The 71340-nt window shown below is 43.1% G+C and overlaps 2 protein-coding genes across 3 annotated transcripts; both read left to right on the forward strand.

The window, feature by feature from the left end:
• Positions 1–5382: 5382 nt before the first annotated feature.
• LOC123955763 (cytochrome P450 4A6-like) lies at positions 5383–15215 on the forward strand. Its single transcript, XM_046028103.1, has 12 exons — positions 5383–5694; positions 6488–6629; positions 7392–7436; positions 7908–8035; positions 9564–9688; positions 10060–10214; positions 10657–10763; positions 10854–11044; positions 11140–11273; positions 12164–12228; positions 12373–12449; positions 14954–15215. Exons 1-12 carry the CDS (start codon positions 5431–5433, stop codon positions 15120–15122), a joined length of 1602 nt encoding a protein of 533 aa, XP_045884059.1. The 5' UTR covers positions 5383–5430; the 3' UTR covers positions 15123–15215.
• Positions 15216–46521: 31306 nt separating this feature from the next.
• On the forward strand, positions 46522–58592 carry LOC123938915 (cytochrome P450 4A11-like). 2 transcript variants are annotated; one of them, XM_046000709.1, is made up of 13 exons: positions 46786–46822; positions 46923–47025; positions 50079–50220; positions 51255–51299; positions 51756–51883; positions 52874–52998; positions 53359–53513; positions 53938–54044; positions 54136–54326; positions 54422–54555; positions 55440–55504; positions 55648–55724; positions 58314–58592. In XM_046000709.1, exons 1-13 carry the CDS (start codon positions 46818–46820, stop codon positions 58480–58482), a joined length of 1446 nt encoding a protein of 481 aa, XP_045856665.1. In that variant the 5' UTR covers positions 46786–46817; the 3' UTR covers positions 58483–58592. The 2 variants fall into 2 exon arrangements, with proteins under 2 accessions (XP_045856657.1, XP_045856665.1); XM_046000701.1 differs by lacking the exon at positions 46923–47025 and having other exon boundaries at positions 46522–46822.
• The last annotated feature ends 12748 nt before the right edge of the window (positions 58593–71340 follow it).

Consider the following 71340-nt stretch of genomic DNA (forward strand, 5'->3'; position numbering starts at 1 on the left):
CAGTTTGGAGACCGTGGCCATTGCTGCTATAAACATTGGGGTACAGATGGCTCTTCTTTTCACTACATCTGTATCTTTGGGGTAAATACCCAGCAGTGCAATTGCAGGGCCATAGGGAAGCTCTATTTTTAATTTCTTGAGGAATCTCCACACTGTTCTCCAAAGTGGCTGCACCAACTTGCATTCCCACCAACAGTGTAAGAGGGTTTCCCTTTCTCCACATCCTCTCCAACACACATTGTTTCCTGTCTTGCTAATTTTGGCCATTCTAACTGGTGTAAGGTGATATCTCAATGTGGTTTTAATTTGAATCTCCCTGATGGCTAGTGATGATGAGCATTTTTTCATGTGTCTGATAGCTATTTGTATGTGTTCATTGGAAAAATGTTTGTTTATATCTTCTGGCCATTTTTTGATATGATGATCTGTTTTGTGTGTGTTGAGTTTGAGGAGTTCTTTATAGATCCTGGATATCAACCTTTTGTCTGTACTGTCATTTGCAAATATCTTCTCCCATTCCCTGGGTTGCCCTTTTGTTTTGTTGACTGTTTCCTTTGCTGAGCAGCTTTTGATCTTGAAGAAGTCCCAAAAGTTCATTTTTGCTTTTGTTTCCTTTGCCTTTGGAGACATATCTTGAAAGAAGTTGCTGTGGTCACCAATAGCATTTTAAAATTTCACCTGACTAAGGTTTAGGTCTTCTATCTCTGCAACAAGGGTTTCTCTGGTGTCATTGTCTTCTTCTTCCTTTTCCTCCCCCCCTCCTTTTTCTTCTTCTTCTTCAAGATTGTATTTATTTATTTGTTTGTGAGAGAAAGTGAGCATAAGCAGTGGGAGTGGCAGGCAGAGGGAGAAGCATGCTTCCCACTGACCAAGGAGCCCAATATGGAACTCCATCCCAAGACCCTGGGATCATGACATGAACTGATGGCAGATGCTTAACTGACCAAGTCATCCAAGTGTCACTTTCTGCTGTTTTCTATGTTTCTTTCAGCTTGAAAGAAGCTAGTATTCTAATGACTATTGCTTTAAATTCTTATTCAGATATATTGCTTATATCTGTTTTGAGAAAAATCTCTAGATGTGATTTCATCTAGACCTTTCATTTGGGGAGAATTCCTCTGCTTTATCATTTTGTATGTTTTTTGCTCCTCAGATTAATGCTCCATTAAGAAGTGCCATGTACTGTCAAGGACCTGGTGCCTCAGGAAGTGCTTCTGGTGTAAGCTCTGTGCACTATGCTGTTTCATTTTGACTGCTCTTTCCCACAGGTCAGTCCTCTTCAGAGTTGCACTTGCTTGCAGTGGGGAGTGTTTGGACTTTTAACTAGGTGTGCTTTGACTTGTTTGTTAAAATAAGTGTGAAAAAAAGAAAGAAAGAAATGGAGGAAAAAAGCCAATCCAAAAAAAGTGAACAGGAAAAAGAATGAAAACAAATAATCAAACAAGTAAAAAACTATAAGCCTGTGTCCAAAGAGAAAGAAAAAGAATACTAAAGAAGCCTCATCAAAAATTTAAAAAAAAAAAGAAAAAATTAAAGGAAACAAAGAAACAACAACAACAAAATAAACCACCATAAGCCTGATTCCAAAGGGGAAAAAAAGACAAAAAGAATAAATGAAAATGATAGAAAGAAAGCAAGCCTCGTCCTCTTTCCACCAGAACTTCACTGAGGCTTTGTAGCCCTCTATGGTCAGGTAATTTGGTACATGCAGGGGAATGCGTTCATCTTCAGAGGGAAAGACCCGCTGTGCTGGCTCACAGTCAGACCTGCCCTAGTAAAGATGCCCCTGGCAAGAGCAGGGTAGTAAGGTTTGGTGTAAGCAACTCCCGCCAACACTGAGGGTGCTGTGTTACTCACTGAAGTCTAACCATGTTGGCGACAAGGGGGAAAGTGGTGCCACCCCACGTTTTCATCTGGGGGAGGATATCTCTTGCCTACCACTGTTCAGGAAGCCTTCATAGAAAAGTGAATAACCTCCATTTTGTGTCCCAGGCCTCCATCAGATCCCTGCCCTCACCCCTTCTATGCCCAGGACTGTTGGCACACTGGGCTTCAGTGATCTGCATTTAATCTCTGGCGTGTGGCTGGGATTCAGAACTTCAATTTTTTTTCCTTCCCCATGTGATTTATTTTTTTTGTTTACTTACTGATTTTTTCTTTTCTTTTTTTTTTTGTTTTTGTTGTTGTTTTGGTTCATTTTTAATTTTTTTAAAAATTCAATTTAGTTAACATATACTGTATTATGAGTTTCAAGGGTAAAATTCGTGAATCATTCTTGTATATGACACCCAAGGCTCATGACATCAAGGTCCCTACTTAATGCCCATCACCTAATCACCCCATCTTCCCACCAACCTGCCCTCAAGCAACCCTTAGTTTGTGCTCTATCCTTAAGAGTCTCTTATGGTTTGTCTCCCTCTCTGTTTTTATCTGTTTTCCTTTCCTCCTCCACATATGAGAGAAATCACACAGTATTTGTCTTTCTCTGACTGACTTATTTTACTTAGCATACTAGTTCCATCCTTGTCATTGTAAATGGCACGATTTTATGTCTTTCTGATGGATGAGTAATATTCCATTACCTATATACATATTTTTTTCTTTATCCTTTCATCTGTTGATCTGGGCTCTTTCCATATTTGCACTATTGTGGACATGTTGCTATAAACATTGGGGTACATGTGCCCCTTCAATTCACTATGCTTGTATCCTTTCAATAAATACCTCATAAAGGGTGGCTCTATTTTTAACTTCTTAAGGAACCTCCGACTTTTTTCCAGAGTGGCTGTACTGCATTCCCACCAACAGTGTAAGAGGGATTCTCTTTCTCTGCATCCTTGCCTACATCTTTTGTTTCCTGAGTTGTTAATTATAGCCATTCTGGCTGGTGTGAGGTGGTATCTCATTGTGGTTTTGATTTGTGTATCGCTAATGAAGAGTGATGTTGAGCATCTTTTCATGAGTCTCTTAGTCATTTTTATGTTTTTCTTGGAGAAATGTCTCCACATGTCTTATGTTCATTTCTTGACTGGATTTCTTGTTTTTTGGGATGTTGAGTTTAATAAGTTCTTTATAGATTTTGGGTAGTAGTCCTTCATCTGATAGGTCCTTTGTGAATAACTTCTCCCATTCCATCTGTTGCATTTTAGTTTTGTTGTTTCCTTTGCTGTGCAAAAACTTTTTATCCCAATGAAGTCCCAAGAGGTCATTTTTCCTTTTGTTTGCCTTGCCTTTAAAGACGTGTCTAGGAAGACATTGTGTGGCTGAGGTCAAAAAGCTTGCTCCCTTTGTTCTCGTCTACAGCGTTGATAAATTCCCATCTCACATTTAGGTCTTTCATCCATTTTAAGTTTATTATGGTATTATGGTATGAGGAAGTAGTCCATTTTCATTCTTCTGCATGTGGCTGTCCAATGACCTTTGTTGAAACCATTTGTGGAAGAGACTGTCTTTCTTCCATTGGATGTTCTTTCTTGCTTTGTCAAAGATGGGTTGGCCATAGATTTGAGGGTCAAAACTCCAAATCCTGGGGTGCCTGGGTAGGTCAGTAGATTAAGGGACTGCCTTTGGCTCAGGTCATGATCCCAGGATTCTGGGATCAAGCCCTGCATCAGTCTCCCTGCTCAGCAGGGTGTTATCTTTTCCCTTTGCCTCTGCTTCTCCCTTACCCCACCACATCCCCGCTCATGCATTCTCTCTCTCTCTCTCTCTCTCAAATAAATAAAGAAAATCTTTAAAAACAAAACAAAAAAAACCCAAATCTTAAAGGACCCATCTCAGTTTGGACTTGCTCCCCTGCCCCTGAGAAGGTTCTTCTCATGCTGAGACTTCAGGTTTTTTTTTTTTTAATCTGTTGTGTAGGATTCTTGTAGTGAAAACACATAAAGTTCCCTGGTCAGTGTCTAGAATATAATAAACACTCACTAATTGCTACCTATTACCAAGCATTATGCATCCAGTTCTATAAAGGAAACCGAGGACTCGGGGAGGCAAACATGGAGTTACACCCAGAATTTCAACCCAGGCTCTTCCACTTCCAAGCTTTCTCTCCACAACTGCTCATCATGTGCTAGGTGCAAAGCTGGTACTGATCCAAGCAAGGGAAGGAGTCAGGCTCCAGAGTCCCTGGGCCTGGGCCATGGATGGACGGAAAGTAAGCATAGAAATGGAGGATATTTGAGGAAAGAGAGGCATAGGTAAAAAGGTTACACACTCTTGAGTTTGGACAGGAGCCCAGGACTTAGGGGGAAATGGAGAGACCTGTGTACCCATGGTTGTGTAATGAATCTCGTGTTACAATGTCAGCCACAGAAGGAGGGGGTAGGAATAAGAAGGTAGATGGTGAGGAACAGGACAGGAGGAAATGTTGCCTCCTAAAGAACTCCTGACAGAAACATCTTGTTTTCCTTTCAGAATTATGGGCTTGTAGTTGGAAGAGAATCAGGACAAAAGTGAGGCTGAGAGACTAACTTGTCCTTCTCAGATGTGCTTTCATATGCTCTCCATGAGTTTTCAATGTTCATCACTCTCCCTAGCACTCTTCACCTGGTGAATTCTTATCCACACTTCAGGGTCCGATTCTTGTTTTTAGTTGTCTCCTTCCTGGGTGGGCCCACCCCCTATTCATTCTTTCAGTACAGGCCTTATCATGTTTTCCGGTGGTACTATGTTAGTTTTCTGCCTTTATCTCTCAGACTGTGAGCAGAGGAACCATTTGCTGAGTGCGTGTGTGACTGAATGCCTGACTGAATGAGCATTCCTTGGGAAAGGAATGATTATACCCCCTTACAGAAGGAGAACCTGAGGCACAGAGAGTATGACTGGCCAGCTTCATATGTCATGAGTGAGCCCTGAACTGGGCCTCCTGAGTGTGAGGCCAGGGCTCTGCCTGCTGGCACGGTCATCCCAGAACATCACTGAATGATGGACTGGGACAAGCGTGGGATCAACGCAGAGGCAGCTGAGGCAGACAGTTTGGAGATCCCTGATTCTAATCCCAGCTGACACTCTCAGTGGTGGTTTTCCTCTGGTCACATCACTGACCTGTTAAGTGTTTCCCTCTCACAAATGGGATAATAACCAAACCAAACCCACTTCCTGAGCATTTGGTAAGCTAGACTGTGAAGTTTTTGCAGTCAGGATTCATATCTGCTGTCAGGATTCATGTTTGCTGGCAGCTGTGTCCTGGCATACAGCCGCTGCCTGGCACAGAGAAGATGCCCCTGAAATATTTGTTGAATAACAGGGAGAGGAGCAAGTGGAAACGTGCCCAGTCATTATCACTGTCTGCTGACAAAGCTTTCCTCCCACAGTTTCCCATTAACATCCTCACAGTTAATGAACTCTAGAAGTCCAGTCTAAGCCCTGCCCTCACCCTTCATCCTCCCTCCAGGTGGGCAGGGCAATCCTCCCCTGACTCTCTGGGCTGGGATGCTCAGGGAAGGTCAGCAACAGTCAGGGACAGTCAGGGAGAGTCAGCAATCCAGCAGCACCTGCACCATGAGTGTCTCTGTGCTGAGTGTCCCCAGAACCCTGGGCAGTGTCTCGGGGCTCCTGCAAGTGGCCTCCGTGCTAGGGCTGGTTCTGCTGCTGCTCAAGGCAGCACAGCTGTACCTGCACAGGCAGTGGCTGCTCAGAGCTGTCCAGGAGTTCCCGTCCCCTCCTTCTCACTGGCTCTTCGGGCATAGGCATGAGGTAGGAAAGGGCTGGACTGGCGATGGAAGGGTAGCGTGGACTGGGGAAGGCAGCAACCACCCACCCAACACTAGCTGTGTGCCAGCACTGGCTTGGTGTGAGGGCTGCCTAGGGCAAAGGGAAAGGTCACATGTGGAGGGGCTCCCGAAAGGTTTATGGTTTCAACAAATGGTCAAAGTCCATTGAGGAGTTGTAGTCAATAGACCCAAGTAACCCAACAGAATTTTGGTAAATGATGATTTGATGAATGAACAAATGCATGAGAAAGGGATTCTAATGGCCATTCAGAGTGTTCAAATCTTCCCCAGAAACTTGGGCTTCCCTTCATCATAACATTAATTATTCTATAGTGTCATGGCCTCTTAATCTGTTGTCATCAAAGTAGTATTAATGCACAAATTTAAATTTTGAAATACATTCTACTCTACGCTCCAAATAAAATTGTATGGCAAAATTTCTTACCATGTGATAAAAGTTGTCATAAGTTTATCATGCAATTGTTGGCATCCAGGAGTTTTGTACACCATGGAGTTAATCCCTGACAAGTTTCTGTAGGCTGTTGATTGTGAAGGTCACTCACTCAACTTGACAATGGGACATAACCTGGCTTATGATAAACCTTGGACAGTCAGGAAAGTCTGGATCAGAGCCAAGGTCATAAGAAACAGTTCTGAACACTTAGTTTGCTGATGGTTCCAGAACTCTCTTCCTATGCCCATCCTGCCCTTACCCCTGGATCTAGCCACGGAACCAGAAGAAAGATTTTATTGATTTCTCTTTCTTTTGGTGACAGTTGCAAAAAGAAGATGAGCTGCAACTGCTACTGAAATGGGTAGAGAACTTTCCATGTGCCTTTTCTCGCTGGCTATGGGGCACAGATGCAGAGGTCGTGATCTACGACCCTGACTACATGAAGCTGATCCTGGCGCGATCTGGTGAGAGGACACCCACATACCTTTTGAAGCAGCTCTTCCCTCTTGGATACATGCCCAGGGGTCTATGAACTTGCACAAGACACTGGAGGCTCAGCTATCAATATATATGACCCTCTACTTATGACCCTCCCAGCACACAAGCCAGCAGAAGGCCAGATTATTATTTAAACTGAACGTGGAAACAGCTGTGTTGGGCTGCTTTTTTCCTTTTCTATTCCTTTCTCTTATCTTTCTGTTGTGCACTGTTCGTTCCATTCTTCTCCCCTTCTTTCCTTCCTCCCTTCCATACTTCCTCCCTTCCTCCTTTCTGCCTGGCTGTTGCCATCTTTCCTTCCTTTCTTAATCAAACTGAGACAATTCCAGATCTGAAGGACAATTTCTTATACAAGATAACTTCAATTTGGTACTTCTAAGTGTTCTCTATGATGGGTAATGGTGTGGCTGAGTCAACACAATTTCTAAAAATACCTGAGATTCTGTCTTTTAACTGACACTAAAACAGAGCCCTTGTTTCTGCCAAATATACCTACCTGATCCAGTGGGGTTCTGCAGGGGGACTTTGAGTCTGCCTTCCCAAGCCTTCAGTGATTATCAAGAAAGAGAGTTTGTGTTGGAAGCAAGTAGGAGGGGTTTGACACTAACTGCCAGCTAACAATCATCAGAAAAGGATGGGGGACATGGTCTGAAACATAGCTACCTCCTGGGGACAGCATGCCTACGTTGGTCACCTCTAGTTTCCTGTAATGTCCTTCTTACTTTCAGACCCAAAGTCTGATGGTTCCTACAGATTCCTAGCTCCCTGGATAGGTAAGTACATTTAGTTATGAATGCAGTTTACCTTCTGCTTAGGTTTACCAACACCTATCCATTTGACCCAGATTAAATAAGAGGTGACCAGCACCACAGTCACTTCACTTAACTCTGAATTGAGTCTCCATTCTCTTCCTCTAATAAAAACCTCACCCTTCCTGATGGTGGGGGAGACCTCCTGCTTTTTGGTTTATCCCACATCACTTCTGAGTCCCCGCCAATGATCTCAGCCCAACTTTTCACTAAAGTCCTTCTATAACCCAGCCTCAGCTCTATTTCAGGCTTGATTTTTGCAGCTGTCATAACCACTTCTGTGCACCAGGCTTTGGAAAGTCCCCTTCCTGACATGCACTGTCCTTTCCTGCCTTGTCCAGGATGCCCTTCTTCTGACACCCTGGGTTCCTTCCCTGTTGTCCCCAGACAACTCTTGGGAGGTTCCATCCCCCCAACACAACCATTGTGATCCAGGGTATGGTTTGCTCCTGTTGAATGGGCAGACGTGGTTCCAGCACCGGAGAATGCTGACCCCAGCCTTCCACTATGACATCCTGAAGCCCTATGTGGGGCTCATGGCCAACTCTCTCCAGGTGATGCTGGTAAGTTCAACCCCTGCTCACCTGCACACCCACACCCACAGCACCGTTCACAAAGTCCACTCTCAGACAGCTGTGTCCCTCAGACATCCATTAGACATGGCCCCCAGATTCACCCACCATATTATGAGACAGGACTCCCTGAGGATAGATGGAACAGAAAAGCACCAAGGCATCCGTTTTCATCCACTCGTTGCTCATGGCCCACAGGAGAGTCAGTCATGGTGGATAAAGTGTCCCTTCTCCTCCTACTGCCAGGTCTTTAATATGGGCAGGAAGAGTAGTCAATGCCCCTAGACAACAGGACAAGCTTCCCTTGGCTGGTCTGGGCAGTAGGAGCTTCAATGGCATGGTGGACATCCCATGATGTCACTCAGGTGGACTCTGGGCTGGGGCTCAAGGCTTCTGATGGATTTTAGACGCTCCATGGAGGGAAATGGAGACCAGGTCTCTATCTCCAGGGCTGGGTCCTGCCATAACATCACCTCTGAGCGTGACTCTATTTCTCACTTGCTGTGCTCAACTGACATTTGTTGCATAAGAGGAACTGAAGTCCCTGATATCCCTTCTTGTTTTGTTGACTGTTTCCTTTGCTGTGCAGAAGCTTTTGATCTTGATGAAGTCCCAAAAGTTCATTTTCGCTTTTGTTTCCTTGGCCTTTGGAGACATATCTTGAAAGAAGTTGCTGTTGCTGATATCGAAGAGGTTACTGCCTATGTTCTCCTCTAGGATTCTGATGGATTCCTGTCTCACATTGAGGTCTTTTATCCATTTCGAGTTTATCTTTGCTTATGGTGTAAGAGAATGGTCGAATTTCATTCTTCTACGTATCACTGTCCAGTTTTCCCAGCACCATTTATTGAAGAGACTGTCTCTTTTCCATTGTATATTTTTTCCTATTTTGTCGAAGATTATTTGACCATAGAGTTGAGGGTCCATATCTGGGCTTTCCACTCTGTTCCACTGGTCTATGTGTCTGTTTTTATGCCGGTACCACGCTGTCTTGGTGATCACAGCTTTGTAGTAAAGCTTGAAATCAGGTAACGTGATGCCGCCAGTTTTGTTTTTGTTTTTCAACATTTCCTTAGCAATTCGGGGTCCTTCTTTAGAAACCCCAGTCTTAGCCCTTTGACTTTTCCTTTGCCTTGACTCTTGCTCCCTAAATTGGGACATCACCTGTTTCATGTGTAGATCAACCCCAAGACACAAAATGTTTCCTCTTAGTCCCCTGAGAAACAATGTTTTCTAATCTCCTAAAAGGTGGTTATCACCAAACTTCTTCCTAAGTCAGATGGTAAAAGATCAAGATTAATTAAATAAAAATTAACTAGCTGCTTTCTCAGAGTATATTCTGAGAAAATCCTCACAATATTACAAACAAATGCCTATATGGTCCTAACCTGATGAAACACAACTGCTTTAGAAAGTGAGGGCATCTTATCAGAATATTTGGAGGCAGAGAGAGAGTCTAGCCTTGTCAGCATGGGCCTTCTGGAGGAGGAGAGAAGACATCTGTGTTCCTTTACCACAGGACAAATGGGAGGAGCTCCTCAGCCAGAACTCATCTCTGGAGATCTTTGGACACATCTCCTTGATGACGTTGGACACCATTATGAAGTGTGCCTTCAGTTACCAGGCCAATCACCAGGCAGAAAGGTTAGTGAAATCTTTATTAGGTGCAGGGTTCTATTTTTTACCAACCTGGGTGAATGCATCTGAAAGTGAGTTAGGACAAATTTGATGTTTACCAGCCCAAAGAGTCACATTCTGCAGAGAACCCCTAGCTCCAGTTAAATTCAGCCCGCACCAAGCCTTCATTAGGCACAGACCCTGCTCTCTGCCACAGGAAGAAACCTGGATGCCCATGTCCCTCATGAAGGGCTAAGAGTCTTGAGGGTATAAGAACAACATGACAAATGCCTAGCGTTGCCTGTCCCATTGATTGAGAATGCGCCATACACAGGCCCACCACAGTCCAGGTCAGATGCCTCCTTCCATCCAGTCCATTCTGCATCCTCCCCTTTCAGGAACTCCCAGACTTACCTTCAAGCTGTTCGGGACCTGAACAACCTGGTGTTTTCCCGGATAAGGAATGTTTTCTACTGGAAAGACATCATCTACATGCTGACCACTGAAGGCCGCTGGAATCACCGGGCCTGCCAGCTTGCCCATCAACACACAGGTTGTATCTACCCTCTGGGAAGCTCCCCTCCTTCATCAGGCACATCCCAAAGGGTCTGGCCCTGTCCCTCAGACTGAGTCCTGTCCTGGACTGCCCTTACAGGACCTGGGAAACACCCACGTGGGCACTCCTCTAGTGTGGGTGTTAGGGTGCTGGGTGCTATGCAAGCAGCAACATGTGTCACCTCATGGGTGAAGGTTGAATGAGAGCCCCTGCCAGCAGCATTCAAGCAGAGCCTCCTTGAGCTGTGCTCTTTAGGGGAGTGATGATCTGCAAGCACCTGGTGCTAGAGCTCTCACCCCAACAAACACACCCACTCCCACACTCCTCCTGATCCACCTGGAACCCTGACTGGGTCACAGGGAGCAGGTGGGCTACTGTGAGTGTCTGTGTCTGGGTACCCAGAGCTCTCAGCTCTGCCTGGAAACACTGTTCTGGACAGACCGAGTGATCAAGCTGAGGAAGGCTCAGCTGCAGGAGGAAGGAGAGCTGGAGAAGGTCAGGAGCAAGAGGCACTTGGACTTCCTAGACATCCTCCTCTTTGCCCAAGTGAGTGTGGAGGGAAGGCCTGAGACTTAGCCCCCAAGTGTGGAGGAGTGGGGCAAACTCAAACCCTGTCCTCTCTCTGTGTCTTCTCAGATGGAAAACGGGAGCAGCTTTTCTGACAAGGACCTCCGTGCAGAAGTGGACACCTTCATGTTTGAGGGCCATGACACCACAGCCAGCGGTATCTCCTGGATCCTCTATGCTTTGGCCACACACCCAGAGCACCAGCAGAAATGCCGGGAGGAGATCCAGAACCTCCTGGGGGATGGCGTCTCCATTACCTGGTGAGTGCTCATGAGATGGGAGGCCCTGCCCTCTCAAGTAGAGAATTCCCTGGTTGCCAGGGCCTTGCCCAACCTTCAGGATGGCTTTGTTTTAGGGGCCACCTGGAACAGATGCCCTACACCACCATGTGCATCAAGGAGGCACTGCGACTCTATCCACCAGTTCCAGGTGTTGGCAGAGAGCTCAGCAAGCCCATCACGTTCCCTGATGGACGCTCCTTACCCAAAGGTGTGAACTTCCCCATTCTCACTCATAAGCTCTCGGCAGGAATGCATGAGAGACCAGAATTCCACACGCAGAAACCACAGTTTGTGCATGTCTTTGAGACACCTTTCCCCCTCAGGAAAACCAGTATTTCATTTGTTGTTCAAATGAGGTATATGGTGTCCTGTGCACAGAGCTTAAATCCAAAAAATAAAAACACGATAGTCTCTGAATGTGGTTTTGGGTTTTGCCCTAATATTCTTCATTCCTTGAGATGTGAGTGCTTGAGAGAAAATCAGATGGGACCAGGGGAGATGTGGTCTTTCCTTTTAGATTCTTGGCTAATGGGAGAGATCAGAGAATTCACCATCATGGCTCAGATGGTCCAGTCTCCAGGGAGCCCTCAGGATGATGGCAGAGAGTAGCTGATGACCAGATCTGAGATCCCCGCCATGGCTGGAGGCCACTGTTCGTCTCCTCTCTGCTTGAATCCCAGCCCTGCCACATCCTAGCTGGGTGGTCAGAGGCAAGTTGCTCAGCTTCTCTGAGAATCAGGTGCCTCATGGGAACAATGGAGATGTGAGCCTTCATTGGAGGGTTATTGTGAGGAAGCAGGCGTTCATGGATATTTCCAAGAGGTCACGGATGGTAGTTGATTAATGTGAGTTGTCCCTTGAGTTGCTCCAAAAAGTAAGCCTCCAGTTCCTTCCTGCTTCTCAGCCTGGTCATGGTTAATCTTCTAATCTGTGCACACATGCACACGTGTTGTGCCATGTCTGCCCCATCTCTCCTGCAACACTATCATTCCATTCACAGTGATGAGGAGTGGCTCTCACTGTGGCTGCCAAGCTGTGCGTGGGTGCAGCTGGACCCCATACGCATGTATGTCCAGCCTTCTCTCTTCTGCTCCACAGGATTCTTAGTGACGCTCTCCTTTTATGCCCTTCACCACAACCCGAAGGTGTGGCCAAACCCAGAGGTATGATGACCTTGGGCAGAGGAGGTGGGATGACCTCTCCAGATCAAACCCTCTTCCTGGCCCACCTCTGGGTGTGCTGTCCCTTGGATGACTGGAAGGAAGGGCTTGACCACACGTGTCCTGGCCCTGGTGCTCCCTCTGCAGGTGTTTGACCCTTCCCGGTTTGCACCGGATTCCTCTCGACACAGCCATGCTTTTCTGCCCTTCTCAGGAGGATCAAGGTGAGGCACTTGTACCAGAATGGGAGAAGGCAGGGATATTTTGGGGGTACATACTTGATGTTTGTGACTTGCTACATTTATGTGGGTTTCTGTAGATATTCCCTGGCATGTTGGAGTGCTGGAAAGAGGTATGTGTCTCTATGCAAAGCAAGTTGGTAATTACCAAATGCCATGGAGACTTTGACCCATTGCTCTTACACAATCTCCGTCCACAATTCAGTGTCAGTGGGTGTTCCATAGCTCAGCGTATTCTTGTGAGTTCTTCATTTTGTGAGTATGACTTTACAGAATTAGATTTTCTTACATGTAATTTTCAAGTCTTGTCAAAGTCAAAGAGGATGGACACAAAAGTTTTTGTTGCACACAATCTCAAACCAGCCTTTTCCACTCAACTCCCCATTCTGCCTCCACACACACCATTGACTACATTGCATGTGTTTCCATACTCAGCTTCCTGCATGCCTCAAATATTTCAGCCATACACAGAAAAGGTTTCTATAGTCTCTTAGGGGCTTCATAAAGTACTCGATTAATCTGTGTTGTGGCTATATTTTCACCAACCAAATGAATTATTGACTCTATGGTAATGGTCATGTACACTTGACAATTTTCCCAGTTGTCCAAACATTGCATATAACCTGGGCTCTACATACCTTAATATTACCCTTAGAGTCCAGACATCCAAATGTGCAAATATATAAAAATGAGGACATTTAATTGCTTTTGGAAGAAAATACAGTCTCTTGTATATATATATATATATATATATATATATATATATATATATATACGACACATGGCATTTGAACATTAACTGCTGTGTAGAATGTAAAGCACACGTGAAGTAGCTGTTCAGTAGGAAGACTATTGTCCAGCGTGGCTGCTGTGAAATCCTCCAGTGCTGCTGAGAGTGTCCTAGAAATAGTAACTGCAAGAAACTTTGTAAGCTGGTCCTAGAAAAATGTTTTTTTCTGAATTCAGAAATCTGTCGATCCTTCGCATACAGAGTGAACCCAATTTCACACAACATCTTTAAGCAAATTGTACTTCCAGATACTGGCTCCAGGATCTGTTTCTCCTTGGGACTGAGTCCTTCTTCCTAGACATTGGTGCAAGTTGTGACTGCCAGTAGAGACAGGAGAGTAGTAGACAGTTCAGTTCCTAGCTCAGAACTAATGGTTACTCATATTTTATTCCACTCAGGGTGGGTTTATTTTTTCAGTTCAGTAGACATTATTCATTTTAAGACTGCCTATTAAGCCTGTCTCTGTGTGCCAAGTCCTCTGCTATGAGAGGGCATACTGCCCTTGCCTCTAGGAGTTCACAGTCAAGAAATACATGCCTCCACTCAAAAAGACCTCTGTCTACCTTCTTTCTTTCTTCTTCTTTTTCTTCTCCTTCCTTCGTATCTTCCTATCTTCCTTCCTTCCTTTTTTTTCTTTTCCTTCACTCACTCATTTCCTAGTTGACCCCACTGTAGGAAGCTCCATGTTCCTGGCACTGTCCTATTCTGGAAAGTGATGTGTCCTTGAGTAAACTATTAGGGTGATGTTAGGGTCCAGGAATGAAGAGGCACAGTGAGCTGGAGTGGGGGTGAGGGCAGGCTACCATTGCCCTTTGCCATGAGCATGTGGCAGGCAGAGGTGGAGGGAGGGCATTCTCTGGGATCTTCTCAGTAGGAGCTGAGCTGGGAGGAGGAGAGAGTTAACAGGTGACTAGTGAGTGAGCCAACAACCCAGAGAGGACTCTGATGTCATCTGAGGTATTTGGACATGTTGTACCTCTGATTGAGGGCATGGGAGGTTCTTCACTTGGCTGGGGCTTCAGGAGAGGAAGTGGAGGCAGGAGGCAGAAAAGTCTGGGTGAGGAGGTAGAGCAATGACAAGCAGAGGCATTTCTGCAGTAGAATTGGAAGGCTACAGCAGCTGGTTGACTGAGGGGCCAAGGGGGAGCTAGGAGTCTGGACCCAACCTGGCAGGCAGATGGTGTAGCAGGTTGAGAGTCACTAAGGATCTGCCACTGAAGAGGCTTCTCTGTGCCATTCTGACTTCCTTACCCAACTCTGCCTTGTCCTTTTTCTGAGGATCTGGACCCCTGTGTGCCTCAGATGGTTAGGGCCTGAAGGATGGCCCAGCCCACCCCCTATGGTGCCCTGTCCTGCTCTCCCAACTGTGAAACCAGAAATGGCTTTGCAGGGAGCAAACAACTTAATCATTAACTGTTTTAGTGACCACTTGACTTGGCCCTGAGGCTCAAGGTGCGGACTGACTTGTAATGGGATTTCATGCCTACTGAGAGCACAGATAGGAGTAGGAGCTAATCCTGAAAGAGTGTAGACCTTGTCAAAGGTCAAGGGGAGAGTGTGAAACAAGCAAGGTGCGGTAGGTGTAGAGGGGTGTGTGTGTCCTGATGGAAGGGAACTGCGCTGGGCTTATGCAGGAGGGCCCTGCATGTACTAAGGGGTTTGGGGGCACTTCTCATTTCTTTTTCCCTCCCTGAACCAGGAACTGCATTGGGAAGCAGTTTGCCATGAATGAGATGAAGGTGGCAGTGGCCCTGACCCTGCTCCGCTTTGAGCTGGCACCAGATCCTTTCAAGGTCCCTGTTCCCACTCCAAGAATTGTGTTGATGTCCAAGAATGGGATCCACCTGCATCTCAGGAAGCTCCTCTAACCCTTGTGGGGACGAGGAGGAGCCCCGAGGGCCTCCTGCCTACTATCTTGTCTTCCTGTCAGTCTCTCTTGTCTACTGTCTTCTTCCCACTTCCAACTTTCACTCTGCCCACTGCTAGCCTCCTGCTCTCCTCCTCTTGTGCATCAGACTGTCTGCCCTTCTCCATCTCACCCTTTCCCAAGATTCCACCTGTTTGCCTGTTACCTTTCTCCTACCCAGCTGTAGCTCTGACTATCCATGTAAGTCATGAGCCGCTGCCTGTCCCTCAGACTGTCTGCCCTCTCCCCATTGCTGTTCCTTTCTGTCTGCTTTGTGTTCCTTGCTGATTAACTGCATTACACAGGCTTGGCTCCTTAGAAGAACACAAGTTGATGATCCTGTAGCTTAGGACATCAGAAATAGGAAATGGGTCTCACTGGCACAACAGAGGTGTTACAGAACCTCTAAGGGAGAATCTCTTCTCTTGCATTTTCTACCTTCTAAAAGTCTGCTCTTAAGGCTATTCAATGAGGGGATTATGCCTCCCCATTTATCAAGGAAATATGCTGTTCTTAAATGCAATTGATTACAGATGTTAACAGTACCCATAAAACTTTTAGTGCAACATCTAGACTTTTGTTTAATTGAATAACGGGGACTCCAGCCAATCCAAGCTGACACATAAAGCTAGTCATCACAGTCTATCATTTGTCCTCTTATCATTCACACATTCCATTAAACTATACTTCATCTGCAATTTAAGTATAATAAAGTCACACTTCCACCAACTAACCTTCATATGATTGAATGTGTGTTGCTCCTTTTCCCCCAACCATGAAGCAAAGTCATTGGAGGGTATTCTCTCTTCTCCCTGAAATCCTGTGACCTACATGTTATGATACAAAGTTGACTAGTAGTACCACAAGTCTGGTTTCTGTGCAGGATATAAGACAAGAAGAAAAAAATCTGACACCCATGTACACACATGCATAATCATATTCATAACAAACCAGGAAAATGCTAGAAATAATTACCCTCTTTATTTCTATAACCTATGACAATGGCCATCCTAGCATTCATAACAGCCATCTTCACTACCCATTATATACTTGCTTTACCCTCTGAATGCCCCTCAGTTGGTTTTTTTTTTTTTTTGCCTGAAGCCATGACCCAAATCTTCACACTTAAAGGATCTGGGCCATCACTAGTCTTAACTGAATTGGGCCGTGGCATTTTCCCATTTACTTCCATGACAGGACATGGTAGTTCTATGAGATGCACATGTATTTCCTCCATTCCAAGCATATTTTTTCTTTCCTTCATGGAAGGAAAGTGTCAATTTCCCCGTTGGTAATCAGGATTGACCAGTACAGTCACTGCTTCTGAGTTAGACCCATGAGGAGCCCAAGTGTCCAGGAATTACCTTCACAAAGTCATTCTTGTATCTCCCAGCGGAAGCACTCCTACTTTTGGAGGTGAAATCACTAGGACAACAGAACCTAAGTTTACAGTGATAAGTACTCCAAATTTTGTTGATCAAATCACTGTGGGTAATAATGAGTGGTGCTGCTCTCATTTCCATCCCTTGAGTCCTGGGTGGGTGAGTCCTGGGTATGAGAGACACAGCACCATATATTAGACATTGATTTAAAGCAGATGCAGCCTTCTGGAGAGCCTTCCTGCAAGTTATTGCCATCTAGCTGGTACTGTATACCCAAACCTATCCTGAGGTTATTTCTCTGGTTCTGGAATGCCTAGCTGGAATGGATATCCTCCCCAACTGGCAAAGAAGACTCAGTACAATATAGGGGTTTGATGGCTCCAGCTTCATGGGACTTTACCCATATGTCTCCATTCCAGTTTCTCAGTATTCTCATTGTAACAGAAGACACCCTGGAAGATATGGAAATCAATTTGCTGATAATTCGGACACAGGCAGATGTTATCTGGGTTTAGTTTCAGAATCTGGGTCCTGGCTAAAGCTTGTTGCTACAGGTCAGAGTGATCTTCAGTGCAGACACAGAATCCTTTGGGTTATTTATTTATTCATTCATTGTATATTTATTTTTTTATATCTGAGAATTTGAATCCCCCACATTGTTCTTTCTTTTTTGCACTTTTTCAGTTCAGCCCAGACATCCAGTCAACCTTCTTATGCTCCTTAGTTTGACTAACATGTTTTAAGGCACTCAGTACTTGGTCACCAGAACCTTACCTTTTGCAAGACTTTGATTAGCAGCATCCAAAGGTGAAGTCGTGTATTGCAACATCAGGCCCTGGGCTACCGGTGCTCTTTACCATTGCTATTAGAGTCATCGGTCCCTTTCCAAATAATCCTATTGGAGAACCAATTCATGAAACCCAGAACCAAGTTAGAACTGAAGATTCTGTTTCTCTAGAGTCATTCTTGGTACCAAAGTTTATATTAGTCAGAGTACTACCAGAAAAATGAAACCTGTAGAATAGGTAGATGCCTATCCAGAAAGAAAATGACAGACCCAGAAGGATAATGTATCTGAGCCTCACTTGCTATCTAGCCAGTAGCTTTCTTGTATTCCCCTGTATTAAACTGAGCAGCTTAACTAAGAAAGGGGACTAAAGGGCCAAGTCCTAGTTGATGGGATCCCTGACTGAGTGAGGACACAGCAGGGAAGGGAAGGTCAGGGAAAGATTGTGGACAGCCAGCACCAGAAGACAGGGATGGGAAGGGAAGGAAAGGTAGGTGCCCACTCACCAATCCACTGGCAGAAACCCACTCACAAATCCACATTGGGCATCATGGGATATATAAGGAAAAGATGATAATGTCATGCACAGACTGAGAAATTCCCAGAGGAGGCTTCTGGATAAATAGGACATTCATGGACCTTAGCTCCCCAAACTTTTGATGCAGGCCCCAGGACTCCTCTCTACATGGTTCCTGAACCCTTTACTCCCAGAAAGCCCCACCCTCTCCTGCCAACACTGACCCTCTAGGTTGTACAAAACCTTACGAAAGTCAGGCTCATAGATGTTCAGGAATCCAAGGGACTGTCCAAACCAAAGTGCATGGGCATAGGAGGATTGGTGGGCCCAGGATACAATTTTTTCAGGCTCTCTGTCTACTGTACCAGAAATATGACAAACTGGGAGGCCCCTCAGGAGACCACTGTCACCAGCCAGGCTGTATGTCTCTGGACAAAGAAGTAAGGGGACTGCCCAGAAAGACCCTGGGAGCATCCTTCCCTTGTCCTGCATCCCTCTCCCAGCCAGTCACAGTCCTATACATCTTTGGGGGCAGTCCCCTCTCCAGCCCCAGAGAGATGACTATAAGTTCAAGCCACCCAACTGCTGTACCTGAGTGAGCTCAACAACCCCAAGCTGACCAACTTGCTACCATCATCAGCCCTCTAGCTGCTCCAAGAAAGAGATTTCTTTCTCATTAAAACTGTTTTCATGAGAATGATAAACACCAGCTTGCTGTGCAATGCAGAATTCTGTTCAATTCTGGCCCTGTTATGTCATTTCACACACTTTTCTGAGGCCTTACTATGTACAGGCACTGTCTAGATGTTTCAGAGCAGGATATGGACTGCCTCTTGCCCTTTTATTCCATGGGAAAACTGATTAGATTCAACTAAACAATTCAGGAGTGTGAATACACCCAGTAGTAAGTGCTAAGAAGGAAGCAGAGAGAGACTAGCAGGGAGTATCTACTTAGAGAGGGAGATCAGAGATGGCCCCTGCTTGGAGAGGAAATTCATGGGGAAACCTGGAGGATGACAAGCAACTGGCAGTGCAAAGAGCAAGGGACAGGATTCCCAGTAGAGCAAACTGCAAGCACAAAAGTTCAGTAGTGAAAAGAAGGACCATATGTACCCTAATGTTCATAGCAGCAATGGCCCCAATTGTCAAACTGTAGAAAGAGCCAAGATGCCCTTCAACAGACGTATGGATAAAGTACATATGGTCCATATATACAATGGAATATTATACCTCCATCAGAAAGAATGAATACCCAATTTTTGTATCAACGTGGATGGGGACGGAGGAGATGCTGAGTGAAATCAGTCAAGCAGAGAAAGTAAATTATAAATTATCATATTGTTTCACTTACTTGTGGAGCATAAGGAATAACATGGAGGACATTAGGAAAAAGAAAGGAAGAATGAATTGGGGGAAATCAGAGGGGGAGATGAACCATGAGAGACTGTAGACTCTGAGAAACAAACTGAGGGTTTTGGAAGGGAGGGTGGTGGGGGATGGGTGAGCCTGGTGGTGGGTATTAAGGAGGGCACATATTGCATGGAGCACTGGGTGTGGTGTATAAACAATGAATCTTGCAACATGATAAAATACATTTAAATTTAAAAAAACAACCAAACAAACTCTGTGTCAGGAAAAAGTAATGGTGTCTTCCAGGAGTTGCTACCTGGTGGGATGGTGGCCTGAGATGAGGCTGGAGAGAATTCAGAGGGTGGTTGGACTCCAAGATAGGATGCTTTAAAATCTTAAGTAGAGAATATATGAAAGCACCACCATCATGCCAACACAGAGTAAGCATTATACATAAAAATGGCATCTGACACTAGCATAACTGGAGTACAAGATTTGAGGTCATGGTCCTAACTGGGACATTTACTTTCTTCATGATCTTGACAAAGTCAACTAAGTCCCTGGGCCTTAGTTTTCTTGTCTGTTAATTAAGGTTAATAAACTGTAGAGTGGTTATGTCTGTGCTTTGGAAATCCTATGCAAATATCGAGAAAATGTTTTGGAAGCTTTCCTGCATGCCAACAGCAAGCAGAGTACTGGGTCAGGAACCCTCACTTCCTCAGAATGACTTGTAGTTCTTTCCAGGTAGAAAGTCCTGCTACACAAGGCAATGTTCCCAGGCAATAATAAACATGAGAGTTCTGTGTCTTCACGTGGAAGGGAAAAGAAAGCAAATATTCAGGATTGAAAACATTTTGGCTAGGACGTGCAGTCTTTATAGGGGAGTACAAGTCAACAAGGTATGATATATTGTGTCAGCATCCAACTGAATGTTATCAGTCCCAGAAACAGGAATGCCTGGTGTTCTCTACCCACCTGAGCAATCCCTTCAAGTTGCCACCTTGGGGACTGACTGCACCCATGCCTCTGCCTTCCTGTGGCCTGTTAACAGAACCAGGAAGCATCCAGGAATAAAAATACCCATTTCCCTTTAAAATGTGGCAACCCAAACTGAACCTAGTCTCTTTAAGACAGGGCACCACTGGGTATTTACACCAAAGCTACAGATGTAGTGAAAAGAAGGACCATATGTATCCCAGCATTCCTAGAAGCAATGGCCACAATCATCAAACTGTGGAAAGAGCCAAGATGCCCTTCGATGAATTGATAAAGAAGAAATGGCCCATATATACAATGGAATATTATATCCCCATCAGAAAGAATGAATACCCAACTTTTGTATCAACACAGAGGGGGCTGGAGGAGATTACGCAGAGTGAAATAAGTCAAGCAGAAAAAATCAATTATATGGTTTCACTCACTTGTGGAGTGCCACTTCCTGACAGCGCACCGGAGAAGAATGAGGTACAAACAAGTCAGCTGCAAGATAAAGGGAGCAGGGGACAACAGGAGGAAATACTGTCACTCCAAGGGGCACCTAGGTGGCTTAGTGGGTTAAAGTCTCTGCCTTTGGCTCAGGTCATGATTCCATGGTCCTGGGATCGAGCCCCGCATCAGGCTCTCTGCCCAGCGGGGAGCCTGCTTCCTCCTCTCGCTGCCTGCTTCTCTGCCTACTTTTGATCTCTGTCTGTCAAATAAATAAAATCTTAAAAAAAAAGACTGTGGCCCTGAACAACTCCTTAGTCCCATGTGTATTAGATATAGACAGTAATCAACAAAGCAGCTGAGGAAGGCTACACATTAATCATATGCCTTGTAGATAAACAAGAAGGAAGATAAAATATATCTGGTTAAGCAGTATAAAGTTTATAGTTAAGCAAGCACATTTAAAGGGATCATTTAATTAGCTACAGGTGCTCTCCAGGGAAGGGGAGATAATGGAAAAATGAAGCAGGTGGTGTTCCGCCCTGAGCGGGCCGTGCATCCCCAGCTGCTCAGCTTCAAGAATGTATATCATCCTCTCTCCCAGAGGCCTGTTGCCCATATATGTTTTTCTTAAGGTAATATCTAAACATGCTTGGTAACTAGTATAATTTCTCATGGTTATATTTTAAGGAATACATTGTTCTGAGGAACAGTTGCAGTGAAGCATAAGGAACAACATGGACGACATTAGGAAAAGGAAAGGAAAACTGAACTGGGGGAAATCGAAGGGGAGATGAACCGTGAGAGACTGTGGACTCTGAGAAACAAACCGAGGGTTTTGGAGGGGAGGAGGGTGGGAGGTGAGGTGAACCTGATCATGGGTATTATTAAGGAGGGCACGTATTGCATGGAGCACTATGTGTGGTGCATAGACAATGAATCTTGCAACAATGATAAAATTAAAGTAAATTTGAAAAAAAAAAACCAAACCAGTGACCTAATGGGTCCAATGTGATCCTGATTTCCTCCTCCATTCATTCATCAAGCAGTAAGAATTCATTGGGCATCATCAATAGACAAAGCTCTCTGTCCCAGACTTCAGAAGCCTAAAGTCACAGGTGGAAGATTGAAGATCGAAGATTGAAGGGCCAACCTTTAAAGACCCCATCCTTGGTTGGGGTGTCTGGATAGCAGATGAATGAGAAAGATATTGACTGGGTAATAAACGTTGACCATGCCAGCACCACTAAGACTTGACCTCATACTCGGCTGACGGTTCTGCATTCTGCTATCCTCACTCTGCTCTAACCTATGCCTCTCATATCCTAAAAAATTCTCCAAGAGTATCATTCTCAAAGACTGCTACATCTAGCCACATGGGGTGCTCTAAACTTGTTCACAAAAACTGTCTCACATAGGGAGGCTTGCATTTATGCTAATATGTGGGGTTGATACCTGAAATACAGTCCTGCTCCTGGGAAACACTGGATCAAAGAGAACAATCATGAAATGTCCCTAAAAAATTGTTTATGCACCACACCCAGTGCTCCACAATATGTGCCCTCCTTAATAGCCACCACCAGGCTCACCTATTCCCCCACCCACCTCCCTTCCCAAACCCTCATTTTTTTTCTCAGAGTCTACAGCCTCTCGTGGTTCATGTTGTTAATTATTTCAAAGGACCAGCTCCTAGTTTCATTGATGTGTTCTACAGTAGTATTTTTTAAAAATTTCTATATCATCTATTTCTGCTCTAATCTTTATTATTTCCCTTCTTCTGCTGGTTTTAGGCTTTATTTACTGTGCCCCTCCCCCCACCACACACTCCATTAGGTGTAAGTTTAAGTTGTGTATTTGAGACGCTTCTTGCTTCTTGAGGAAGGCCTGGATTATTATATACTTCCCTCTTTTGACCACCTTTGCTGCATCCCAGAGTTTTGGACTGTCGTGTTTTCTTGATCATTTGCTTCCATGTATATATTTGATTTCTTCTTTAATTTCCTAGTGAACCCATTCATTCTTAAGTAGGCTGTTCTTAAATTTATTTTTTTTTCAGCATAACAGTATTCATTGTTTTTGCACAACACCCAGTGCTCCATGAAATACGTGCCCTCCCTATTACCCACCACCTGGTTCCCCCAACCTCCCACCCCTGCCCCTTCAAAACCCTCAGGTTGTTTTTCAGAGTCCATAGTCTCTTATGGTTTGCCTCCCCTTCCAATTTTTTTAAATAAACATATAATGTATTTTTATCCCCAGGGGTACAGGTCTGTGAATTGCCAGGTTTACACACTTCACAGCACTCACCATAGCACATACCCTCCCCAATGTCCATAACCCCCTCCCCCTCTCCCAACCCCAGCAACCCCCAGTTTGTTTTGTGAGATTAAGAGTCACTTATGGTTTGTCTCCCTCCCAATCCCATCTTCTTTCATTTATTCTTCTCCTATCCCCCTAACCCCCGATGTTGCATCTCCATGTCCTCATATCAGGGAGATCATATGATAGTTGTCTTTCTCCGATTGACTTATTTCATTAAGCATGATACCCTCTAGTTCCATCCACGTCGTCACAAATGGCGAGATTTCATTTCTTTTGATGGCTGCATAGTATTCCATTGTGTATATATACCACATCTTCTTTATCCATTCATCTGGTGATGGACATCTAGGTTCTTTCCATAGTTTGGCTATTGTAGACATTGCTGCTATAAACATTCGGGTACACGTGCCCCTTCGGATCACTATGTTTGTATCCTTAAGGTAAATACCCAGTAGTGCAATTGCTGGGTCATAGGGTAGTTCTATTTTCAACATTTTGAGGAACCTCCATGCTGTTTTCCAGAGTGGTTGCACCAGCTTGCATTCCCACCAACAGTGGAGGAGGGTTCCCCTTTCTCCGCATCCTCACCAGCATCTGTCATTTCCTGACTTGTTAATTTTAGCCATTCTGACTGGTGTGAGGTGATATCTCATTGTGGTTTTGATTTGTATTTCCCTGATGCCGAGTGATGTGGAGCACTTTTTCATGTGTCTGATGGCCATCTGGATGTCTTCTTTGCAGAAATGTCTGTTCATGTCCTCTGCCCATTTCTTGATCGGATTGTTTGTTCTTTGGGTGTTGAGTTTGCTAAGTTCCTTATAGATTTTGGATACTAGCCCTTTATCTGATATGTCGTTTGCAAATATCTTCTCCCATTCTGTCAGTTGTCTTTTGGTTTTGTTAACTGTTTCCTTTGCTGTGCAAAAGCTTTTGATCTTGATGAAATCCCAATAGTTCATTAAGTAGGCTGTTCTTAACCTCTGTGTATTTGTGGTCCTTCCCAAGTTTTTTTTCTTGTGGTCGACTTCAACTTTCCTCGTGTTGTGGTCTGAAAATATGCATGGTATGATCTCACTCTTTTTGTACTGCTTGAGACCTGATTTGTGACTCAGTATGCCATCTTTTCTGGAGAGTGTCCCATGTGCACTTGAAAAGAATGTGTATTCTGCTGCTTCAGGGTGAAAATCTCTGAATAGAACTGTTATGTGCATCTGGCCCAGTGTGTCATTCAAAGCCCTTGTTTCCCTGTTGATTTTCTGCTTGGATGATCTGTCCATTGCTGTAAGCGGGGTGTTAAAGTCCCCTACTCTTATTGCACTATTATCAATGAGTTTCTTTAAGCTAGGTATGAATTGATTGATATAGTCGGCTGCTCCCAAGATGGGGGTATAAATATTTACAATGGTTAGATCTTCTTGTTGGATAGACCCATTTATTATGATATAGTGCCCTTGTTCATCTCTTATAAACCTCTTTGCTTTAAAATCTAGTTTGTCTGATATAGGTATGGCTACCCTAGGTTTTGGGGGTTTTTTGTTTGTTTGTTTGTTTATTTGTTTGTTTTTTGTTTTTTTGTTTTTTGATGTCCATTAGCCTGACAAATGGTTCTCCATTGCTTTCAGTCCTGGGGTGGCTTTAGGTCTGAAATGAGTCTATTGTAAGCAATATATGAATGGGTCTTTTTAAAAAATGTATTAACATATAATGTAGTTTTTGCTTCAGGGTTATAGGTCTGTTCATAGCATTCATCATAGCACATACCCTCCCCAATGTCCAAAACCCAGCCACCTTATTCCTCTCTCCCAGCCCTCAGCAACCCTCAGTTTGTTTCCTGAGTAGAAGTCTCTTATGGTTTGTCTCCCTCCCCAGTCTCATCATGTTTCTTTTCTTCCCTCCCTTCCCCCCAAGACCTCTGCCCTTCCTCTCAAATATCTCATATCAGAATGGTCATATGATAATTATCTTTCTCTGATTGGCATATTTTGCTTAGCCTCATACCCTCTAGTTTCATCCACGTCGTTGTAAATGGTAAGATTGCGGGCTTTTTGATGGCTGCATTATATATATATTTCTTTATCCATTCTTCTTTATCCACTCATCTGTTGATGGACATCTAGGTTCATTCCATCATTTGGCTTTGTGGACATTGCTGCTATAAATATTCAGGTGCATGTGCCCCTTCAGATCACTACATTTGTATCTTTAGGGTAAATAAACAGTAATGCAATTGCTAGGTTGTAAGGTAGCTCTTTTTCAAATTTTTGAGGAACCTCCATACTGTATTCCAGAGTGGCTGCACCAGCTTGCATTCCCACCAACAGTGTAGGAAGGTTCCCCTTTCTCTGCATCCTCATCAACATTAACCCTGAAGCAAAAACTACATTATATGTTAATACATTTTTTTAAAAGACCCATTCATATGTTGCTTACAAGAGACTCATTTCAGACCTAAAGCTACCCCAGGACTGAAAGCAATGGAGAACCATTTGTCAGGCTAATGGACATCTGTTGTTTCCTGAGTTGTTAATTTTAGCCATTCTGACTGGTGTGAGGTGGTATCACATTGTGGTTTTGGTTTGTATTTCTCTGATGCCGAGTGACATGGAGCACTTTTTCATGTGTCTGTTGGCCATTTGGATGCCTTCTTCGCAGAAATGTCTGTTCACGTCTTCTGCCCATTTCTTGATTGCATTCTTTCTTCTTTGGGTGTTGAGTTTATTGAGTTCTTTATGGATTTTGGACACTAGCCCTTTATCTGATATGTCATTTGCAAATATCTTCTCCCATTCTTTCAGTCGTCTTTTGGTTTTGTTGACTGTTTCCTTTGCTGTGCGAAAGCTTTTGGTCTTGATGAAATCCCCATAGTTCATTTTTGCACTTGTTTCCCTTGCTTTGGCACTGTTTCTAGGAAGAAGTTGCTGCAGGTGAGGTTGAAGAGGTTTCTGCCTGTGTTCTCCTCATGGATTTTTTTTTTTTTTTTGCAGATTTTTTTTTCCATTTTATTTATTTTTTCAGCGTAACAGTATTCATTCTTTTTGCACAACACCCAGTGCTCCATGCAAAACGTGCCCTCCCCATTACCCACCACCTGTTCCCCCAACCTCCCACCCCTGACCCTTCAAAACCCTCAGGTTGCCCCAACCTCCCACCCCTGACCCTTCAAAACCCTCAGGTTGTTTTTCAGAGTCCATAGTCTCTTATGGTTCGCCTCCCCTCCCCAATGTCCATAGCCCGCTCCCCCTCTCCCAATCCCACCTCCCCCCAGCAACCCCCAGTTTGTTTTGTGAGATTAAGAGTCATTTATGGTTTGTCTCCCTCCCAATCCCATCTTGTTTCATTTATTCTTTTCCTATCCCCCTAACCCCCCATGTTGCTTCTCCATGTCCTCATATCAGGGAGATCATATGATAGTTGTCTTTCTACAATTGACTTATTTCACTAAGCATGATACGCTCTAGTTCCATCCACGTCATCGCAAATGGCAAGATTTCATTTCTTTTGATGGCTGCATAGTATTCCATTGTGTATATATACCACATCTTCTTTATCCATTCATCTGGTGATGGACATCTAGGTTCTTTCCATAGTTTGGCTATTGTAGACATTGCTGCTATAAACATTCGGGTACACGTGCCCCTTCGGATCACTATGTTTGTATCTTTAGGGTAAATACCCAGTAGTGCAATTGCTGGGTCATAGGGTAGTTCTATTTTCAACATTTTGAGGAACCTCCATGCTGTTTTCCAGAGTGGTTGCACCAGCTTGCATTCCCACCAACAGTGGAGGAGGGTTCCCCTTTCTCCGCATCCTCGCCAGCATCTGTCATTTCCTGACTTGTTAATTTTAGCCATTCTGACTGGTGTGAGGTGATAGCTCATTGTGGTTTTGATTTGTATCTCCCTGATGCCGAGTGACGTGGAGCACTTTTTCATGTATCTGTTGGCCATCTGGATGTCTTCTTTGCAGAAATGTCTGTTCATGTCCTCTGCCCATTTCTTGATTGGATTGTTTGTTCTTTGGGTGTTGAGTTTGCTAAGTTCCTTATAGATTTTGGATACTAGCCCTTTATCTGATATGTCGTTTGCAAATATCTTCTCCCATTCTGTCAGTTGTCTTTTGGTTTTGTTAACTGTTTCCTTTGCTGTGCAAAAGCTTTTGATCTTGATGAAATCCCAATAGTTCATTTTTGCCCTTGCTTTCTTTGCCTTTGCCGTTGTTCCTAGGAAGATGTTGCTATGGCTGAGGTCGAAGAGGTTGCTGCCTGCATTCTCCTCAAGGATTTTGATGGATTCCTTTCTCACATTGAGGTCCTTCATCCATTTGGAGTCTATTTTCGTGTGTGGTGTAAGGAAGTGATCCAATTTCATTTTTCTGCATGTGGCTGTCCAATTTTCCCAGCACCATTTATTGAAGAGGCTGTCTTTTTTCCATTGGACATTCTTTCCTGCTTTGTCGAAGATTAGTTGACCATAGAGTTGAGGGTCAATTTCTGGGCTCTCTATTCTGTTCCACTGATCTATGTGTCTGTTTTTGTGCCAGTACCATGCTGTCTTGATGATGACAGCTTTGTAATAGAGCTTGAAGTCCGGAATTGTGATGCCACCAACTTTGGCTTTCTTTTTCAATATTCCTTTGGCTATTCGAGGTCTTTTCTGGTTCCATATAAATTTGAGGATTATTTGTTCCATTTCTTTGAAAAAAATGGATGGTATTTTGATAGGGATTGCATTAAATGTGTAGATTGCTTTAGGTAGCATAGACATTTTCACAATATTTATTCTTCCAATCCAGGAACATGGAACATTTTTCCATTTCTTTGTGTCTTCCTCAATTTCTTTCATGAGTACTTTATAATTTTCTGTGTATAGATTCTTAGTCTCTTTGGTTAGGTTTATTCCTAGGTATCTTATAGTTTTGGGTGCAATTGTAAATGGGATTGACTCCTTAATTTCTCTTTCTTCAGTCTTGTTGTTGGTGTACAGAAATGCAACTGATTTCTGTGCATTGATTTTATATCCTGACACTTTACTGAATTCCTGTACAAGTTCTAGCAGTTCTGGAGTGGAGTCTTTTGGGTTTTCCACATATAGTATCATATCATCTGCGAAGAGTGATAGTTTGACTTCTTCTTTACCAATTTGAATGCCTTTAATTTCTTTTTGTTGTCTGATTGCTGAGGCTAGGACTTCTAGTACTATGTTGAATAGCAGTGGTGATAATGGACATCCCTGCCGTGTTCCTGACCTTAACGGAAAAGCTTTCAGTTTTTCTCCATTGAGAATTATATTTGCGGTGGGTTTTTCATAGATGGCTTTGATAATATTGAGGTACGTGCCCTCTATCCCTACACTTTGAAGAGTTTTGATCAGGAAGGGATGCTGTACTTTGTCAAATGCTTTTTCAGCATCTATTGAGAGTATCATATGGTTCTTGTTCTTTCTTTTATTAATGTGTTCTATCACATCGATTGATTTGTGGATGTTGAACCAACCCTGCATCCCTGGAATAAATCCCACTTGGTCGTGGTGAATAATCCTTTTAATGTACTGTTGAATCCTATTGGCTAGTATTTTGGTGAGAATTTTTGCATCTGTGTTCATCAAGGATATTGGTCTGTAGTTCTCTTTTTTGGTGGGATCCTTGTCTGGTTTTGGGATCAAGGTGATGCTGGCCTCATAAAATGAGTTTGGAAGTTTTCCTTCCATTTCTATTTTTTGGAACAGTTTCAGGAGAATAGGAATTAGTTCTTCTTTAAATGTTTGGTAGAATTCCCCTGGGAAGCCGTCTGGCCCTGGGCTTTTGTTTGTTTGGAGATTTTTGATGACTGTTTCAATCTCCTTACTGGTTATGGGCCTGTTCAGGTTATCTATTTCTTCCTGGTTCAGTTGTGGTAGTTTATATGTCTCTAGGAATGCATCCATTTCTTCCAGATTGTCCAATTTGTTGGCGTAGAGTTGCTCATAGTATGTTCTTATAATTGTCTGTATTTCTTTGGTGTTAGTTGTGATCTCTCCTCTTTCATTCATGATTTCATTTATTTGGGTCCTTTCTCTTTTCTTTTTGATAAATCTGACCAGGGGTTTATCAATCTTATTGATTCTTTCAAAGAACCAGCTCCTAGTTTCATTGATTTTTTCTATTGTTTTTTTTGGTTTCTATTTCATTGATTTCTGCTCTGATCTTTATGATTTCTCTTCTCCTGCTGGGTTAAGGGTTTCTTTCTTTTTCTTTCTCCAGCTCCTTTACGTGTAGGGTTAGGTTGTGTACTTGAGACCTTTCTTGTTTCTTGAGAAAGGCTTGTACCGCTATATATTTTCCTCTCAGGACTGCCTTTGCTGTGTCCCACAGATTTTGAACCATTGTGTTTTCATTATCAGTTGTTTCCATGAATTTTTTCAATTCTTCTTTAATTTCCTGGCTAACCCATTCATTCTTTAGAAGGATGCTGTTTAGTCTCCATGTATTTGGGTTCTTTCCAGCTTTCCTCTTGTGATTGAGTTCTAGCTTCAGAGTATTGTGGTCTGAAAATATGCAGGGAATGATCCTAATCTTTTGATACCGGTTGAGACCTGATTTGTGACCCAGGATGTGATCTATTCTGGAGAAGGTTCCATGTGCACTAGAGAAGAATGTGTATTCTGTTGCTTTGGGATGAAATGTTCTGAATATATCTGTGATGTCCATCTGGTCCAGTGTGTCATTTAAGGCCTTTATTTCCTTGTTGATCTTTTGCTTGGATGATCTGTCCATTTCAGTGAGGGGAGTGTTAACGTCCCCTACTATTATTGTATTATTATTGATGTGTTTCTTTGATTTTGTTATTAATTGGTTGATATAGTTGGCTGCTCCCACGTTAGGGGCATAGATATTTAAAATTGTTAGATCTTCTTGTTGGACAGACCCTTTGAGTAGGATATAGTGTCCTTCCTCATCTCTTATTATACTCTTTGGCTTAAAATCTAATTGATCTAAGGATTGCCACCCCAGCTTTCTTCTGATGCCCATTAGCATGGTAAATTGTTTTCCACGCCCTCACTTTAAATCTGGAGGTGTCTTCGCGTCTAAAATGAGTTTCTTGTAGGCAACATACTGATGGGTTTTGTTTTTTTATCCATTCTGATACCCTGTGTCTTTTGATTGGGGCATTTAGCCCATTAACATTCAGGGTAACTATTGAGAGATATGAATTTAGTGCCATTATTAGCCTGTAAGGTGACTGTTACTGTATATTGTCTCTGTACCTTTCTGATCTACTACTTTTAGGCTCTCTCTTTGCTTAGAGGACCCCTTTCAATATTTCCTGTAGAGCTGGTTTGATGTTTGCAAATTCTTTCAGTTTTTGTTTGTCCTGGAAGCTTTTTATCTCTCCTTCTATTTTCTATGATAGCCTAGCTGGATAGAGTATTCTTGGCTGCATGTTTTTCTCGTTTAGTGCTCTGAATATATCATGCCAGCTCTTTCTGGCCTGCCAGGTCTCTGTGGATAAGTCTGCCGCCAATCTAATATTTTTACCATTGTATGTTACAGCCTTCTTTTTCCGGGCTGCTTTCAGGATTTTCTCTTTGTCACTAAGACTTGTAAATTTTACTATTAGGTGACAGGGTGTGGACCTATTCTTGTTGACTTTGAGGGGGGTTCTCTGCATCTCCTGGATTTTAATGCTTGTTCCCTTTGCCATATTAGGGAAATTCTCTCCAATGATTCTCTCCAATAGACCTTCTGCTCCCCTCTCTGTTTCTTCTTCTTCTGGAATCCCAATTATTCTAATGTTGTTTCGTCTTATGGTGTCACTTATCTCTCGAATTCTCCCCTCATGGTCCAGTAGCTGTTTGTCCCTCTTTTGCTTGGCTTCCTTATTCTCTGTCATTTGGTCTTCTATATCACTAATTCTTTCTTCTGCCTCATTTATCCTAGCAGTGAGAGCCTCCATTTTTGATTGCACCTCATTAATAGCTTTTTTGATTTCAACTTGGTTAGATTTTAGTTCTTTAATTTCTCCAGAAAGGGCTTTAATATCTCCAGAGAGGGTTTCTCTAATATCTTCCATGCCTTTTTCGAGCCCGGCTAGAATGTTCAGAATCGTCATTCTGAACTCTTGATCTGACATATTACCAATGTCTGTGTTGATTAGGTCCCTAGCCTTCGGTACTGTCTCTTGTTCTTTTGTTTGTGGTGATTTTTTCCGCCTTGTCATTTTGTCCAGATAAGAGGATATGAAGGAGCAAATAAACTACTAAAAGGGTGGCAAAGACCCCAGAAAAATGTGCTGTAACCAAATCAGAAGAGACCCCAAATTGTGGGGGGGAGAAAGGGGATAAAAACAGGTTCTGGAAAAAAAAAGAAAAAAAAGGAAAAAAATTTAAAAAATAAAACAAATAAAAAAATATAAAAAAGAAAGAAAAAATATATATACTTAGATGAACTAGTCAAAAAACGTTAAAAAAGAAAAGGGTAAAAGTTTTAAAAAATTTAGCAGAAGAAGAAAAAAGAAAAAAGAAAAAAAATTGAAAAAAAAAATTGAAAAAAGAAAAAAAAATTGAAGTAGCCGCAAGACTAAAGAATCATGGGGAGAAAGCCATGAGTTCCGTGCTTTGCTTTCTCCTCCTCTGGAATTGCTCTGCTGTCTTAGGAATTGAACCTGCTTTCTCCTTGATAGATGAACTTCGTCCTGGCTGGATATTTTGTTGATCTTCTGGGGGAGGGGCCTGTTGTAGTGACTCTCAAGTGTCTTTGCCCGAGGCGGGATTGCACCGCCCTTACTGGCAGCCGGACTAAGTAATCGGCTCAGGTTCACTTTTGGGAGCTTCTGTTCCCTGAACGCTTTTCGTAGAGTTCCGGAGGACGGGAATGAAAATGGCGGCCTCCCAGTCTCCGGCCCGGAGGAGCCGAGAGCCTGGGGCCCCACTCCTCAGTGTGCCCCCAGAGGACAGCACCCAATCACTCCCGTATCCCCAGCCTCTAGCCGCGCTCCGAGCTCACCCAGCCCGTGACCGGTTCAAGGTAACCCCGAGCTGAGAGTTCAGTCCTCGGCTCTGTCTCTGCAGCCGGCTTCTCCATTCTAATACCTGCGAGCTCTCCGACACTCCGACACCCCCGATCCTTCTGTGACCCTGCGGGGCCTGGGGCCACGCTGACCCCGCGTGGGCTTCACCCTGGTTTAGCCTCTGGAGCAATGTCCCTCAGTGGAACAGACTTTTAAAAGTCCTGATTTTGTGCTCTGTTCCTCCGCCGCTTGCCGGGAGCCGGCCCCTCCCCCCGCGGTCTATCTTCCCGTAGTTTTAGATTCACTTCTCCGCCAGTCCTACCTTTCAGAAAGTGGTTGATTTTCTGTTTCTAGAGTTGCTGTTCTTCTTCTCTTCGCTCTCCCATTGGATTTGTAGGTGTTTGCAATGTTTAGATAAGCTATCGAGCTGATCTCCTGCTACCTGATGTAGTCTCAGGCTGCTACTTCTCCGCCATCTTGACTCCTCCCCCTCCTCATGGATTTTGATGGATTCCTGTCTCACATTGAGGCCCTTCATCCATTTTGAGTCTGTTTTCATGTGTGGTGTAAGGAAATGGTCCAGTTTTATTTTTCTGCATGTGGCTGTCCAATTTTCCCAACACCATTTGTTGACGAGACTGTCTTTTTTCCATTGGACATTGTTTCCTGCTTTGTTGAAGATTAGTTGACCATAGAGTTGAGGGTCGATTTCTGGGCTCCCTATTCTGCTCCACTGATCTATGTATCTGTTTTTGTGCCAGTACCATACTGTCTTGATGATGACAGATTTGTAATAGAGCTTGAAGTGTGGAATTGTGATGTCACCAACTTTGGTTTTCCTTTCCAACATCCCTCTGGCTATTCCTCTGGCTTTCCGGTTCCATATAAATGTTAGGATTATTTATTCCATTTCTTTGAAAAAAATTGAGGATTTTTTTTGGTTTTTTGTTTTGTTTTGTTTTGTTTTTATTTGTTTATTTACAGCATAACAGTGTTCATTGTTTTGGCATCACACCCAGTGCTTGATAAGGTTTGAATTAAATGTGTAGATGGCTTTAGGTAACATAGACATTTTCACAATATTTGTTCTTCCAATTCATGAGCATGGAACGTTTTTCCATTTCTTTGTGTCTTCCTCAATTTCTTTCATGAGTACTTTATAGTTTTCTGTATACAGATTCTTTGCCTCTTTGGTTAGATTTATTCCTAGATATCTTATGGTTTGGGGTACGATTGTAAATGGATCAATTCCTTAATTTCTCTTTATTCTGTCTTGCTGTTGGTGTATAGAAATGCAACTGATTTCTGTGCACTGATTTTTGACACTGACACTTTACCAAATTCCTGTCTGCCTTCTAGCAGTTTTGGAGTGGGGTCTTTTGGGTTTTCCACATAAAGTATCATATCATTGCAAAGAGTGAGAGTTTGATTTCCTTTTTTGCCAATTCAGATGTCTTTTATTTCTTTTTGTTGCCTGATTGGTGAGGCTAGGACTTCTAGTACTATGTTGAGTAGCAGTGGTGATAATGGGCATCCCTGCCATGTTTGACCTTAGCGGAAAAGCTCTCCATTTTTCCCCACTGAGAATGATATTCACTGTGGGTTTTTCATAGTTGGCTTTGACGATATTGAGGTATGTACCCCCTATCTTTACACCATGACGAGTTTTGATCAAGAAGGGATGCTGTACTTTGTCAAATGCTTTTTCAGCACCTATTGAGAATATCATATGGTTCTCATTCTTTCTTTTATTAATATATTGTATCACATTGAGTGATTTGCGGATGTTGAACCACCTTGCAGCCCAGGAATAAATCCCACTTGGTCATGGTGAATAATCCTTGTAATGTACTGTTGGATCCTATTGGCCAGTATTTTGGTGAGCATTTTTGCATCCACATTCATCAAGGATATTGGTCTGTAATTCTCCTTTTTGAAGAGTCTGGTGTGGGAATCAAGGTAATGCTGGCCTCATAAAATGAGTTTGGAAGTTTTCCTTCCATTTCTATTTTTTGGAACAGTGTCAGGGGACTAGGCATTAATTCTTCTTTAAATGTTTGGTAGCATTCCCCTGGGAAGCTGTCTGGCCCTGAGCTCTTGTTTGTTGGGAAATTTTTGATGACTGCTTCAATCTCCTTACTGGTTATGGGTCTGTTCAGGTTTTCAATTTCTTCCTGGTTCAGTTTTGATAGTTTATACATCTCTAGGAATGCATCCATTTCTTCCAGATGGTCAAATTTGCTGGTGTATTGTCACTCATAATATGTTCTTATAATTGTTTGTCTTTCTTTGGTGTTAGTTGTGATCTCTCCTCTTTTATTCACGATTTTATTTATTTGGGTCTTTTCTTTTTGAGAAGTCTGGCCAGAGATTTATCAGTCTTATTAATTCTCTCAAGGAACAAGCTCCTAGTTTTGCTGATTTGTTCTACTATTCTTTTGGTTCCTATTTGACTGATTTTTTGCTCTGATCTTTATTATTTCTCTTCTGCTGGGTTTAGGCTTCCTTTGCTGTTCTTTCTCTGGCTGCTTTAGGTGTGTAGGGTTAGGTTGTGTACTTGAGACCTTTCTTTCTTCTTGAGAAAGGCCTGTATTGCTATATACTTTCTTTTCAGGACCACCTTTACTGTGTCCCAAGGATTTCAAACAGTTGGGTTTTCTTTTCTTCTCGTTTTTCCTTTTTATTTCCATTCATTCTTGAGCGGGATGTTCTTTAGCCTCCATGTATTTGAGTTCTTTCCAACATTCCTCTTGTGGTTGAGTTCTAGTTTCAAAGCATTGTGGTCTGAAAATGTTCAATGAATGATCCCAATCTTTTGGTCCTGGTTGAGACCTGATTTGTGACCTATAGATAGAAGGATGTGATCTATTCTGGAGAACGTCCTATGGGCATTAGAGAAGAATGTGTATTCTGTTGCTTTGGGATGGAATGTTCTGAATATATCTGTGATGTCCATGTGGCCCAGTGTGTCATTTAAAGCCTTTATATCCTTGTTGATCTTTTGCTTGGATGATCTGAACATTTCAGTGTGCGGGGTGCTAGAGTCCCCTAATCTTATTGTGTTATTGTCGATGTGTTTCTTTGATTTTGTTATTAACTGGTTTATATAGTTGGCTGCTCCCATATTAGGGGCATAGATATTTAAAAGTGTTAGATCTTCTTGTTGGACAGACCATGATGTAGTGTCCTTCCTCATCTATTATTTGAGTCTTTGGCTTAAAATCTAATTTATGTGATATAAAGAGTGCCACCCCAGCTTTCTTTCGATGTTCATTAGTGTGGTAAATTGTTTTCCACCCCCTCACTTTAAATCTGGAGGTGTCTTGGGTTCTAAAATGAGTTTCTCATAGACAGCATATTGATAGGTCTTCTTTTTTAAATCCATTCTGATAACTGTGTCTTTTGATTGGGCAATCACAGACCTGTACCCCTGAAGCAAATAATCCATCATATGTTGATTTAAAAATAAAATAAAATAAATAAATATTTACATTCAGAATAACTGTTGAAAGATATGAATTTAGTACCACTATATTGCCTGTAAGGTGACTGTTACTGTAAATTGTCTCTGTTCCTTTCTAGTCTGTTACTTCTAGGCTCTCTCTTTGCTTAGAGGACCCTTTTCAAATTTCCTGTAGGGCTGGTTTGGTGTTTGCAAATTCTTTTAGTTTTTGTTTGTCCTGGAATTTCTTTTTTTATATCTCCTTCTATTTTCAATGACAGCCTAGCTGGATATACTATTCCTGACAACATATTTTTCCCTTTTAGTGCTCTGAATATATCATATATTTTCTGGTCTGCCAGGTCTCTGTGGATAGGTCTGCTGCCAATCTAATATTTCTACCATTGTAAGTTACAGACCTCTTGCCCTGAGCTGCTTTCAGGATTTTCTCTTTGCCACTAAGACTTGTAAGATTTACTATTAGATGAGGGGGTATGGACCTATTTTTACTGATTTTGAGGGGCATTCTCTGTGCCTCCTAGATTTTGTTATTTTTTTCCCTTCGCCAAATTAGGGAAATTCTTTGCTATAATTTGCTCCACTATACCTTCTGCACCCCCCCCATCATCTTCTGAGATCCCAATTATTCTAATATTGTTTCATCTCATGGTATCACTTATCTCTCGATTTCTCCCCTCATGGTCCAGTAGTTGTTTATCTCTCTTTTACTCAGCTTCTTTTTTCTCCATCGTTTTGTCTTTTCTATCACGAATTCTCTCCTTTGCCTCATTAATCCTAGCAGTAAGAGCCTCCATTTTTTTATTGCACCTCATGAAGAGCTTTTCTCATTTCAACTTGGTTAGATATTAGTTCTTTTATTTCTCCAGAAAGGGATTTTATTTCTCCAGAAAGGGATTCTCTAGTATCATCCATGGTTTTTTCAAGCCCAGCTAGCTCCTTGATAATCATCATTCTGAACTCTAGTTCTGACATCTTACTAATGTCTGTATTGATTAAGTCCATAGCTGTTGGTACTGCCTCTTGTTCTTTTTTTTTTTTTGAGGTGAGTGTTTCTGCCTTGTCATTTAATCCAGATAAGAATAGATGCATGAGAGAACAAAATACTAAAAGGGTAGAAATGACCCCAGAAAAATACACACTGACCAAGTTGGAAAAGACCTGAAACCTGGGGGAGAAGAAAGGAGAATATATATATATATAGACTGGTGAATAGAACAGTCACACATCTGATTTTTTTTGAGGTTTTATTTATTATTTTTATTTCTTTTCAGTGTAACAGAATTCATTCTTTTTGCACCATACCCAGTGCTCCATGCAATGCATGCCCTCTATAATACCCACCACCTGGCTCCCACAACCTCCCATCCCCCAACCCTTCAAAACCCTCAGATTGTTTTTCAGAGTCCATAATCTCTCATGGTTCATCTCCCCCTCCAATTTCCCTCCATGTTGCTACAAAAGTTGGGTATTATTCTTTTCTGATGGAGGCATAATACTCCATTGTATATATGTACCACATCTTCCTTATCCATTCATCCGTTGAAGGGCATCTTGGTTCTTTCCACAGTTTGGCGACCGTGGCCATTGCTGCTATAAACATTGGGGTACAGATGGCCCTTCTTTTCACTACATCTGTATCTTTGGGGTAAATACCCAGCAGTGCAATTGCAGGGTCATAAGGAAGCTCTATTCTGAATTTCTTGAGGCATCTCCAGACTGTTCTCCAAAGTGGCTGCACCAACTTGCATTCCCACCAACAGTGTAAGAGGGTTTCCCTTTCTCCACATCCTCTCCAACACACATTGTTTCCTGTCTTCCTAATTCTGGCCATTCTATCTGGTGTAAGGTGATATCTCAATGTGATTTTAATTTGAATCTCCCTGATGGCTAGTGATGATGAGCATTTTTTTCATGTGTCTGGATAAATGTTTGTTCATATCTTCTGCCCATTTTTTTTCTCTTTATTCAAACACTTTTATTTTTAAAAATATAAGCAAAATATAAATTTTAGTATACTTATTTGTGTGTATACACGTAAAATAGTTATATAGAGACACATATATATATCTCCCCTTTCTTACACAAAATGTAGCATATTAAATAAGAAACCATTCTGGCAATCATTCCATATCAGTACTTAGAGATTCCCCCTTTTTACTTTTTTTTAAAAATTTATTTATTTTTATTTGTTTATTTACAGCATAACAGTGTTCATTGTTTTGGCATCACACCCAGTGCTCCATGCAGTACGTGCCCTCCCTATTACCCACCACCTGGTTCCTCAACCTCCCACCCCCCCACCCCCCCCCCGCTGCCCTTTCATAACCCTCTAGTTGTTTTTCAGAGTCCATAGTCTCTCATGGTTCATCTCCCCTTCCAGTTTCCCTCAACTCCTTCTCCTCTCCATCTCCCCATTTTTTGATATGATTATCTGTTTTGTGTGTGTTGAGTTTGAGGAGTTCTTTATAGATCCTGGATATCAACCTTTTGTCTGTACTGTCATTTGCAAATATCTTCTCCCATTCCCTGGGTTGCCCTTTTGTTTTGTTGACTGTTTTCTTTGCTGTGCAGAAGCTTTTGATCTTGATGAAGTCCCAAAAGTTCATTTTCGCTTTTGTTTCCTTTGCCTTTAGAGACATATCTTGAAAGAAGTTGCTGTGGTCACCAATAGCATTTTTAAATTTCAACCTAAGCTTTAGGTCTTCTATCTCTGCAACAAAGGTTTCTCTGGTGTCATTGTCTTCTTCTTCCTTTTCCTCCCCCACCCTTTTTCTTCTTCTTCTTCAAGATTGTATTTATTTATTTGTTTGTGAGAGAGAGTGAGCATAAGCAGGAGAAGTGGCAGGCAGAGTGAGAATCAGGCTTCCCACTGACCAAGGAGCCCAATATGGAACTCCATCCCAGGACCCTGGGATCATGACATCAACTGATGGCAGATGCTTAACTGACCAAGTCACCAAAGTGTCACTTTCTGCTGTTTTCTATGTTTCTTTCAGCTTGAAAGAATCTAGTATTCTAATGACTATTGCTTTAATAGAGAGGGCACATATTGCATGGAGCACTGGGTGTGGTGCTAAAACAATGAGTACTGTTACACTGAAAATAAATAAATTAATTTAAAAAATAAATAAATTCTTATTCAAATATATTGCTTATATCTGTTTTGAGAAAAATCTCTAGATGTAATTTTGTCTAGACCTTTCTTTTGGGGAGACTTCCTCTGCTTTATCATTTTGTATGGTTTTTGCTCCTCAGATTAACGCTCTATTAAGAAGTGCCATGTACTGAAATATTTATGCCCCTAACATGGGAGTAGCCAACTATATAAACCAATTAATAACAAAATCAAAGAAACACATCAATAATAATACAAGAATAGTAGGGAACTTTAACACTCCCCTCACTGAAATGGACAGATCATCCAAGCAAAAGATCAACAAGGAAATAAAGGCCTTAAATGACACACTGGACCAGATGGACATCACAGATATATTCAGAACATTTCATCCCAAAGCAACAGAATACACATTCTTCTCTAGTGCACATGGAACCTTCTCCAGAATAGATCACATCCTGGGTCACAAATCAGGTCTCAACCAGTATCAAAAGATTAGGATCATTCCCTGCATATTTTCAGACCACAATGCTCTGAAGCTAGAACTCAATCACAAGAGGAAAGCTGGAAAGAACCCAAATACATGGAGACATCCTTCTAAAAAATGAATGGGCCAACCAGGAAATTAAAGAAGAATTGAAAAAATTCATGGAAACAAATGATAGTGAAAAGACAATGGTTCAAAATCTGTGGGACACAGCAAAGGCAGTCCTGAGAGGAAAATATATAGCAGTACAAGCCTTTCTCAAGAAACAAGAAAGGTCTCAAGTACACAACCTAACCCTACACCTAAAGGAGCTGGAGGAAGAACAACAAAGAAACCCTAAACCCAGCAGGAGAAGAGAAATCATAAAGATCAGAGCCGAAATCAATGAAATAGAAACCAAAAAACAATAGAAAAAAATCAATGAAACTAGGAGCTGGTTCTTTGAAAGAATCAATAAGATTGATAAACCCCTGGTCAGATTTATCAAAAAGAAAAGAGAAAGGACCCAAATAAATAAAATCATGAATGAAAGAGGAGAGATCACAACCAACACCAAAGAAATACAGACAATGATAAGAACATACTATGAGCAACTCTATGCCAACAAATTTGACAATCTGGAAGAGATGGATGCATTCCTAGAGACATATAAACTACCACAACTGAACCAGGAAGAAATAGATAACCTGAACAGGCCCATAACCAGTAAGGAGATTGAAACAGTCATCAAAAATCTCCAAACAAACAAAAGCCCAGGGCCAGACGGCTTCCCAGGGGAATTCTACCAAACATTTAAAGAAGAACTAATTCCTATTCTGAAACTGTTCCAAAAAATAGAAATGGAAGGAAAACTTCCAAACTCATTTTATGAGGCCAGCATCACCTTGATCCCAAAACCAGGCAAGGATCCCACCAAAAAAGAGAACTACAGACCAATATCCTTGATGAACACAGATGCAAAAATTCTCACCAAAATACTAGCCAATAGGATTCAACAGTACATTAAAAGGATTATTCACCACGACCAAGTGGGATTTATTCCAGGGATGCAGGGTTGGTTCAACATCTGCAAATCAATCGATGTGATAGAACACATTAATAAAAGAAAGAACAAGAACCATATGATACTCTCAATAGATGTTGAAAAAGCATTTGACAAAGTACAGCATCCCTTCCTGATCAAAACTCTTCAAAGTGTAAGGATAGAGGGCACATACCTCAATATTATCAAAGCCATCTATGAAAAACCCACCGCAAATATCATTCTCAATGGAGAAAAACTGAAAGCTTTTCCGTTAAGGTCAGGAACATGGCAGGGATGTCCTTTATCACCACTGCTATTCAACGTAGTACTAGAAGTCCTAGCCTCAGCAATCAGACAACAAAAAGAAATTAAAGGCATCCAAATGGGCAAAGAAGAAGTCAAACTATCACTCTTTGCAGATGATATGATACTATATGTGGAAAACCCAAAAGATGCCACTCCAAAACTGCTAGAACTTGTACAGGAGTTCAGTAAAGTGTCAGGATATAAAATCAATGCACAGAAATCAGTTGCATTTCTCTACACCAACAACAAGACAGAAGAAAGAGAAATTAAGGAGTCAATCCCATTTACAATTGCACCCAAAACTATAAGAGACCTAGGAATAAACCTAACCAAAGAGACTAAGAATCTATATGCAGAAAACTATAAAATACTCATGAAAGAAATTGAGGAAGACACAAAGAAATGGACCAAATAATCCTAAAATTTATATGGACGAGAAAAGACCTCAAATAGCCAAAGGAATATTGAAAAAGAAAGCCAAAGTTGGTGGCATCACAATTCCGGACTTCAAGCTCTATTACAAAGCTGTCATCATCAAGACAGCGTGGTACTGGCACAAAAACAGACACATAGATCAATGGAACAGAATAGAGAGCCCAGAAATAGACCTTCAACTCTATGGTCAACTAATCTTCGACAAAGCAGGAAAGAATGTCCATGGAAAAAAGACAGCCTCTTCAATAAATGGTGCTGGGAAAATTGGACAGCCACACGCAGAAAAATGAAATTGGACCACTTCCTTACACCGCACAAAAAAATAGACTCAAAATGGATGAAGGACCTCAATGTGAGAAAGGAATCCATCAAAATCCTTGAGGAGAACACAGGCAGCAACCTCTTTGACCTCAGCCACAGCAACATCTTCCTAGGAACATCGCCAAAGGCAAGGGAAGTAAGGGCAAAAATGAACTATTGGGATTTCATCAAGATCAAAAGCTTTTGCACAGCAAAGGAAACAGTTAACAAAACCAAAAGACAACTGACAGAATGAGAGAAGATATTTGCAAATGATATATCTGATAAAGGGCTAGTGTCCAAAATCTATAAGGAACTTAGCAAACTCAACACCCAAAGAACAAACAATCCAATCAAGAAATGGGCAGAGGACATGAACGGACATTTCTGCAAAGAAGACATCCAGATGGCCAACAGATACATGAAAAAGTGCTCCACATCACTTAGCATCAGGGAACTACAAATCAAAACCACAATGAGATATCACCTCACACCAGTCAGAATGGCTAAAATTAACAAGTCAGGAAATGACAGATGCTGGCGAGGATGTGGAGAAAGGGGAACCCTCCTCCACTGTTGGTGGGAATGCAAGCTGGTGCAACCACTCTGGAAAACAGCATGGAGGTTCCTCAAAATGTTGAAAATAGAACTACCCTATGACCCAGCAATTGCACTATTGGGTATTTACCCTAAAGATACAAACATAGTGATCTGAATGTTTATAGCAGCAATGTCTACAATAGCCAACTATGGAAAGAACCTAGATGTCCATCAACAGATGAATGGATAAGGAAGATGTGGTATATATACACAATGGAATACTATGCAGCCATCAAAAGAAAAGAAATCTTGCCATTTGCGACAACGTGGATGGAACTAGAGGGTATCATGCTTAGTGAAATAAGTCAATCAGAGAAAGACAACTGTCATATGATCTCCCTGATATGAGGACATGGAGATGCAACATGGGGGGTTAGGGGGATAGCAGAAGAATAAATGAAAGAAGATGGGATTGGGAGGGAGACAAACCATAAGTGACTCTTAATCTCACAAAACAAACTGGGGGTTGCTGGGGGGAGGTGGGGTTGGGAAAGGGGAAGGGAGGTTATGGACATTGGGGAGGGTATGTGCTATGGTGAGTGCTGTGAAGTGTGTAAACCTGGCGATTCATAGACCTGTACCCCTGCGGATTAAAATACATTATATGTTTATAGAAAAAATAAGAAATAAATTAAAAAATTTAAATGGAAAAAAGAAGTGCCATGTACTGTCAAGGACCTGGTGCCTCAGGAAGTGCTTCTGGTGTAAGCTCTGTGCACTATGCTGTTTCATTTTGACTGCTCTTTCCCACAGGTCAGTCCTCTTCAGAGTTGCACTTGCTTGCAGTGGGGAGTGTTTGGACTTTTAACTAGGTGTGCTTTGACTTGTTTGTTAAAATAAGTGTGAAAAAAAGAAAGAAAGAAATGGAGGAAAAAAGCCAATCCAAAAAAAGTGAACAGGAAAAAGAATGAAAACAAATAATCAAACAAGTAAAAAACTATAAGCCTGTGTCCAAAGAGAAAGAAAAAGAATACTAAAGAAGCCTCATCAAAAATTTAAAAAAAAAAAAGAAAAAATTAAAGGAAACAAAGAAACAACAACAACAAAATAAACCACCATAAGCCTGATTCCAAAGGGGAAAAAAAGACAAAAAGAATAAATGAAAATGATAGAAAGAAAGCAAGCCTCGTCCTCTTTCCACCAGAACTTCACTGAGGCTTTGTAGCCCTCTATGGTCAGGTAATTTGGTACATGCAGGGGAATGCGTTCATCTTCAGAGGGAAAGACCCGCTGTGCTGGCTCACAGTCAGACCTGCCCTAGTAAAGATGCCCCTGGCAAGAGCAGGGTAGTAAGGTTTGGTGTAAGCAACTCCCGCCAACACTGAGGGTGCTGTGTTACTCACTGAAGTCTAACCATGTTGGCGACAAGGGGGAAAGTGGTGCCACCCCACGTTTTCATCTGGGGGAGGATATCTCTTGCCTACCACTGTTCAGGAAGCCTTCATAGAAAAGTGAATAACCTCCATTTTGTGTCCCAGGCCTCCATCAGATCCCTGCCCTCACCCCTTCTATGCCCAGGACTGTTGGCACACTGGGCTTCAGTGATCTGCATTTAATCTCTGGCGTGTGGCTGGGATTCAGAACTTCAATTTTTTTTCCTTCCCCATGTGATTTATTTTTTTTGTTTACTTACTGATTTTTTCTTTTCTTTTTTTTTTTGTTTTTGTTGTTGTTTTGGTTCATTTTTAATTTTTTTAAAAATTCAATTTAGTTAACATATACTGTATTATGAGTTTCAAGGGTAAAATTCGTGAATCATTCTTGTATATGACACCCAAGGCTCATGACATCAAGGTCCCTACTTAATGCCCATCACCTAATCACCCCATCTTCCCACCAACCTGCCCTCAAGCAACCCTTAGTTTGTGCTCTATCCTTAAGAGTCTCTTATGGTTTGTCTCCCTCTCTGTTTTTATCTGTTTTCCTTTCCTCCTCCACATATGAGAGAAATCACACAGTATTTGTCTTTCTCTGACTGACTTATTTTACTTAGCATACTAGTTCCATCCTTGTCATTGTAAATGGCACGATTTTATGTCTTTCTGATGGATGAGTAATATTCCATTACCTATATACATATTTTTTTCTTTATCCTTTCATCTGTTGATCTGGGCTCTTTCCATATTTGCACTATTGTGGACATGTTGCTATAAACATTGGGGTACATGTGCCCCTTCAATTCACTATGCTTGTATCCTTTCAATAAATACCTCGTAAAGGGTGGCTCTATTTTTAACTTCTTGAGGAACCTCCGACTTTTTTCCAGAGTGGCTGTACTGCATTCCCACCAACAGTGTAAGAGGGATTCTCTTTCTCTGCATCCTTGCCTACATCTTTGTTTCCTGAGTTGTTAATTATAGCCATTCTGGCTGGTGTGAGATGGTATCTCATTGTGGTTTTGATTTGTGTATCGCTAATGAAGAGTGATGTTGAGCATCTTTTCATGAGTCTCTTAGTCATTTTTATGTTTTTCTTGGAGAAATGTCTCCACATGTCTTATGTTCATTTCTTGACTGGATTTCTTGTTTTTTGGGATGTTGAGTTTAATAAGTTCTTTATAGATTTTGGGTAGTAGTCCTTCATCTGATAGGTCCTTTGTGAATAACTTCTCCCATTCCATCTGTTGCATTTTAGTTTTGTTGTTTCCTTTGCTGTGCAAAAACTTTTTATCCCAATGAAGTCCCAAGAGGTCATTTTTCCTTTTGTTTGCCTTGCCTTTAAAGACGTGTCTAGGAAGACATTGTGTGGCTGAGGTCAAAAAGCTTGCTCCCTTTGTTCTCGTCTACAGCGTTGATAAATTCCCATCTCACATTTAGGTCTTTCATCCATTTTAAGTTTATTATGGTATTATGGTATGAGGAAGTAGTCCATTTTCATTCTTCTGCATGTGGCTGTCCAATGACCTTTGTTGAAACCATTTGTGGAAGACTGTCTTTCTTCCATTGGATGTTCTTTCTTGCTTTGTCAAAGATGGGTTGGCCATAGATTTGAGGGTCAAAACTCCAAATCCTGGGGTGCCTGGGTAGGTCAGTAGATTAAGGGACTGCCTTTGGCTCAGGTCATGATCCCAGGATTCTGGGATCAAGCCCTGCATCAGTCTCCCTGCTCAGCAGGGTGTTATCTTTTCCCTTTGCCTCTGCTTCTCCCTTACCCCACCACATCCCCGCTCATGCATTCTCTCTCTCTCTCTCTCTCAAATAAATAAAGAAAATCTTTAAAAACAAAACAAAAAAAACCCAAATCTTAAAGGACCCATCTCAGTTTGGACTTGCTCCCCTGCCCCTGAGAAGGTTCTTCTCATGCTGAGACTTCAGGTTTTTTTTTTTTTAATCTGTTGTGTAGGATTCTTGTAGTGAAAACACATAAAGTTCCCTGGTCAGTGTCTAGAATATAATAAACACTCACTAATTGCTACCTATTACCAAGCATTATGCATCCAGTTCTATAAAGGAAACCGAGGACTCGGGGAGGCAAACATGGAGTTACACCCAGAATTTCAACCCAGGCTCTTCCACTTCCAAGCTTTCTCTCCACAACTGCTCATCATGTGCTAGGTGCAAAGCTGGTACTGATCCAAGCAAGGGAAGGAGTCAGGCTCCAGAGTCCCTGGGCCTGGGCCATGGATGGACGGAAAGTAAGCATAGAAATGGAGGATATTTGAGGAAAGAGAGGCATAGGTAAAAAGGTTACACACTCTTGAGTTTGGACAGGAGCCCAGGACTTAGGGGGAAATGGAGAGACCTGTGTACCCATGGTTGTGTAATGAATCTCGTGTTACAATGTCAGCCACAGAAGGAGGGGGTAGGAATAAGAAGGTAGATGGTGAGGAACAGGACAGGAGGAAATGTTGCCTCCTAAAGAACTCCTGACAGAAACATCTTGTTTTCCTTTCAGAATTATGGGCTTGTAGTTGGAAGAGAATCAGGACAAAAGTGAGGCTGAGAGACTAACTTGTCCTTCTCAGATGTGCTTTCATATGCTCTCCATGAGTTTTCAATGTTCATCACTCTCCCTAGCACTCTTCACCTGGTGAATTCTTATCCACACTTCAGGGTCCGATTCTTGTTTTTAGTTGTCTCCTTCCTGGGTGGGCCCACCCCCTATTCATTCTTTCAGTACAGGCCTTATCATGTTTTCCGGTGGTACTATGTTAGTTTTCTGCCTTTATCTCTCAGACTGTGAGCAGAGGAACCATTTGCTGAGTGCGTGTGTGACTGAATGCCTGACTGAATGAGCATTCCTTGGGAAAGGAATGATTATCCCCCCTTACAGAAGGAGAACCTGAAGTTCAGAGAGTATGACTGGCCAGCTACATATGTCATGAGCGAGCCCTGGACTGGGCCTTCTGAGCGTGAGGCCAGGGCTCTGCCTGCTGGTATGGTCATCCCAGAACATCACTGACTGATGAGCTTGGACAATGTGGGGAACAATACAGAGGCAGACATTTTGGAGACTCTGATTCTAATCCCAGCTGACACTCTCAATGGTGGTTTTCCTCTGGTCACATCACTTTAGGTTTCTGTTAAGTGTTTCCCTCTCACAAATGGGATAATAACCAAACCAAACCCACTACTGAGCATTTGGTAAGCTAGACTGAAGTTTTTGCAGTCAGGATTCATGTCTGCTGTCAGGATTCATGTTGGCTGGCAGCTGTGTCCCAGCATATAGCAGCTGCCTGGCACAGAATAGGTGCCCCTGAAATATTTGTTGAATAACAGGGAGAAGAGCAAGTGGGAATGTGCCCAGCCATTATCGCTGTCTGCTGACAAAGCTTTCCTCCCACAGTTTCCTATTAACATCCTCAGAGTTAATGAATTCTAGAAGTCCAGTCTAAGCCCTGCCCTCACCCTTCACCCTCCCTGCAAGTGGGCAGGGCAATCCTTCCCTGACTGTATGGGCTGAGATCCTCAGGCAAGGTCCCCAACAGTCAGGGACAGTCATTGAGAGTCAGCGATCAGCAGTACCTGAACCATGAGTGTCTCTGTGCTGAGTGTCCCCAGAACCTTGGGCGGCGTCTCTGGGCTCCTGCAAGTGGCCTCCGTGCTAGGGCTGGTTCTGCTGCTGCTCAAGGCAGTACAGCTGTACCTGCACAGGCAGTGGCTGCTCAGAGCTGTCCAGGAGTTCCCGTCCCCTCCTTCCCACTGGCTCTTTGGGCACAGGCATGAGGTAGGAATGGGCTGGAGGGGAGTGGGAAGGCTGGGCATCCAGGGCTCTTGGAACGTCAAGATCATCAGATGCATCCCACAGAGGTTTCTTTTGCGACTAGCAATGTGCCTTGGGGGAACACCCAGCTTACTGCTCAGATCTTGGCTCCTCATTCCACTCCTGGGAGCTCCATGTTGGAAGGAAACCTGTGCTGGTGCCCTCAGGTTGGTCTCACCCTCTTTTCTTACGTAGATCTGCAGGCTGTGGTGCAGTCCTGCCCTGCCGCTTCCTGACGGTGCACGGGAGAAGAATGAGGCACAAATAAGTCAGCTGCAAGAGAAAGGGAGCAGGGATTGACAGTAGAGAAGACTGTCACCCCGAACAACTCCTCCGTCCCATATTTATTAGATACAAGATAACATCTAACAAAGGAGCAGAAGAGGGCTATACATTAACCATATACTTTATAGATAGATAAGAAAGAATGTGAGTTATACATTGATTACAAATCTTACAGATAAGCAAGGAGAGTAGGATATATATGGTCAAGCAGTATAGAATTTATAGTTGAGCAAGCACATTCAAGGGGATTATCGTGATGTCTGATTAACAGTAGGCTGTCTCTGAGGCAGGGGAGTAACTTTCAAAAATGAAGCAGGCGTCATTCCACCCTGAGCGGGGCCAGGCATTCCTGGCTGTTTGGCTTCCAAGATATAAATCATCCTCTCCCCAGAGACCTGTTGCGAATGCATGTTCTTCGTAAGGTAACATTTAAGCATGCTTGCCAGGCTAGTTCAATTTCTCATGGGTTGTATTTTAAGCATTACATTGTTTTGAGAGATGGTTACACTGCACCTTAAGGATGTTGGCTGTTCCTTCCTGAGTCTTCCCCCTCCTAGCTGAGGAGCCCTAATTCCTCTCTCAAAACACCCTTCCTGATGCTCCCCTGTCCTGGGCACTCAATCCCATTCTCTAAGCCTAGCCCTGAGCTGCTTGGGAACACAGACAGTAGTGGGGTTCACAGCTTATGGAGACAATAGACAGGAATCAGGCATCAGGTCCCTGGAAAATAGGCTCACCTGCCAGACTGCAGTGTGATGTCCAGTGCAAGGAAGCAACCAGCTTGGTTTGCCTGAGACTATGTGATGTTCCAGACTGACAACTTGTTGACACACATGAGAGAGAAGTTTTCCAGGATGGGGCAGATAAAGAATGTTGACACTGAATTGCACCACTAAAAGAATCTGTTTACCTCCCAGTTTTCCTTCCCCAACAACAGGAAAGCTGAGGATGTCACCCCCTTCCAGCACCCAGTTACCAGCCTAGTGCTGACCCCAAGAGATGCCTGACCAAGTTGTGGAATGACAGAGGAAGGAGCAGCTTACAGCTAGATTGGAGACAGTGCTTACTCTCCAGCCCTGTCAGTACTGGTTCTTCAGCAGGGGATCAGCAAGGTGGGGGCAGATGAGAAGAGGCTGTCTTGTGGTGTGTGGATTGAACAAGCCTAGCCTGGGGATGTTGCTGAGGAGGCCAAGCAATTTCAGCTGAATGGAGCCAAAGACAGAAACTTCACATCAGCCACAGGGAGACAGTCATAGGCCAGTTTCTTCATGCAAATTGTTGCACTAATGACTTCCAGATTGTCCATTTGGAGAAATTGCAACCTTTTGTTAGATGCGGTTGTCACCTTCCTGAGCTAGGATTTGACCTAAGCAACCACTAAAATTTCCTCCACTGACTCCCATTACATGGGTGGTATGGAGACTATAAGCATACACATTCTACTTACATAACTCCTATTCCCCCAGTGCCCAATCAGCTCTCAGCTTCTGCTGACCTAATATATTGCAGCCAGATTTTTTTTCCTCTTCCAAATCTGAGACTTCATTTATTCAGTACCTCTGTTATTGTCTAAGTCAGGAATTAGATTGCCATGTGCAGTAGGTTAAAGTTAATCTTTCAGGCCTGGTGACAACTGACAAGTGAGACAGGGAAGCATATAGGCTCTGAGCCAAGCTACCTGGATTCTACCCTAGCTCTGCCACATACTTCAAATACTTGCTCTATCCTTCTTTTTCCTCATCTGTAAATGGGGATGATGATGATGATATTGAGTACAGTCCTGTGTGAGTTATACTAATCTAAATGTCACCTGGAACAGGCCAAAGGTCACAGTTATACTCTGATTATAAAAATTGAAGATAATGGTAATGCCTATAAAGGACAAACATGTTTGTAGGTTACTAAACCTGCTGCACTAAATAGGGCTGAAATGAGTCAGGAACCATGAAAGGGGAACTCCTGTTTGGAGATCCATGACCAAACAGCCTCATCTTTTCCCAGATCCTCCCCCCTGTTTTGGAGACCACAGGTCAGCACAGCCCACAGCACCTGACAATTGATTGCCTGTGCCAACCTTTTATTTTCTGTCCACTGTCATGGTATCTCACTTTGGGGACATTTTTGGTGACCCCAGTTCCCTTGAGGAACCAGGTGAAACAGCTGTCGTGGAGCACTTTCTGTGTGAGTAGCCACAGCGTAAAAGCCAGTAGACACTGAGTATCAGCCTACAGAGTTACTGCCACTGAAAGGAGATGGGCACCATCTCCTCTACAAGAGTCTGACCTGGCCCTGGCCACACCTGCTCAGGAAGAGATGGCTATCCCAAGCAGTTCTCTGGAAAGCTGACAGACCAGTGGGTGTCAGAATGACCCAGAGAGAGAGGAAGAGCCAGGCAGAACACCATCTAGTTCCATGGGGTCCCCAGAGGAACTATTGACACAACCCAGGAGCAGGAGTTTCTGGAAGCCAAGTGGCTTGGAGAGCAAGAAATTGGAAAGGAGGCAGGCAGCTGTGCTGAAACAGGATCCCACAGAGGCCCCTGCTGCACAGGTTTGAGGGACCCTGGAGGATGAGGTAACATAGCTTCATGGTAAGAGGCTCCCACAATGCAGTCCCTGCACCGGATCCAAGGAAAAGGGCGGCCACAGCAATAGACATGACCTGGGAGCACAGAGAAGCCTCTTTAAGTCATTGGACAACACATCTCAGTGCAGGGCATGATTGACTTCCCCTCCTCTACTCCCACTAGAACATAAGTTCCATGAATCTGGAATCCCTATCAGAGCCTTGCTCATCAGAAACATTTCCAAACTCCTAATCACTGCCGATATCCAGAACTATCTTCATGTGGACATCCTACCCTCCACCACCTCTCCAAGCACTGGACCTAAAGAGGAAGCAAGATTTTATTGATTTGTTTTTCCCTTGGTTACAGTTCCAAAAGTGTCAGGAGCTACAAGAGCTTCAGAAAAGGGCAGAGAAATATCCATGCGCCAGTCCTCGCTGGCTATGGGGGAGCAAGGTTAGCCTTGTAGTCTATGACCCAGACTACATGAAGGTGATCCTGGGGCGATCAGGTGAGTGCAAACCCACTTGTCTCTTGGAGTGGTTCTTCCTGCTTGGATACATTCCTGGGGTACTGTGACATTTCAAGAGAGACTGCTGGCTCAATCATAAATATCTGGCCCTCTACCTGCCATTCTTCCAGCCCATGAGTCAGCAGAAACCCGAACACTTTTTTACTCAATTTGAAAGTTTAAACACCTGCAAGGAATTACCTCTTTTGCTCCTTCCTTCCTTCTTTCCTTCCTTCCCTTTTTTCTTCTCTCTCCTCTTCTCTTCTCTTTCTTCTCTCTCTCTCTTTCTTTCTTTCTTTCTCCTTCCTTCCTTCCTTCCTTTCCTCTCTTTCTTCCTCTCTTCCATTCTTTCTCCTTACTTCCTTCCTTTCCTCTCTTTCTTCCTCTCTTTCTTTCTATATCTCTCTCTCTTTCTTTCTTAATCTCCTTCCTTCCTTCATTCTGCCTCTCCTTTCTTCTTTCCTTCCTTCCCTCTGTCCTTCTTCCTTCCTTCCTTCCCTCCTTTTCGTTTTTCATTCTTTCCATCTTTTATTCTTTCCTTCTTTCTTTCTAACTTTCTTCACCACAATGTTGTGATCGCAGAACTCAAGACAATTTCTTATTCAAGATGGTTTGCATGGAACCCCGCTCTGTTGCCTGTGCTGGCACGTGGAATGACTGAGCCAACACAATAAATAAAAAATCAAAAACAAAAACAAAAAAAGGAAGAAAACAAACAAATAAAACCCACTGGACAAGCTATTCTCTTGTCACTAGTACTGAGAACAGAAGCTATATTTCTTACTGATTCAACTTCCTACTCCATAGGGCTCTGTGGTGGGACACTCATTCTGCCTTCCTGAGCCCACAGTAACTGTCAGGAAAGATAGAGAGACATGGTTGAAAGGGAAGTGGGAGGTTGGTTGACACAAACTGCCAGCTGACAATCATCAGGAAGGGATGGGGGACAATGGTCTAGACCACAACTACCTCCTGGGGGCAGCTTGCCTTCATTGGTCACCTCCAGTTTCCTGTAATGCCCTTCTTACTTTCAGACCCAAAGTCTGATGGTTCTTACAGATTCATGGCTCCCTGGATAGGTAAGTATATTTAACAAGGACAAAATTCACCCTCTGTTTAGGTTGCCAACAAATATCCATTTGGCCCAGATTTAAATACGAGGTGAACAGCACCATAGCCACTCCACTCAACTCTGAATTGAGCTTCCTTTCTCTTCTTCAGATAAAAACCTCACCCCTTCCTAATGGTAGGGGAGCCCTCCTATAGCTCATTTTCTCCCACATCACTTTTCAGTCCTCCGTAATGATCTCAGACTAACTTTTTGTTGAAGTCCTCTATTAACCCAGTGCTGCTGTTTCAACCTCGATCTCACAGCTGTGCACCAGGCTTTGGGAAGTCCCCTTCCTGACATGCACTGTCCTTTCCTGCCTTGTCCAGGATGCCCTTTTTCTGACACCCTAGGTTCCTCCCCAGTTGTTCCCAGACAACTCTTGGGAGGTTCCTTCCCCACACCCACAACCCCCATTGCGGTCCAGGGTATGGTTTGCTCCTGTTGAATGGGCAGAAGTGGTTCCAGCACCGGAGAATGCTGACCCCGGCCTTCCACTATGACATCCTGAAGCCCTATGTGGGGCTCATGGCCGACTCTGTCCAAGTGATGCTGGTAAGTTCAACCCCTGCTCACCTGCACACTCACACCCCCAGCACAGTTCACAAAGTCCACTCTCAGAGAGCTGTGTCCCTCAGACATCCATTAGACATGGCCCCCAGATTCACCCACTTATACTATACTATGAGACAGGGCCCCCTGAGGATGGATGGAACAGGGAAGAATCCAGGCACCCATTTTCATCCACACTTTGCTCATTGCCCACAGGAGAGACAGTCATGGTGGATAAAGGCTCTCTTCTTGTCCCTCTTCCATGTCTTTGACTTGGACAGGAAGAGTAGTCAATGCCTGTAGACAACAGGACAAACTGCCCCTGGCTGGCCTGGACAGTAGCAGCCTCAGTGGCAAGGTGGATATCCCAGGATGTCGCTTAGGTGGGCTCTGGGCTAGGGCTGAAGACTTCTGATGGATTTTGGCCACTCTATGGAGGTAAACTGAGACCAAGCCTCTACGCCCCAGGCTGGGTCTTGCCATAACATCACCTCTGAGCCTGACCCTATTTCTCACTCACTGTGCTCAGCTGACATTTGTTGAATAAGAGGAACTGAAGTCCCTGATATCCCTTCTTTGGAAACCCCAGTCTTAGCCATTTCCTTTGCCTTGACTCTTGCTCCCTAAATTGGGACTTTACCTGTTTCATGTGTAGATCAACCCCAAGACACATGTTCCCTCTTAGTCCCCTGAGAAACAATGTTCTCTTATCTCCTAAGAGGTGGTTACCACCAAACTTCTTCCTAAGTCAGATGGTAAGAGAAAATGATTAATTAAATAACAATTAACTTTCTCATATTAGACTGCATTCTGAGAAAATAGTCACCATATTACAAACACATGGCTATATAGTCCTAAACTAATGAAACGCAACTGCTTTAGAAAGTGAGGGCATCTCATCAGAATATCTGGAGAGGCAGATAGAGCATCTACCCTTGTCAGCATGGGCCTTCTGGAGGAGTAGAGAAAGATATATGTGTCCCTCTACCACAGGACAAATGGGAGGAGCTCCTCAGCCAGAACTCATCTCTGGAGATCTTTGGACACATCTCCTTGATGACTTTGGACACCCTTATGAAATGTGCCTTCAGCTACCAGGTCAACCAACAGGCAGATAGGTCAGTGAAATCCTTAGTTGCAGGGTCCTATTTCATACCAAGTGGGATGGACTATCTGAAAGACAGCAAGCTTGGATGTTTACCAGCCCAAAGAGTCACATTCTGCAGAAAGCCCCTTGCCACAGTCAGATTCAGCCATGCCAAGCCTTCATTAGGCACAAACCCTGCTCTCAGCCACAGGAAGAAACCTAGATGCCAAAGTCCCTCATAAAGGACTGAGAATCTCGAGGGTGTAAGAACAATATGACAAATGCCTAGAGTTGCCTGTTCCATTGATTGATAATGCTCAATACACAGCCCCACCACACTCCAGGTCACATGCCTCCCGCCATCCAGTCCATTCTGCATTCTCCCTTTCAGGTACTCCCAGTCCTACCTTCAGGCCATTCGGGACCTGAACAACCTGGTGTTTTCCCGGATAAGGAATGCTTTCTACCAGAAAGACATCATCTACAGGCTGACCCCTGAAGGCCGCTGGAACCACCGGGCCTGCCAGCTTGCCCATCAACACACAGGTTGTATCTGCCCTCTGGGAAGCTCCCCTCCTTCATCAGATACATCCCAAAGGGACTGGCCCTAACTCTCAGACTGAGTCCTGCCCCTGGCTGCCCTTCCAGGACCTGGGAAACACCCACCTGGGTATTCCTCTGGTGCAGGTGTTAGGGTGCCAGGTGCTATGCGAGCAGCTACATGTGTCACCCCATGGGTGAAGGTTGAATGAGAGCCCCTACCAGCAGCATTTAAGCAGAGTCTCCTTGGGCTGTGCTGTTGAGGGGAGTGATGAGCTGCAAGCCATTGTGCTACAGGTCTCACCCCAACAAACACACCCATTCCCACACTCCTCCTGATCCACCTGGCACACTGACTGGGGCTACTGTGAGTGTCTGTGTCTGGGCACCCAGAGCTCTCAGCTCTGCCTGGGAACACTGTTCTGGACAGACCGAGTGATCAAGCTGAGGAAGGCTCAGCTGCAGGAGGAGGGAAACATGGAGAAGGTCAGGAGCAAGAGGCACTTGGACTTCCTGGATATCCTCCTTTTTGCCCAAGTGAGTGCGGCAGGGGACGCCTGAGGCTTTGCCTACAAGTGCGGAGGAGGGGGGCAAACTCAAACCCTGCCCTTTCTCCTTGTCTTCCCAGATGGAGAACGGGAGCAGCTTTTCTGACAAGGACCTCCGTGCAGAAGTGGACACCTTCATGTTTGAGGGCCATGACACCACAGCCAGCGGCATCTCCTGGATCCTCTATGCTTTGGCCACACACCCAGAGCATCAGCAGAAATGCCGGGAGGAGATCCAGAGCCTCCTGGGGAACAGTGCCTCCATTACTTGGTGAGTGCTCATGAGAAGGAAGGCCCTGTCCCCTCAAGTAGAGAATTCCCTGGTTGCCAGGGCCTTGACCGCCCTTCAGCATAGCTGTGTTTTAGGGGCCACCTGGACCAGATGCCCTACACCACCATGTGCATCAAGGAGGCACTGCGACTCTATCCGCCAGTTCCAGGTGTTGGCAGAGAGCTCAGCAAGCCCATCACCTTCCCTGATGGACGCTCCTTACCCAAAGGTGTGAACTTCCCCAGTCTCCCTCCATAAACACTCGACGGGAACGTGTGCGAGGTCAGAAATCCACATGTTCTGGGCAGTTGGTGCATGTCTTTCAGAGTCATTTCTCTCTCAAGAAAATGAATATTTCCTTTGTTGTTCAGATGAGGTATATGGTATGATTCGCACAGAGTTTAATCCAAGAAACAAATACACGACAGCCTCTGAATGTGGCTTTGGGTTTTGCCCTAATATTTTCATTCCATGAGATATGAGTGCCTGAGAGACTATCAGACAGGGCAGGGGGATAGGCGGTCTTTCCTTATATGGGTCCAGGCCAATGAGAAAGATCAGAGAATTCACCATCATGGCTCAGATGGTCCAGTCTCCAGGGAGCCCTCAGGATGATGGCAGAGAGTAGCTGATGACCAGATCTGAGATCCCTGCCATGGCTGGAAGTTACTGTTCAGCTCCCCTCTACTCTGAATCCCAGCCCTGCCACATCCTAGCTGGGTGGTCAGAGACAAGTTGCTCAGCCTCTCTGAGGCTCAGGTGCCTCATGGAACAATGGAGATGTGAGCCTTCACTGGAAGGTTGTTGTGAATATGGAGGTGTTCATGGATATTCCCCAAGGGCTCATGGATGGTACTTGATGAGGGTTGTCCCGTGAGTTGCTCCAAAAAGTAAGCCTCTAGTTCTTCCCTGCTTTTCGGCCTGGTCATGGTTAATCTAGTAACCTGTGCACACGTGCACACCTGTTGTGTTATGTCTGCCCCACCTCTCCTGCAATGCTGTCATTCCCTTCACTGTGATGAGAAAGGCTCTCACAGTGGCTGCCAAGCTGTGTGTGGATGCCCCTGAGCTCCATGGGCATATGTGATCAGTGTTCTTTCTTCTGTCCCACAGGATTCTTAGTCTTGCTCTCCTTTTATGCCCTTCACCACAACCCAAAGGTGTGGCCAAACCCAGAGGTATGGTGACCTTGGGAGGAGGAGGTGGGATGACCTCTCCAGACCAAACTATCTTCCTGGCCCACCTCTGGGTGTGCTGTCCCTTGGATGACTGGAAGGAAGGGCTTGACCACACCTGTTCTGGCCCTGTGCTCCCTCTGCAGGTGTTTGACCCTTCCCGCTTTGCACCGGATTCCTCTCGACACAGCCATGCTTTTCTGCCCTTCTCAGGAGGATCAAGGTGAGGCCCTTGTACTGGGAGAGGAGGAGGGTTGGCTGAGACTATGCTATATGTATGTGGGTTTCTGTAGATATGCCCTGGCATGTTGGAGTACTGGGAAAGAGGTGTGTGTCTCTATGCAAAGAAAGTTGGTAGTCATTGAATGCCATGGAGACTTTGACTCATTGCTCTTACCCAATCTCCAGCCACAATTCAGTGTCAGTGGGTGTTCCATAGCTCAGGGAACTCTTGTGAGTTCTTCATTTTATGAGTATGACTCTACAGAATTAGATTTTCTCACATGTAATTTCCATGTGTTATTGATGTCAAAGTCAGAATGGAATAAAAAAATTTCTTTTGCATGCATTTTCAAACCAGGCTTTTCTACTCAACTCCCCATTCTGCCTCCACATTGCACCACTGATTACATTGCATGTACTCAGCTTCCTGCTTGCCTCAAATATTTCAGCCATACACAGGAAATATTCCTGTGTCTCTTAAGTGCTTCATAAAGTACTCGACTAATCTGTGTTGTCGCTATATTTTCACAAACCAAATGAATTATTGACTCTATGGTAATGGTCATGTACACTTGACAATTTTCCCAGTTGTCCAAACATTGCATATGATCTGGGCTCTACATACCTTAATACTGCATTTAGAGTCCAATCAGTCAAATGGGCAATTATTTAAAAAAGAGGACATTAAATTGCTTTTGGGAGAAAATCCATTATGTTTTATATATACGACACATGGCATTTGAAGGTTGCCTGGTGTGTAAAGTGTAAAGCACACGTGAAGTGGCTGTTCAGTAGGATGACTATTGTCCAGCGTGGCTGCTGTGAAATCCTCCAGTGCTGCTGAGAGTGTCCTATAAATAGTAATTTCAGGAAACGTTGTAAGGAGTTACTAGAAAACAGTTTTTTTCCCAAATACAGGAATGTGTCAATCCTTCACATACAGAGTAAACCCCATTTCACACAACATCTTTAAGCAAATTGTGCTTCCAGATACTGGCTCCAGGATTTGTTTCTCCCTGGGATTGAGTCCTTCCTCCTAGACTTTGGTGCAAGTCATGTGGCTGCCAGTAGAGACAGGAGAGGGGTGGACAGCTCAGTTCCTAGCTCAGAACTAATGGTTACTCATATTTTATTCCATTCAGGGTGGGTTTTTTTTTTTTTCAGTTCAAGAGACATCATTCATTTTTAAGACTGCCTATTAAGCCTGTCTCTGTGTGCCAATCCTCTGCTATGAGAGGGCCTACTGCCCTTGCCTCCAGGAGTTCACAGTTAAGAAATAAATGCCTCCACTCAAAAGAGACTTCCTTCCTTCCTTCCTCCCTTCCTTCCTATTTCTCTCTCTCTTTCCTTTCTCTTTTTTCTTTCCTTCTTTCTTCCTTCCTTCATTCCTTCTTCCTACCCTCGCTCCCTCCCTCCTTCCCTTCTTCCTTCCTTCCTTCTTTCCTCCCACCGTTCCTCCTTTCCTCCCACCGTTCCTCCCTCCCTCCTTTTCTTCCTTCCTTTCTTCACGTGCATTCACTCACTTACTAACTCACTTACTTACTCCTACATTCCTACTGTAGGAAACTCTATGTTCCTGGCACTATCCAACTCTGGAAAATGATGTGTCTTTGAGTAAACTATTAGGGTGATGTCAGGGACCACGAATGAAGAGGCACAGTGGGCAGGGGTGGTGAGGGCAGGCTGGCATTGCCCTTAGCCTTGAGCATTTGGCAGGCAGAGGTGGAGGGAGGGAATTTTCTGGGATCTCCTCAGCAGGAGCTGAGTTGGGAGGAGGAGGAGTTGATCAGGTGACAAATGAGTGAGCCAACAACCCAGAGAGGACTTTGATATCAGCTGAGGCATGTGGACATGTTATACATGTGATGAAGGGCATGAGAAGCTCTGAGCTTGGCTGGGGCTTTTGGGGAAGGGAGTGAAAGCAGTGGACAGAAAAGTCTGGGTGACGAGGTAGAGGGATGGCAGCAGAGACATTTCTGCAGTAGAATTGGAAGGCTACAGCAGCTGGTTGACTGAGGCGCCAAGGGGGAGGCAGGAGTCTGGACTCAACCTGGCAGACAGATAGTGCTGCAGGTGAGCATCACTAAATTTCTGCCCCTGCAGAAGCTTCTCTGTGCCATTCTGACTTCCTTACCCAACTCTCTTGTCCATCCTCTGAGGATCTGGACCCCTTTGTACCCCAGATGGTTAGGTCCTGAAGGATGGCCCAGCCCACCACCTCTGGTGCACTGTCCTGCTCTCCTCATTGTGAAACCAGAAATGGCTTGTGCAGAGAGCAAAAAACTTAATAATTAACTGTTTTAGTGATCACTTGACATGGCCCTGAGGCACAAGGTGCTGACCTTCTTGTAATGGTATTTCATGCCTAATGAGAGAACAGATAGGAGTAGAAGCTAATCCTGGAAGAGTGTCGGTTTTGTCAAAGGTCAAGGGGAGAGAGTGAAAGAAGCAAGGCTAGGTAGGTGTAGAGATGTGTGTGTGTCTTGAGGAAAAAGGATCTGGGCTGGGCCCATGCAGGAGGGCCCTGAATGTGCTGTTTCTGGCAGGGGGTTTGAGGCCACTTCTCATTTCCTTTTCCCTCCTGACCCAGGAACTGCATTGGGAAGCAGTTTGCCATGAATGAAATGAAGGTGGCGGTGGCCCTGACCCTGCTCCGCTTTGAGCTGGCACCAGATCCTTTCAGGGTCCCTGTTCCCACTCCAAGAATTGTGTTGATGTCCAAGAATGGGATCCACCTGCATCTCAGGAAGCTCCTCTAACCCTTGTGGGGACAAGATGAGGCCCGAGGGCCTCCTGCAAGCCATCGTGTCAGTCTCTCCTGTCAGCTGTCTTCTGCCCACTTCCGACTTTTACTCTGCCCACTGCCAGCCTCCTGCTCTCATGCTCTTGGCATCAGACTGTCTGTCCTTCTCCATATCACCATTTCCCAAGATTCCTGCCTGTTTGCCCATTACCTTTCTCCTACCCAGCTGTAGCTCTGACTATCCATGTAAGTCATGATCAGCCGCCTGTCCCCCAGGTTGTCTGCCCTCTCCCTGTTGCTGTTCCTTTCTGCCTGCTTTGTGTTCCTTGCTGCTTAACCACATTACACAGACTTGGTTCCTTAAAAGAGCACAAGTTGATGATCCTGTAGGTTAGCCAATCAGAAATAGGGAATGGGTCTCACTGGCACAACAAAGGTGTTACAGAACCTCTAAGGGAGAGTCTCTTCTCTTGCATTTTCGAACTTCTAAAAGTCTGCTCTTAAGGCTATTCAATGAGGGGATTAGGCCTCCCAGTTTATCAAGGAAATATCCTGTTCTTAAAGGCAATTGATTACAGATGCTAACAGTACCCATGAAATTTTTAGTGCAACATCTAGACTTTTGTTTCATTGAATAACAGAGACTCCAGCCAATCCAAGCTGACACGTAAATCACAGTCTATCATTTGTCCTCTTATCATTCACACATTCCATTAAACTATACTTAATCTGCAACTTAAGTATAATAAAGTCACACTTCCACCAACTAACCTTCATATGATTGAATGTGTGTTGATCCTTTTTCCCAACCAGGAAGCAAAGTCATTGGAGGGTATTCTCTCTTCTCCCTGAAATCCCGTGACCTACATGCTATGACACAAAGTTAACTATTAGTACCACATGTTTGGTTTCTGGGCAGGATATAAGACAAGAAAGAAAAAATCTGACACCCATGTGCACACATGCATAATCATATTCATAACAAAGCAGGAAAATGCTAGAAATAATTACCCTCTTTATTTCTATAACCTATGACATGGCCATCCTTAGCATTTCTAAAAGCCTTCTTCCACTCCCCATTCCATACTTGCTTTACCCTTTGAATGCCCCTCAGTCGGTTGTGTTGTGTTTTTTTGTTGTTTTGTTTTGTTTTGTTTTTTTGTCTGGTGCCATGACCCAGACCCTCACTCTTAAAGTATCTGGGCCATTACTAGTCTTGCCTGAATTGGGCTGTGGCATTTTCCCATTTACTTTCATGACAGGGCAACGTAGTTTTATGAGATTCCCATGTATTTCCTCCATTCCAAGCATATTTTTTCTTATCTTCATGGTAAGGAAACTGCCAATTTCCCCCTTGGTAATCGGGATCGATCCAGTACAGTCACTGCTTCTGAGTTAGATCCATGAGGAGCCTAAAGTGTCCAGGAGTTATCTTCACATAGTCATTCTTGTGTCTCCTGGTGGAAGCACTCCTACTTTTGGAAGTAAGATCACTAGGACAACAGAACATAAGGTTGTAATGATAAATACTCCACGTTTTGCTGATAAAATCACTGGGGGCAAAAATGAATTGTGCTTCTCCTATTTCCACCCCTTGAGTCTTGGGTGGGAGAATCCTGACTATGAGAGACACAGCACAATATATTGGGCATTGATTTAAAGCAGATGCAACCTCCTGGAGAGCCTTCCTTCAACCCTGCAAGTTATTGCCACCTAGCTGGTGCTGTATACCCAAATCTATCCTGAGGTCATTTCTCTGCTTCTGGAATACCTAGCTGGAATGGATATCCTCCCCAACTGGCAAAGAAGACTCAGTAGAATTAAGGGGTTTGATGGCTCCAGGTTCATGGGGCTATTCTCATATGTCCCTATTCCAGTTTCTCAGTTTTCTCATTGTAACAGAAGATACCCTGGAACATAGGGAAATCAGTTTGCTGATAATTCAGACACAGGCAGGATGATATATGTGTTTAGTTTCAGAATCTGGGCCCTGGCTAAAACTTGTTGCTATAGGTCAAAGTGATCTTCAGTGCAGACATAGAAGCTTTCATGTTATTTATTTATTTATGTCTGAGAATTTGAATCCTCCATATTGTTCTTCCCTTTTTGCAGTTTCTCCAGTACAACATGGACATCCAGTCAATCTTGTTATGTATGCTCTTTAGTTTGACTAACATATATTAAGGCATCTGATACTTGGTCACCAGAACCTTACATTTTGCAAGACTTTGATTAGCAGCATCCAATGGTGAAGTCTTGTGTATTGCAACATCATGCCCTGGGCTACCCGTGTGTTCTTTACCATTGGGAATAGAGTCATCAGTCCCTTCCAAATAATTCTATTAGAGAACCAATTCATGAAACCCAGAACCAAGTCAGAAAATTTACGACTCTCTTTTTCTAGAGTCATTCTTGGTACCAAAATTTATATTAATCAGAGTACTACCAGAAAAATGAAACCAGTGGAATAGATAGATGCCTGTCCAGAAGGAAAAACGACAGACCCAGAAAAACAATGTATCTGAGCATCATTTGCTGTCCAGACAAGAGCTTTCTTGTGTTCTCCGTGTCTTCACACTGAGAAGCTTAACTAAGAAAAGGGACTAAAGGGCCAAGTCCTAGTTGATGGAATGCCTGACTGAGTGAGGACACAGCAGGGAAGGGAAGGTCAGGGAAAGATCATGGTCAGCCAGCACCAGAAGACAGGGATGGGAAGGGCAGGGAAGGTAGGTGCCCACTCACCAATCCTCTGGTGGAAACCCATTCAAAAACCCACATTGGGCATCATGGGATTTATAAGGGAAAGATGGTCATGTCATGCACAGACTGAGAAATTCCCAGAGGAGGCTTCTGGATAAATATGACATGCATGGACCTTAGCTCCCCAAACTTTTGATGCAGGCCCCAGGACTCCTTTCCACATGGTGCCTGAGACCTTTACAAGCAGGAAGGCCTACCCTCTCCCACCAATGCTGACACTGTCAGTTGTAAAACAAAACAAAACAAAAACCTTAGGGAAGTCAGGCTCATAGATGTTCAGGAATCCAAGGGCGTGTCCAAACCCAAGTGCATGGGCATAGGAGAACAAATGTGCCCCGGGTACAACTTTGTCCAGGCTCTTTGTCTACTGTATCAGAAATATGAATTGGAGGCCCTTCAGGAGACCACTGTGATCAGTCAGGCCTACATCCCTGGGCAAAGAGGACAGGGGACTTCCCAGACAGACCCTAGGAGCAAACTTCCCTCATCCTGCATCCCTGTACCAGCCAATCACAGTCCTATATATCTCTCAGGTCAGTCCCTTCTCCAGCCCCAGGGAGACCACTATAAGTTCAAGCCACCCTCTTGCTATAACTGGGTGAGCTTAACAACCCCAAGCTGGCCAACCTGCTTCAATCTGGTTCCTGCCATCAGCCCTCTATCTATGCTACTCCAAGAAAGAGATTTCATTCTCATTAAAGCTGTTTTTGTGAGAGTGATAACACCAGTTTGCTGTGCAATGCAGAAATCTGCTCAATTCTGTCCCTGTTATGTCATTGGACACAATTTTCTAAGGCCCTACTATGTGCAGGGCCCTGTCTAGACATCTCAGAACATGAGATGGACAGGGTCTTACCCTTTCATTCCATGGGAAGAGAGATTAGATTCAAATAAACAATTAAGGAATGTGAATACACCCAGTAGTAAGTGCCAGGAAGGAAACAGACATGCTGCTATGAGACAGACTAGCAGGGAATATCTACTTAGAGAGGGAGATTGGAGATGGCCCCTGGTTGGAGAGGACCTTCAAGGGGAAACCTGGAGGATGACAAGCATCTGGTAGTGAAAAGAGCAAGGGACAGCATTCCTGGCAGAGCAAACAGCAAGCACAAAAGCACCATAGTAAAAAGAAGGGCCATATGTACCCTAATGTTCATAGCAGCAATGGTCAAATTGCCAACTGTAGAAAGAGCCAAGATGCCCTTCAATGGACAAATGGATAAAGAAGATATGGTCCATATATACAATGGAGTACTATGCCTTCATTAGAAAAAATGAACACCCAACTTTAAAAAAAAAATTTTTTTTATTTGTTTATTTTCAGCAAAACAGTGTTCATTGTTTTTGCACCACACCCAGTGCTGCATGCAGTACGTGCCCTCCCTATTACCCACCACCTGGTTCCTCAACCTCCCACACCACCGCCCCTTCAAAACCCTCTGGTTGTTTTTCAGAGTCTCCATGGTTCATCTCCCCTTCCAGTTTCCCTCAACTCCCTCTCCTCTCCATCTCCCCATGTCCTCCATGTTCTTTGTTATGCTCCACAAATAAGTGAGACCATATGATACTTGACTCTCTCTGCTTGACTTATTTCGCTCAGCATAATCTCTTCCAGTCCCGTCCATGTTGCTACAAAAGTTGGGTATTCATCCTTTCTGATGGAGGCATAATACTCCATCGTGTATATGGACCACATCTTCCTTATCCATTCATCCATTGAAGGGCATCTTGGTTCTTTCCACAGTTTGGCGACCGTGGCCATTGCTGCAATAAACATTGGGGTACAGATGGCCCTTCTTTTCACTACATCTGTATCTTTGGGGTAAATACCCAGCAGTGCAATTGCAGGGTCATAGGGAAGCTCTATTCTTAATTTCTTCAGGAATCTCCACACTGTTCTCCAAAGTGGCTGCACCAACTTGCATTCCCACCAACAGTGTAAGAGGGTTCCCCTTTCTCCACATCCTCTCCAACACACGTTGTCTCCTGTCTTGCTAATTTTGGCCATTCTAGCTGGTGTCAGGTGGTATCTCAATGTGGTTTTAATTTGAATCTCCCTGATGGCTAGTAATGATGAACATTTTTTCATGTGTCTGATAGCCATTTGTATGTCTTCGTTGGAGAAGTGTCTGTTCCTATCTTCTGCCCACTTTTTGATATGATTATCTGTTTTGTGTGTGTTGAGTTTGAGGAGTTCTTTATAGATCCTGCATATCAATCTTTTGTTTGTACTGTCATTTGCAAATATCTTCTCCCATTCCGTGGGTTGCCTTTTCATTTTGTTGACTGTTTCCTTTGCTGTGCAGAAGCTTTTAGTCTTGATGAAGTCCCAAAAGTTCATTTTCACTTTTGTTTCCTTGGCCTTTGGAGACATATCTTGAAAGAAGTTGCTGTGGCTGATATCGAAGAGGTTACTGCCTATGTTCTCCTCTAGGATTCTGATGGATTTCTGTCTCAGGTTGAGTTCTTTTATCCATTTCGAGTTTATCTTTGTGTACAGTGTAAGAGAATGGTCGAGTTTCATTCTTCTACATATTGCTGTCCAGTTTTGCCAGCACCATTTATTGAAGAGACTGTCTTTTTTCCATTACATATATTTTCCTGTTTTGTCAAAGATTATTTGACCATAGAGTTGAGGGTCCATATCTGGGCTCTCCACTCTGTTCCACTGGTCTATGTGTCTGTTTTTATGCCAGTACCACGCTGTCTTGGTGATCACAGCTTTGTAGTAAAGCTTGAAATCGGGTAACGTGATGCCGCCAGTTTTGTTTTTGTTTTTCAACATTTCCTTAGCAATTCGGGGTCTCTTTTGATTCCATACAAATTTTAGGATTATTTGCTCCAGCTCTTTGAAAAATACCAGTGGAATTTTGATCGGAATGGCATTAAAAGTATAGATTGCTCTAGGCAGTATAGACATTTTAACAATGTTTATTCTTCCGATCCAAGAGCATGGAACAGTCTTCCATCTTTTTGTGTCTTCTTCAATTTCTTTCATGAGTGTTCTGTAGTTCCTCGAGTACAGATCCTTTACCTCTTTGGTTAGGTTTATTCCCAGGTATCTTATGGTTCTTGGTGCTATAGTAAATGGAATCAGTTCTCTAATTTCCCTTTCTGTATTTTCATTGTTAGTGTATAAGAAAGCCACTGACTTCTGTACATTGACTTTGTATCCTGCCACATTACTGAATTGCTGTTTGAGTTCTAGTAGTTTGGGGGTGGAGTCTTTGGGGTTTTCCATATAAAGAATCATGTCATCTGCGAAGAGAGAGAGTTTGACTTCTTCCTTGCCAATTTGGATACCTTTTATTTCTCTTTGTTGTCTGATTGCCGTTGCTAGTACTTCTAATACTATGTTGAACAAGGGTGGTGAGAGTATACCACTCTTCTTTATCCATTCATCTGTTGATGGACATCTAGGTTCTTTCCATAGTTTGGCTATTGTGGATATTGCTGCTATAAACATTTGGGTGCACGTGCCCCTTTGGATCACTACATTTGTATCTTTAGGATAAATTCCCTGTAGTGGAATTGCTGGGTCATAGTGTAGCTCTATTTTCAACTTTTTGAGGAACCTCCATGCTGTTTTCCGGAGTGGATGCACCAGCTTGTATCCCCACCAACAGTGTATGAGGATTCCCCTTTCTCCACATCCTTGCCAGCATCTGTCATTTCCGACTTGTTCATTTTAGCCATTCTGACTGGTTTAAGGTGGTATCTCATTGAGGTTTTGATTCATATTTCCCCAATGCCCAGTGATGTGGAGCACTTTTTCATGTGTCTCTTGGCCATCTGGATATCTTCTTTGCAGAAATGTCTGTTCATGTCCTCTGCCCATTTCTTGATTGGATTATTTGTTCTTTGGGTGTGGAGTTTGATAAGTTCTTTATAGATTTTGGATACTAGCCCTTTATCTGATATGTCATTTGCAAATATCTTCTCCCATTCTGTCAGTTGATTTTTGGTTTTGTTAACTGTTTCCTTTGCTGTGCAAAAGCTTTTGATCTTGATGAAGTCCCAGTAATTCATTTTTGCCCTTGCTTCTGTTGCCTTTGGCAATATTCCCAGGAAGAATTTGCTGTGGCTGAGGTTGAAGAAATTGCTGCTGTGTTCTCCTCAAGGCTTTTGATGGACTCCTTTCTCAAAATGAGGTCCTTCATCCATTTTGAGTCTATTTTCATGTGTGGTGTAAGGAAATGGTCCAGTTTTATTTTTCTGCATGTGGCTGTCCAATTTTCCCAGCACTATTTATTGAAGAGCCTGTCTTTTTTCCATTGGACATTCTTTCCTGCTTTGTCAAATATTAGTTGACCATAGAGTTGAGGGTCTATTTCTGGGCTCTCTATTCTGTTTCACTGATCTATGTGTCTGTTTTTGTGCCAGTACCATACTGTCTTGATGATGACAGCTTTGTAATAGAGCTTGAAGTGTGGAATTGTGATGCCACCAGCTTTGGCTTCCTTTTTTCAATATTTCTCTGGTTATTCAAGGTCTTTTCTGGCCCCATATAAATATTAGGATTATTTGTTCCATTTCTTTTAAAAAATGGATGGGATTTTGGTAGGGATTGCATTAAATGTGTAGATTCCTTTAGGAAGCATAGACATATTCACAATATTTGTTCTGTCAATCCATGAACATGGAACATTTTTCCATTTCTTTGTGTCTTCCTCAATTTCTTTCATAAGTACTTTATAGTACCTTGAGTATAGATTCTTTGTCTCTTTGTTTAGGTTTATTCCTAGGTACCTTATAGTTTGGGGTGCAATGGTAAATGGTATTGACTCCTTAATTTCCCTTTCTTCTGTCTTGGTGTTGGTGTAAAGAAATGCAAGTGATTTCTGTGAATTGATTTTGTATCCTGAAACTTTACTCAATTCCTGTACAAGTTCTAGCAGATTTGGAGTGGAGTCTTTTGGGTTTTCCACATATAGTATCATATCATCTGCAAAGAGTGATAGTTTGACTTCTTCTTTGCCGATTTGGATGCCTTTAATTTCTTTTTATTGTCTTATTACCGAGGCTAAGACTTCTAGTACTATGTTGAATAGCAGTGGTGATAACGGACATCTCTGCTGTGTTCCTGACCTTAACGGAAAAGATTTCAGTTTTTCTCCATTGAGAATGATATTCGTGTCGGGTTTTTCATAGATGACTTCGATAATACTGAGGTATGTGCCCTCTATCCCTACATTTTGAAGAGTTTTAATCAGGAAGGGATGCAGTACTTTGTCAAATGCTTTTTCAGCATCTATTGAGAGTATCATATGGTTCTTGGTCTTTCTTTTATTAATGGATTGTATCAGATTGACTGATTTGCAGATGTTGAACCAATCTTGCAGCCCTGGAATAAATCCCACTTGGCCGTGGTGAATAATCCTCTTAACGTACTGTTGGATCCTATTGGCTAGTATTTTTGTGAGAATTTTCGCATCTGTGTTCATCAAGGATATTGGTCTGTAAATCTCTTTTTTGATGGGATCCTTGCCTGGTTTTGGGATCAAGGTGATGCTGGTCTCATAAAATGAATTTGGAAATTTTCCTTCTATTTCTATTTTTTGGAACACTTTCAGGAGAATAGGAATTAGTTCTTCTTTGAATGTTTGTTAGAATTCCCCTGGGAAGCCATCTGGCCCTGGGCTTTTGTTTGTTTGGAGGTTTTTGATGACTGTTTCAATCTCCTTACTGGTTATGGGTCTGTTCAGGTTGTCTATTTCTTCCTGGTTCAGTTGTGGTAGTTTATATGTCTCTAGAAATGCATCCATTTCTTCCAGATTTTCGAATTTGTTGGCGTAGAGTTCCTCATAGTATGTTCTTATAATTGTCCATATTTCTTTGGCGTTGGTTGTGATCTCTCCTCTTTCATTCATGATTTTATTTATTTGGGTCCTTTCTCTTTTCTTTTTGATAAGTCTGGCCAGGGGTTTATCAATCTTATAAATTCTTTCAAAGAACCAGCTCCTAGTTTCATTGTTCTATTGCTTTTTAGTTTCTATTTCATTGATTTCTGCTATATTCTTTATGATTTCTCTTCTCCTTCTGGGTTTAGGTTTCTTTGTTGTTCTTTCTACAGCTCCTTACGTGTAGGGTTAGGTTGTGTATTTGATACCTTTCTTCTTTCTTGAGAAAGGCTCATACCACTATATATTTTCCTCTCAGGACTGCCTTTGCTGTGTCCCACAGATTTTGAACCATTGTGTTTTCATTATCAGTTGTTTCCATGAATTTCTTCAGTTCTTCTTTAATTTCCTGGTTGACCAATTCATTCTTTAGAAGGATGCTGTTTAGTTTCCATGTATTTGGGTTCTTTCCAGATTTCCTCTTGTGACTGAGTTCTAGCTTCAGAGCATTGTGGTGAAAATATGCAGGGAATGATCCGAACCTTTTGATATGAGTTGAGACCTGATTTGTGACCCAGGATGTGATCTATTCTGGAGAATCTTCCATGTGCACTAGAGAAGAATGTGTATTCTGTTGCTTTGGGATGAAATGTTCTGAATATATCTGTGATGCCCATCTGGTCCAGTGTGTCATTTAAGGCCTTTATTTCCTTGTTGATCTTTTGCTTGGATGATCTGTCCATTTCAGTGAGGGGAGTGTTAAAATCCCCTACTATTATTGTATTATTGTTGCTGTGTTTCTTTGATTTTGTTATTAATTGGTTTATATAGTTGGCTGCTCCCACGTTAGGGGCATAGATATTTAAAATTGTTAGATCTTCTTGTTGGACATAGCCTTTGAAAATGATACAGTGTCCTTTCTGATCTCTTATTGTAGTCTTTCACTGAAAATCTAATTGATCTGATATAAGGATTGCCACCCCAGCTTTCTTCTGATGTCCATTAGCATGGCAAATTGTTTTCCACCCCCTCACTTTAAATCTGGAGGTGTCTTTGGGTCTAAAATGAGTTTCTTATCAACAGGATATTGATGGGTTTGTTTTTATATCCATTCTGATACCCTGTGTCTTTTGATTAGGGCATTTAGCCCATTTACATTCAGGGTAACTATTGAGAGATATGAATTTAGTGCCCTTGTATTGCCTGTAAGGTGACTGTTACTGAATATTGTCTCTGGTCTTTCTGATCTACTACTTTTAGGCTCTCTCTTTGCTTCGAGGACCCCTTTCAATATTTCCTGTAGAGCTGGTTTGGTGTTTGCAAATTCTTTCAGTTTTTGTTTGTCCTGGAAGCTTTTTATCATTCCTTCTATTTTCAATGATAGCCTAGCTGGATATAATATTCTTGGCTGCATGTTTTTCTCATTTAGTGCTCTGAACATATCATGCCAGTTCTTTCTGGACTGCCAGGTCTCTGTGGATAAGTCCACCGGCAATCTAATGTTTTTACTGTTGTATGTTACAGACTTCTTTTCCCGGGCTTCTTTCAGGATTTTCTCTAAGACTTGTAAATTTTACTATTAGATGACAGGGTGTGCACCGTTCTTATTGATTTTGAGGGGGGTTCTCTGCGCCTCCTGGATTTTGATGCTTGTTCCCTTTGCTATATTAGGAAGTTCTCTTCAATAATTCCCTCCAATATAACTTCTGCTCCCCTCTGTCTTCTTCTGGAATCCCAACTATTCTTTTTTTTTTTTTTAATGTCAGTCGTTTCTATTTTTTTTTATTTCTTTTCAGTGTAACAGTATTCATTGTTTTTGCACCACACCCAGTGCTCCGTGCAATACATGCCCTCCTTATTACCCACCACCTGGTTCCCCCAACCACCCACCCCTCACCCCTTCAAAACCCTCAGGTTGTTTTTCAGAGTCCATAGTCTCTCATGGTTCATCTCCCTTTCCAATTTCCCTCAGCTCCCTTCTCCTCTCCATCTCCTCATGTCCTCTGTGTTATTTCTTATGCTCCACAAATAAGTGAAACCATATGATAATTGACTCTCCCTGCTTGACTTATTTCACTCAGCATAATCTCTTCCAGTCCCATCCATGTTGCTACAAAAGCTGGGTATTCATCCTTTCTGATGGAGGCACAATACTCCATCGTGTATATGGACCACATCTTCCTTATCCATTCGTCCGTTGGAGGGCATCTTGGTTCTTTCCACAGTTTGGCAACCGTGGCCATTGCTGCAATAAACATTGGGGTACAGATGGCCCTTCTTTTCACTACATCTGTATCTTTGGGGTAAATACCCAGCAGTGCAATTGCAGGATCATAGGGAAGCTCTATTTTTAATTTCTTGAGGCATCTCCACACTGTTCTCCAAAGTGGCTGCACCAACTTGCATTCCCACCAAAAGTGTAAGAGGGTTCCCCTTTCTCCACATCCTCTCCAACACACGTTGTCTCCTGTCTTGCTAATTTTGGCCATTCTAACTGGTCTAAGGTGGTATCTCAATGTGGCTTTGATTTGAATCTCCCCGATGGCTAGTGATGATGAACATATTTTCATGTGTCTGATAGCCATTTGTATGTCTTCATTGGGGAAGTGCCTGTTCCTATCTTCTGTCCATTTTTTTATATGATTATCTATTTAGTGTGTGTTGAGTTTGAGGAGTTCTTTATAGATCCTGGATATCAACCTTTTGTCTGTACTGTCATTTGCAAATATCTTCTCCCATTCCGTGGGTTGCCTCTTTGTTTTGTTGACTGTTTCCTTTGTTGTGCAGGAGGTTTTGATCTTGATGAAGTCCCAAAAGTTCATTTTCGCTTTTGTTTCCTTGGCCTTTGGAGACATATCTTGAAAGAAGTTGCTGTGACTGATATTGAAGAGGTTACTGTCTATGTTCTCCTCTAGGATTCTGATGGATTCCTGTCTCAGGTTGAGGTCTTTTATCCATTTCGAGTTTATCTTTGCATATGGTGTAAGAGAATGGTCGAGTTTCATTCTTCTACATATCGCTGTCCAGTTTTGCCAGCACCATTTATTGAAGAGACTGTCTTTTTTCCACTGTACATTTTTTCCTGTTTTCTTGAAGAGTATTTGACCATAGAGTTGAGGGTCCATATCTGGGCTCTCCACTCTTTTCCATTGGTCTATGTGTCTGTTTTATTTTTTGCCAGTACCATACTGTCTTGCTGATCACAGCTTTGTAGTAAAGCTCGAAATCAGGTAACGTTATGACGCCAGTATTATTTTTGTTTTTCAACATTTCCTTAGCAATTCGGGATCTCTTTTGATTCCATACAAATTTTAGGATTATTTGCTCCAGTTCTTTGAAAAATACTGGTGGAATTTTGGTTGTAATGGCATTAAAAGAATAGATTGCTCTAGGCAGTATAGACATTTTAACAATATTTATTCTTCCGATCCATGAGCATGGAACAGTCTTCCATCTTTTTGTGTCTTCTTCAATTTCTTTCATGAGTGTTCTGTAGTTCCTCGAGTACAGATCCTTTACCCCTTTCGCTAGGTTTATTCCCAGGTATCTTATGGATCTTGGTGCTATAGTAAATGGAATCGATTCTCTAATTTCCCTTTCTGTGTTTTCATTGTTAGTGTATAAGAAAGCCACTGATTTCTGTACGTTGACTTTGTATCCTGCCACGTTACTGAATTGCTGTATGAGTTCTAGTAGTTTGGGGGTGGAGTCTTTGGGGTTTTCCATATAAAGAATCATGTCATCTGCGAAGAGAGAGAGTTTGACTTCTTCCTTGCCAATTTGGATACCTTTTATTTCTCTTTGTTGTCTGATTGCCATTGCTAGAACTTCTAATACTATGTTGAACAAGAGTGGTGAGAGTGGGCATCCTTGTCGAGTTCCTGATCTCAACGGGAAGGCTGCAAGCTTTTTCCCATTGAGGATGATATTTGCTGTGGGTCTTTCATGGATAGATTTTATGAATTTCAGGAATGTTCCCTCCATCCCTATACTTTGAAGCGTTTTCATCAGGAACGGATGCTGGATTTTGTCAAATGCTTTTTCTGCATCAATTGAGAGGACCATGTGGTTCTTTTCTCTTCTCTTATTGATTTGTTCTATCACATTGATTGATTTGCGAATGTTGAACCAAACTTGCAACCCAGGGATGAATCCCACCTGGTCATGGTGGATAATCTTTTGAATGTGCTGCTGGATCCTGTTTGCTAGGATCTTGTTGAGAATCTTTGCATCCATATTCATCAGTGATATTGGTCTGAAATTCTCCTTTTTGG

This window comes from Meles meles, chromosome 1 (assembly GCF_922984935.1).
Source record: "Meles meles chromosome 1, mMelMel3.1 paternal haplotype, whole genome shotgun sequence".
NCBI classification, from domain to species: domain Eukaryota; kingdom Metazoa; phylum Chordata; class Mammalia; order Carnivora; family Mustelidae; genus Meles; species Meles meles.

What these genes read in the sequence shown, in the direction of transcription:
- LOC123955763 (XM_046028103.1), top strand. Translation starts at nt 5,431, where the DNA reads ATGCTCAGGGAAGGTCAGCAACAGTCAGGGACAGTCAGGGAGAGTCAG. An exon ending in TGGACGCTCCTTACCCAAAG is followed by an intron (nt 11,274 to 12,163) that starts GTGTGAACTTCC and finishes TCTGCTCCACAG; the next exon opens with GATTCTTAGTGACGCTCTCC. An exon ending in CCCTTCTCAGGAGGATCAAG is followed by an intron (nt 12,450 to 14,953) that starts GTGAGGCACTTG and finishes TCCCTGAACCAG; the next exon opens with GAACTGCATTGGGAAGCAGT.
- LOC123938915 (XM_046000701.1), top strand. Translation starts at nt 46,628, where the DNA reads ATGAGTGTCTCTGTGCTGAGTGTCCCCAGAACCTTGGGCGGCGTCTCT. An exon ending in AACAGTGCCTCCATTACTTG is followed by an intron (nt 54,327 to 54,421) that starts GTGAGTGCTCAT and finishes GCTGTGTTTTAG; the next exon opens with GGGCCACCTGGACCAGATGC. An exon ending in CCCTTCTCAGGAGGATCAAG is followed by an intron (nt 55,725 to 58,313) that starts GTGAGGCCCTTG and finishes CTCCTGACCCAG; the next exon opens with GAACTGCATTGGGAAGCAGT.